The sequence below is a fragment of the Jaculus jaculus genome, chromosome 11 (assembly GCF_020740685.1).
Source record: "Jaculus jaculus isolate mJacJac1 chromosome 11, mJacJac1.mat.Y.cur, whole genome shotgun sequence".
NCBI lineage: Eukaryota > Metazoa > Chordata > Mammalia > Rodentia > Dipodidae > Jaculus > Jaculus jaculus.
The window spans coordinates 56,081,756-56,153,098 of NC_059112.1; the positions used below are offsets into that span (position 1 = coordinate 56,081,756).

The following is a 71,343-nucleotide window of genomic DNA, read 5'->3' on the forward strand; positions in this document are numbered from 1 at the left end:
GGTATGATAATCTCCCTTTCTTTCTGTGTGTGTTTCTGTCTCTTTCTCTCTCAAATAAATAAACTATTTTTTAAAAGATGTGTGAACTTGGGCTGGGGAGATGACTTACTGGTTAACTGCTTGCCTGTGAAGCCTAAGGACCCTGGTTCAAGGCTCAATTCCCTAGGACTCACATAAGCACAAGGGGGAGCACATGTCTGGAATTCATTTGCAGTTGCTGGAGGCCCTGGCACACCCATTGCCCATGGCCCAGTGATTAAGGTGGTTGCCTATAAAGCCAAAGGACCCAGGTTCAATTCCCAGGAACCATGTAAGTCAGATGCAAAAGGTAGCATATGTGTTTGAAATTTGTTTGCAGAGGATAAAAGCCCTGGTGTGCCCATTCTCTCCCTCTCCTTCTGTCTTTTCCTCTTTCTTTCAAATAAATAAATACATAAAAAATAAATAATAAAAAATGGGGCTAAAGGTATGGTGCAGTGATTTAAGGTGCCTGGTTGCTCAGTTTCAATTCCTTAGTACCCACATAAATCCAAACACACAAAGTGGTGCAAGCATGTGGAGACTGTCTGCAGCAACAGGTCTTCACTCTCCCAAACTATCCCTCTCCCTCTCTTATAAGTATAAAGATTTAAAAAAAAATTTAAATGCATCAACTTTGTTTCTTCAAAGAATGGAGTTATATGGCCACAGAACCACAGGCCCCACAGAGCTCAGGAATGACCACTCTTCAAGGCCCACCAGCTATAGCCATCATGTTCTAAGCCACAGATGCCCATCAAAAATCCAGAATGACATTCCTCTGTGCAAACTTCAATGAGTACCCAGGGCTGGGACTCAATCTTTGAGTAAGAACACAAAGCAAACAACTTCTTTGTGCTGTGAAAGGTCATTCTGGAAAGGACCCCTTATGATTGGGATATGTGGCTATTGTATGAAATCACATCTCCCTGCTATGACATTTTGCCTCATCACAAAGGGGCCTAGAAACAATGGACCATAGAAACTAGACTAAAGCCTCTGAAACAGTGAGCCAAAACAAATCCAAGCCACATACACAAAAACACTTTTTTCCCTTTAAGTATTTTCCTCGGTGTTTTTTTTTGAAAAACTTTATTTTTATTTATTCATGAGAGAGCAAGAGAGAGAGGAGAATGGGCGTGCCAGGGCCTCAGGCACTGCAAATGAACTCCAGATGCTTGTGCCACCTTATGTGTCTGGTTTACATTGGAACCTGGAGAATCAAACTTGAATCCTTAGGATTCCCAGGCAAGTGCGTTAATCACTAAGTCATCTCTCCAGACCTTCCTCAGTGTTTTGTCACAGCAATGAAAATGAAGATGAGGGGCTGGAGAGATGGCTTAGTGGTTAAGGTGCTTGCCTGCATAGCCTAAGGACCCATGTTCAACTCCCCAGATATCACATAAACCATACACACAAGGTGATGCATTCACAAGGTCATACGTACGCAGAAGGTAGTGCATGTGTCTGGAGTTTGATTATAGTAGCTGGAGGCCCTGGAACACCAATTCTCTCCCTCCCTCTCTCTCTCTCTTGCTCTCACACTCACTATCTCTCATATATAAAAGAAGCCATGGGTCTGGAGAGGTGGCTTAGTGGTTAAGGTGCTAGCCTGCAAAGCCTAAGGACCCAGGTTTGATTCCCTAGGACCCACATAAGCCAATTGCACAAGGTAGTGCAAGCTTCTGGAGTTCACTTGCAACGGCTGAAGGCCCTTACATGCCCATTCTCTTTCTCTATCTACCTCTTTCTCTGTGTGTGTCTCTCTCCCTCTTTGCCTCTTTCTCTCTCAAATATAAATAAAAATTAATATTTTTTAAGTTCATGGGCTGGAGAGATGGCTTAGTGGCTAAGACGATTGCCTATGAAGCCTAAGGACCCATTTTCAATTCCCCAGATCCCACATAAGCAAGATGCACAATGTGATGCATGTGCATGGTCACATGTGTGCACAAGGTGGCACATGCATCTGGAATTCGATTACAGTGGTCTGAGGCCCTAGCATGCCAATTCTTTCTCTCTCTTTCTCACTCTCTCTCTCTCAAAAAAGGCCAGTATGTTGGGCTTGCCTCAAAAAAAACAAGATGAAAAATGGGTACAAAGAAATGGGGTCATTGATTCTTTTATTTTTTTATTATCTATTTTTTGGTGGGGGTTAGTTTTTTGAAGTAGGGTCCCACTCTAGCCCAGGCTGACCTGGTAGTTTCATAGTACCCTGGAACTCAGTGTGATCCTCCTACTTCTGCCTCCCAAGTACTGGGATTAAAGGCATGTGCCACCACACCAGGCAGGTCATTGCTTCTTAATGGGTGATTCTGGTGAGTTGAGATCAGAATATAGATAAGGATATAAAGAAGCTAGGTGTGGTAGTGCATGCCTGTAATCCCAGCACTTGGGTGGCAGAGGTAGGAGGAAACCTGTGAGTTCGAGGCCAGCCTGGGACTACAGAGTGAGTTCCAGGTCAGCCTGGAATAGAGTAAGACCCTACCTCAAGAGGCAGTAGGAAGAATGTAGACAGTGAAAACTGTCTACTGAGGTTTCAGAAGAGAGAAAGGAAATATACTGGGAATTGGACTAGAGATCAACTAGAAGCAAACTACTTGTCTGTTTTTTGTCCACACCCCCTGGGTTTATATAAATATGGCTTTAGTCAAAGATGGCAAATAAATTAATATGATAGAAAATTTCAAGGCAAACCAGCATTCAGCCTGTGGTTTGGTGATGGCTGGCTGCTTTTAGCCAGATTTATAGTGAGAATTGAGAACAAAAAGCAGAGAAGGATTTAAAAACCATGCCGTTTGTACAGAGAATAAACAAATTCATGGACACCAAACAGTACACTATTGAATGATGAATGGGTCATTGAAGAAACCATAAAGGAAATCAATAAATTCATAGAATCAAATGATGTTGTGAATACAACAAACCAAAACCTTTAGGACACAATGAAAGCAGCCCAAAGAGGGAAATTTATAGCTCTAAGACCCTATATTAAGAAATTAGGGGCTGGAGAGATGGCTTAGCGGTTAAGCACTTGCCTGTGAAGCCTAAGGACCCCAGTTCGAGGCTCGGTTCCCCAGGTCCCATGTTAGCCAGATGCAGAAGGGGGCGCACGTGTCTGGAGTTCGTTTGCAGTGGCTGGAAGCCCTGGCGCGCCCATTCTCTCCCTCTCCCTCTATCTGTCTTTCTCTCTGTGTCTGTCACTCTCAAATAAATAAATAAAAAATGAACAAAAAAATATTTAAAAAAAAAGAAATTAGAGAGTTCACAAGTAAACAATTTAATGCTTCACCTCAAGCCTTGGCAAAAGAACAAGGCAAACCAAAAATCAAAACCAAAAACACACAGGTCATTCACCATGGGCAAGGTTTACAATACAGACTGATATGTACCTCCCATGAATGTCAGAAAATAAAAATACTGGTTGGGTGTGATGGTGTATGCCGTTAATCCCAAAACTTGGGAGGGAAAGGTAGGAGTCACCATGAGTTAGAGACCACCCTGAGACTACATAGTGAATTCCAGGTTAGCCTGAGTTACAGCAAAACCCTATCTTGACAAACCAAATAAATAAATAACAAAATACTGAATCAAGCATGAAGTAAATATATTCAGAATTGTTGAAAGGGATAAGACCATCATATACCATATAAATTGACATTAAGGACTTCTGGGTAAAATGAAGGCATAGGAGCCACTTCAAACCAGCCTAGCGAAGGATTTAAGCAAAGCCATAGCAAAATACACTCATCTGAAAAGTGAAGGTATACAGGTTTTTATTTGTCATAGTGGAGAAGTAGGAGACCAAGATCAACCAGAAAGGAGGAAAACAGCCAGAACCACACTGAGGCCTTTGCGGCCCCAATTCTGCAACATCTGTGCACCTTCCCTGCACCGAGCTGCAAGAGCAGAGACCAAACAAGGGGATTTTCCCAGCCTCATCAACTTCCTTGCAAATCAAGAAACCTGAAGGAGCCGGGCGTGGTGGCGCATGCCTTTAATCCCAGCCCTCGGGAGGCAGAGGTAGGAGGATTGCTGTGAGTTCGAGGCCACCCTGAGACTCCATAGTGAATTCCAGGTCAGCCTGGGCTAGAGTGAGACCCTACCTCGAAAAAACAAAAAATAAAAATAAATAAATAAATAAATAAAAATAAAAAGAAACCTGAAGGAAAGCCAGCAGAGATCAACTAAGGAGCTGCTGAAAGGGTTACAGGTGGGACAAGGTGAGCAGTTCCAGTACAACTCCAGGCTTTCTACACTCTCCAGTCCCCCAACCAACAGAACCGGGACCCTCTGGAGGATGCATTCAGCCCAGGGCATCCAGCACAGCTTATCAGAACACCAGCTCCACAATACAACAGGAGGGATTGAAGAGGGCACTCAGCATTGGTGAGATTAGAAGCCACCCCAAAAGGTAACCTGGTGGAATGACAAAAAAGCAGGTACAAGGGCTGGAGAGATGGCTTAGCGGTTAAGCGCTTGCCTGTGAAGCCTAAGGACCCTGGTTCGAGGCTCGGTTCCCCAGGTCCCACGTTAGCCAGATGCACAAGGGGGCGCATGCGTCTGGAGTTCGTTTGCAGAGGCTGGAAGCCCTGGCGCGCCCATTCTCTCTCTCTCCCTCTATCTGTCTTTCTCTCTGTCTGTCACTCTCAAATAAATAAATAAATAAATAATGAACAAAAAATATTAAAAAAAAAAAAAAAAAAGCAGGTACAAGCTTGGTGTGGTGGCACACATCTTTAATCCCAGCAACTGGAAGGCAGAGGTAGGAGGATCGCCAAGAGTGCAAGGTGACCCTGAGACTACATATTGAATTCCAGGTCATCTTGAGCTAGAGTGAGAACCTACCTTGAAAACCAAAAATAATAACAATAATAATAATAATTAAATAAAATAAATCAGGTACCTAGACCTGCACTGGAAGTGCTAATCTATCTTTCCTTGTCAGGGTAGGTTATGGGTTATATAGTCTTGATTGGCTTTACGATTCTCAATTAAGCAGTATTTGGGGATTGACTATTGTTGCCTTTGATGCTTTCAGATTTACAGGCTCTTTGTCTTTTGCTTCTGTTGTTATTGTGGACAGGATCTGATTCAGATCTAGAACCCAATTCAGAAGAGAAATCTCAACCTCCCAGCTGAGAGGATTAAGGATGTAGAGCAACAAACACCCTTAGGAATTGTGGCTTTATAAAGTTATCTGTTTGTTTCACTCCCCGTACTTGCATACACTTCTGCTGGTTTTTATTGAATGTGCACATTGCTAAATTTGCCAGTAAATTGCTCCACCCATCCCACTAGAATACTTGAATAGTAGGCAAACTCAACACCTAGGATTACTTCTGCGATTGGATTGGAGTACAAGAGCTACACTTGGCATCTTAAACTCCAACTCTGAAGGTACATAATAAAAGGACTGCAGATTATTAGAAAACCCAAGCATTAAATCATCTTAAGATGCAAAAATTGCAGCATTATAATACAAGAAATACAAAGAGTCAAGACAATACACACCCACCAAAAATTATAAATCCATCAGAAATGTCCCCCAATGAGACTGTTTTAGATGAAGTTCCTGACAAAGATTTCAAAAAAGTGATTTTATCTATATTCAAAGAAATCAACAGAATCAAAGAAAACAAACTCCTGAAGGAATTCTGAGAAAACACAGGAAACCAGCTTAAGGAAGTCATTATAAGACATGAGTAAGGAAATAGAAATACTGAAGAAAAATCAGGCAGAAATTCTAGCTCTGAAAAACACAGTCAGCCAAATAAAAAACTCTGTGGAAAGTCTCACCAGTAGAATAGATGAAGCAGAGAACAGAATGTCTAAATTAGAAGACCAGGTGGCAGATCTAATACAGTCCAACAAAGAGAAAGACAAGATAATGGGAAGGTATGAATGGAAATGTCACGATATCTGGGGCACTATGAAAAGATCAAACATAAGAATTCAGGGTATAGGAGAAGGACAAGAATTTCAATCCAGAGGTTTAGTAAGTATTTCAACAAAATCATAGAAGAAAAATTTTCCCAAATTGGGAAAGAAATGCCAATGCAGAGTTGAGAAGAGGAAAAAATGGGGGAGGGGAGGGAAATATCATAGTTAACTGTCTGTAAGTATAGAAGGTGTCAATAAAATAAGTTAAATTAGGGCTGGAGAGATGGCTTAGTGGTTAAGCGCTTGCCTGTGAAGCCTAAGGACCCGGGTTCGAGGCTCGGTTCCCCAGGTCCCACATTAGCCAGATGCACAAGGGGGCGCATGCGTCTGGAGTTCGTTTGCAGTGGCTGGAAGCCCTGGCGCGCCCATTCTCTCTCTCCCCCTCCATCTGTCTTTCTCTCTCTGTCTGTTGCTCTCAAATAAATAAATAAATAAAAATGAACAAAAAGTTAAATTAGAGCTGAGGAGATGGCTTAGTGGTTAGGTGCTTTCCTGTGAAGCCAGAGGAGCCCAGTTCGAGGCTCGATTCCCCAGGACCCACATTAGCCAGATGCACAAGGGGGCACACACGTCTGGAGTTTGTCTGCAGTGGCTGGAGGCCCTGGCGCACACATTTTCTTTCTACCTACCTCTTTCTTTCTCTGTATGTTGCTCTCAAATAAATAAAAATAAACAAAAATATTTTAAAAAGTTAAATTAAGCCGGGCATGGCAGCACACACCTTTAATCCTAGCACTAGGGAAGCAGTGGTAGGAGGATCACCGTAAGTTTGAGGCCACCCTGAGATGACATAGTGAATTCCAGGTCAGCCTGAGCTAGAGTGAGACCCTACCTCGAAAAAAAAAAAAAAAAAAAAAAGAAAGAAAAGAAAAGAAAGAAAAAAGTTAAAATTAAAATATTAAAATTAAATTAAAATCTAAAAAGTTAAATTTAAAAATTCCATGCAGTTTGGGCAGAAAAAGAGATTATTTAAAGTCGAGATGAAGGAAAGTATGGTTGTTGAGATTAGTCCCATTACAAAAGTATAAAATAAAATGGTATATTTTTTTTTTTTAAAAGCCTTAATAGATGAGTTTACAAGTCATAGGGATACAAAAGCAAGAGCCAATTGGCCCCCTGCCACAACAGCTATTTCCTACCTATCTAGATTCCTTTATTTTAGCTTACAGAATCACAGTAGTTATGTGACTGAAAGTATGCATGGCTTATTTCCAGCATCTACAAAAATCAAACAAGGTATGGATCATGTTCTCAGAATACAAAAATGAAACTAAGTAAAAAAAACAAAGAAGCAAAAAATAAAATTCAGGGTAGGGAGTAGATTAGAACTCTGGGAGTCAGGCATGGTGGCACATACTTTATTGCCAGCATTCTGGAGGCTGAGGTAGAATTTCTCTGAGTTTGAGGACAGCCTGTGATTAATTACAGGACAGCCTAGGCTAGAGAGCAAGACCCTATCTCAAAAAAAAAAAAAAAAAAAAAAAAAAGAAAGAAAGAAAGAAAGAAAGAAAAAGGAAAAAAGAAAAGAAAACTCTGGAGACTGTACCTTCCTGAGTATACAGCTAATGGAGAAAGGAGAAGGAACTTGCTCTTAGGGATATACAAATAAATGTTTCATGGTCAGTGTGTTTGCCCTTTTGTTTTGGGTGGGGGATAAACCTTGCAAGATCAAAAATAAACTGCCTTGGGCTGGAGAGATGGCTTAGCGGTTAAGCGCTTGCCTGTGAAGCCTAAGGACCCCAGTTCGAGGCTCGGCTCCCCAGGTCCCACGTTAGCCAGATGTACAAGGGGGCGCACGTGTCTGCAGTTCGTTTGCAGAGGCTGGAAGCCCTGGCGCGCCCATTCTCTCTCTCTCCCTCTACCTGTCTTTCTCTCTGTGTCTGTCGCTCTCAAATAAATAAATTTAAAAAAATAATAAACTGCCTTACTTTTTTTGTTGTTTTGTTTTTTGAGATGGGTTCTTGCTCTAGCCCAGGCTGACCTGGAAGTCATTATGTGGTCTCAGGGTGGCCTTGAATTCATGACGATCCTCCTACCTCTGGCTCCTGAGTGCTGGGATTAAAGGTGTGTGTCACCACACCCAGTTAAACTGCCTTACTTTTGCTGCTCAGACTCTTTATTAAAAGATGGAGGTAACTGGCATGGTGGAACACGCTTTTAATTCCAGCACTTGGGAAGCCAAAGTAGGAGGATTGCTGTGAGTTTGAGGTCACCCTAAGACTACATAGTGAATTCCAAGTCAGCTTGGGCTACAGTGAGACCCTCGAAAAACAAAAACAAAAAAAATTAAATTGAAAAAAGGCCAGGCATGGTGGTGCATGCCTTTAATGCCAGCATTTGAGAGGTAGAGGTAGGAGGATCACCATGTGTTCAAGGCCATCCTGAGACTACATAGTGAATTCCAGGTCAGCCTGAGCTAGTGTGAGACCCTATCTCAAAACAAACAAACAAATAGAATCTGAAGGTGGCTAACTAAGAAAAATGAGTGTATGTGTTGATTCTAGTATCAAAAGTAAAAATATAGGTGCTTAGGGCCTGAAGAGATGGCTTAGCACTTAAAGTGCTTCCCTGTAAAACCTAACAACCCAGGTTTGATTCCCTAATCTCCATGTAAAGCCAGATGCACAGATTGGCACATGTATCTAGAGTTCAGTTGTAGTGGCTAGCAGCCCTGTCACACCCATTCCTTCGCTCTTTCTCTCTCTCTCCCTCTCTGCTTACAAATAAATAAATAAATAAAGTATTAAAAAGTTTTAGGGCTGGAGAGATGGCTTAGCGGTTAAGGTGCATGCAAAGCCTAAGTACCCATGTTCAACTTCCCAGATCACATGTAATTCAGATGCAAAAGGTTACATGTGCACAAGGTAGTGCATGCATCTGGAGTTTGGTTGCAGTAGCTGGAGGCCCTGGTCTTTCCCTCACCCTTGTTCTCTCTATCATAAAAAACAAACAACAACAACAAAAAACTACAAAAAAAATGAAAAAAGAATCAAGAGGCCTGGAGAAATGGCTCAGAGGTTAAGGCACATGCCTGCAAAGCCTAATGACCCAGGTTTGATTCTATAGTACCCACATAGAGCCAGATGCACAAAGTGGCACATGCATCTGGAGTTTGTTTGCAGTGGCTAAAGGCTCTGGTATGCTCATCCTCCTCTCTCTCTCTCTCTCTCTCTTGTTGCTTGCAAATAAATAAATTTAAAAGAAAACAAAAAAGAAATGACTCAAGAAATCTTAAACCAAATTTTTTTATTTCAAATTTTTATTAACAACTTCCATGATTATAAAAAATATCCCATGGTAATACCTTAACCCTATCCCCACTTTCCCCTTTGAAGCTCCATTCTCCATCATATTCTCTCTCCATCTCAATCAGTCTCTCTTTTAATTTTGGTGTCATGATCTTTTCCTCCTCTTATGATGGTCTTCATAGGTAGTGTCAGGCACTGTGAGGTCATGGATATCCAGGCCATTTTGTGTCTGGGGGGAGCATGTTGTAAGGAGTCCTACCCTTCCTTTGGCTCTTACATTCTTTCCACCACCTCTTCTGCATTAGACCCTGAGCCTTGGAAGGTGTGATAGAGATGTTACAGTACTGAGCACTCTAGTCACTTCTTTCCAGCACCATGATGCCTTCTGAGTCATCTCAAGGTCACTGCTATCTGAAAAGAGAAGATTCTCTACCAAAAATGAGAGTAGCATTAATATAAGGGTATGAACATTAAGAGAAGTGCTTACTGGGCAGTTTGATAAGCATAGTATACACATTTAGCCAGACAGCAGCAGACATTATACCCCTAGGGCTCATGACTACCCCTGTTTTAAGTTTTCAATATCAGGGATGTATTCCCTCCCATGGAGCAGGCCTCCAGTCCAATTAGAGGGCAGTTGGACAAGAAGGGCAGGGCATGGTGGCACACACCTTTAATCCCAGCACTCGGGAGGCAAAGGTAGGAGAACTGCAGGGAGTTCAAGGCCACCCTGGGAATACAGAGTGAATTCCAGGTCAGTCTGGGCTAGAGTGATACCCTACCTTGAAAAACCAAAACCAAAACAAACAAACAACAACAACAACAAAAAAAAAAAAACCAAGAAGGGGCCAGAGGGATGGCTTAGCTGTTAAAGAGCTTGCCTGCAAAGCCAAAAGACCCAGGTTCAATTCCCTAGTGCCCACATAAGCCAGATGCACAAGGTGGTACATGCATCTGGAGTTCATCTGCAGTGGCTGCAGGTCCTGTTGCTCCCATTCTCTCTCTCTCCTGAATAAATAAATAAATAATTTATTTTTTAAAAGAACAAGAAATTAAATTAGAAAAATAAGGATAATAAAAGAGGAGTTGTTTTTTTTTTTTTTTGGTTTTTCAAGGTAGGGCCTCACTCTAGTTCAGGCTGACCTGGAATTCACTATATAGTCTCAGGGTAGCCTTGAACTCACTGTGATCCTTGTCTCCCAAGTGCTGAGATTAAAGGTGTGCACTACCACGTCCAGCTAAAGAGGACAATTTTTGGGAATCATCCATCTTCAAAAAAAAAAAAAAAAAAAAAAAACCTTGATAAACTTGAGTTTACAAGCCAGAGGGATACAAATGTGCAAGAGATACTAGGCTCCCTGCCACAGCACTGGATGCCTACTTTATCTAGAATCCTTTATTTTTAGCTTAGACTAGAGAGATACTCACAGGTAGTTATATGATTAAGTACACACATGATTTACTTCAAGTTCTACAAAAGCCAAACCACAAGATATAGGTAGCAATTCTTTCTTTTTTAAAAAATTTTGTTTATTTTTATTTATTTATTTGAGAGTGACAGATAGAGACTGAAAGAGGCAGAGAGGCGGGGGGGGGGGGCATGTCAGGGCCTCCAGCCACTGCAAACGAATTCCAGATGCATGTGCCATCTTGTGCATCTGGCTTATGTGAGTCCTGGGGAATAGAGCCTCAAACTGGTGTCTTTAGGCTTCACAGGCAAGCACTAAACTGCTAAGTCATATCTCCAGCCCACAGGTAGCATTTCTTGGTCTCAGAACACAACACTGGAACTAAGTAAAACTAAATAAAGAAGCAAAAAATTCAGGGTAGGGAGTACATTAGAAAACTAGAGAGATTGTACCCTTCTGAGTACCCCAGCCAATGGAGAAAGGTGCTTAGAGATATGAAAATAACTGTTTCATGCTCAAACAATGCATCTGCCCTTTAGTTTTGGATTAGTTCCCAATGTTGGACCAGAATTGTACTGGGACCAACTGAGGTGATGTGAAAATGGAGGCAGAAAAACTGGCCTCAACAGCAATAGGTTGTTCTTTATTCAGAGTATACAACAAGAAGGACAACAGTTCCCCTGGGGATAAAAACTGCTGTGCCCAGGTGTAGCAGAGCTAGGGATTTTAAAGAGCCAAGGAAAAAAGCAAGCAGGAATGAGGAATGGGGGAGATAAAATGGGAACAAGGCCAGGTTTTTGCTGACTTGTTTTTTTTTTTTTTTTTTTGTGAACAGGCCTGATATGGCTCTGAGATCAAGTCTATCTAATTTTATAACATAGGTCTGTTTTTATAGTCTTGGGACAGTAATTTCTGTTTGGCAGATGTTCTTATCAAACCACAGCTTAGGGAGGTATTTTTTTAAAGAAGACTGGGGGGGGTGGTTAGTTGGGGAGTATTGGTATGCTAGGGCTTCAGCCACTGTAATTAAACTCCAGATACATGGGCCACCTTGTGCACATGTGTGACCTTGTATATCTGGCTTACGTGGGACCTGGAGAGTTGCACATGGGTTCTTAGGCTTTATAGGCAAGCACCTTAACTGCCAAGCCATCTGTCCAACCTTAGGGATGTACTTAAAATCCAAAAGAATTTTCTGTTTCTGGGTCTCCACCAAGGTCAGTTTGCCCTAGTAACTTATTAACCCTTTACCCAACCATGTAAGATAGAAAATGGACTGCATCACTTTTGCTACTCAGAGACTCTCAGTATCTTAAGAGATGTTTTCCTCACATAAAGAAGCCAAGTAATATGCAATGGACCAATAGGAAAGATGATCTTCTTAGAAAGGCTTAAGACAGGCTTAAGGTTATAAAGAATAAAAAATTGGGGCTGGAGGAATAGCTTAGTGGTTAAGGCATTTGCCTGCAAAGCCAAAGGACCAGGTTCAATTCCCCAGGACCCACGTTAGTCATATGCACAAGGGGGCACACACATCTGGAGTTCATCTGCACTGGCTGAAGACCCTGGCACTCTCATTCTCTCTCTCCCCCTCTTTCTCTGTCAAATAGATAAAAACAAAGAATAAACTCTTTTGGCCCTGCTTTAACAGACAGAACCACTCAGGGAGACATTTTTCCACATGTAGCCATCCAGGCACTCAGAGTCTACCATTGCTATGGCCCAAATGGGCTTGTCTATTGCGCAAGCTGGTAGCAGACCTTGAGGTATTCACATAGTGCTAGTTTTGTAGGCATATGGAATGTAAAAATGGTGGGGTCAAAGAGGCTTTCACCTAGACTTCAAAGGAAAGTCTGAGAGGCCATGCAGTGTGTGGCAGAGTTGGAGTCTCTGCAGTCACTCCTTCATAGGGGGTTGTGTGCAGCTGTGAGGGTGAAGCCTAAGCTGTAATGGAGCTACCAGTTTTGAAACCATGGAGCCATGATATCCACCTCTAATGGGGCAATGGCTCATTAAATACTATGATGGTGAACATGACTATGAACCCAGAAGAGAATCAGACAGGATGGTGACAGAGAGAAGAGTGTGTGATCCTGCCTCTAAAAGCCTAATTATGGACTGAATGGCTGGAAACTTCTGCAACTCAGGGTCATGAACAGGTTGTCCATAAATTCCTACTCCATGGGGAAACTTGGGGGGACTATCTACCTGTGTTTATAAAGAGAGTAAAAGACCCTGAGCAGCGTTTACAGTGGTTTACAATTTTGCAAGGCTATTGCCTATGGAGTGCAGAGAAAAACAATTTTTTAAAAAAATTTTTTATTTATTTATTTGAGAGCGACAGACACAGAGAGAAAGACAGATAGAGGGAGAGAGAGAGAATGGGCGCCCCAGGGCTTCCAGCCTCTGCAAACGAACTCCAGACGTGTGCGCCCCCTTGTGCATCTGGCTAACGTGGGACCTGGGGAACTGAGCCTCGAACCGGGGTCCTTAGGCTTCACAGGCAAGCACTTAACCGCTAAGCCATCTCTCCAGCCCTTGTTTTGTTTTTTTGAGGTAGGATCTTGTCAAGCTCAGGCTGACCTGAAAATCACTATGCAGTCACAGGGTGGCCTCGAACTCATGGCAATCCTCCTACCTCTGCCTCCTGAGTGCTGGGATTAAAGGTGTGCACCACCACGCCTGGCTCAGAGAAAAAATTTAATAACCTGAGGTAAGTACCCTTGCCCCTTTCTTCAGTGGCTGAGTATTCACAGAACTTCAATATTTTCTGGATATTATGTCTGTATTTCCTTTTTTTTGGTTTTTCAAGATAGGGTCTCATTCTAAACTGGAGTTCACTTTGTAGTCTCAGGGTGGCCTCGAACTCACTCTGCTTCCTAAATGCTGGGATTAAAGGCGTGTGCCACCACACCCAGCTATGTATTTCTTTTTTTTTTTTTTTTTTGGTTTTTCAAGGTAGGGTCTCACTCTGGTTCAGGCTGACCTGGAATTAACTCTGTCATCTCAGGGTGGCCTTGAACTCATGGCGATCCTCCTACCTTGCGGGGCTCCTTCCCGCACAGGTAGTGCCGAGGGAAGGACGAGGCCTGCTGGTTCCTCCCTAGGGGTTGAGGGGATGATGAGCGTCGGACGACTCAGAAACCTCTCCTGGCCACCGGAGAAAAACCACACTGAGTCGGGAGTCTTTGCAATGCAGGAACAACTCGCTTTATTACTCTGAGCAGTTGCTTATATCATGTTGGGGACGAAGGAGGGGATTTTAGGGTGGGAGAAGAGGTAAGGGCCAATAGTAAACTTTAACTATTGAAATGGTAATTACAATTACCACGCAGAAGTGGCAGACCAGAAGCCATTAGGCGTCCTGCTGAGTCATAGCTGGTCAGAGACAGGTCGCCAAACTTTAGCTAGGCTCAGGAAGTTCCACTAGGCCTCACGCCTAGGCCTTTCAGGGCCCAACATTACCTCTGCCTCCCGAGTGCTGGGATTAAAGGTGTGCGCCACCACGCCCAGCTTGTATTTCTTTAACAAAAAAAAAACACGACTTTTTCAGGCATTTATCCATTCTTCAAAGACACATGAGCTTAGAATGTAATGGTGGGGGAGGATTCATCATGATCATCTTACCTCAGCCTCTCCAGTACTGGGATTAAAGGCATGTGCCCACCATGCCCAGCTTTCATTTTTATTATTTATTTATTTATTTGCAAGGAGAGTGAGCAAGCACCAGGGTCTCTAACCAGTGCAAACAAACTCCAGATGCATACACCAACTTGTGTAGCTGGCTTTACATGGGTGTTAGGCAATCAAACCTAGGCTGTTAGCCTTTGCAGGCAAGTGCCTTACCTGCCAAGCCATCTCTCCAGCCCCCTACTTCAAAAAATTTTTTAAAAATATTTTATTTATTTGCAAGAAGAGAGATAGGAGACAGAGAGAATGGTTGCTCCAGGGCCTCTAGCTACTACAAACAGATTCCAGATACATGTGCCACCTTGTGCATCTGGCTCTATGTGGGTACTGGGGAATTGAAATTGGGTCGCTAGGCTCTACAGGCAAGTGCCTTAACCAGTGACCTATCTCTCCACTCCCCTATTTTTATTTTTAAAGGGGGTAGAAGAGAGATTTTTTAAAAAAATATGTTTTATTTTTATTTACTTATTTGAGAGATAAAGAATGCATATGCCAGGGCCTCCAGCCACTGCAAACAAATTTCAGATGCATGTGCCACCTTGTGGAGATTCCATGGGTCCTGAGGAACTGAACCTGGGTCCTTTGGCTTTGCAGGCAAGTGCCTTAACCACTAAGCCATCTCTCCAGCCCAAAAGATTTTTTTTTTTTAAATTTCTTTGTGTGTGTGTGGATGCAGCAGGACTTCTTGCTTGCACTGAGGAAAAAAAAAAAAAAAACCTTCAGAATATGCATCACTTTTTGTGTCTGGCTTTACTCTGGTACTGGGAAATACAACCCAGGCTAGCGGGCTTTGAAAGCAAGGACATTTAACCACTGACTAATCTTCCTAACTCAAGACTGGTTAAATTTGAAAGGATGAGCAAGCATGTAAAATGGTCCTCATTAAGCAAGATTGGTGGGGATGGCGAGATGGCTCAGCAGTTACGGCATTTGCCTGCAAAGCCTAAAGACCTGGGTTTGATTCTCTAGTACTTACTGTAAAGCCAGATGCACAAAGTGGCACATGCATCTGGTGTTCCATTCTCTTTCTTTTCTCTCTCCTACTTATAAATAAGTAAACAAAAATGTTTAAAACAGCCGGGCGTGGTGGCACATGCCATTAATCCCAGCACGTGGGAGGCAGTTAGGAGGATAGCCATGTGTTCGAGGCCACCCTGAGACTACATAGTGAATTCCAGGTCAACCTGGGCTACAGCGAGACCCTACCTCAGAAACAAACAAAATATTTAAAGAAAGAAAGACTCGAGTTTTATAGCCAATCCTACTCTTTGGAGTCCAAACAGGCTAGGTTTAGTTACCAGTCTCTACTATACCAGCTAGATAATGGTGAAAGGCAGAGAAATATGGCCACAATGCCTAAGTACAGAAGGGGTTCATCTCAAATTCCACCTTCTGGCCACCTACACAAACTCTAGGTTCCAGCAGGAAGAACTGGGGTACACAAGAGGCAAACACACCTAAGCCATCTTGGTCATGGTTTTTATTTAAGTGATCATTATCTCAATACCAGTTCTACAAGGTGGATCAAAGAAGTCCTTTGATTTGCCTTCTCCAGGGTACAGCCTCACCGTCACAGATCGTTGCTTTCATTAGGGGGTGGGGGTCTGTTGCTTAGGCTCAGCTCCTCGTTACAAAGATGTTTATTGTTCTTTGAATCGAACTTGACAGTGTAAGACAACAACTGGTCATCTTCAAGTGCCTTTTGGGCCCTTATGTGAGGCTTAGCAACAGCAGGTTCTAAGTGCCTAGCACAGTATTGCTGGAGGCAGGCCCAATAGCTCACAGGACCGCTCCTACACATTCTTTTCTCTTCCAATGGGAAGCCCACGTCAGGGCCCCACCAGCAATTAAGTCTGTGAAAAGTGGGCCCAATAAAGGTAGCCAACACGCTGGGGAGGCTAGAAGCCTTACCCAAAATGGTGACCTCGGACATGTAGGCTCATCAACAGAGGTTACGGCAGGGCCTGTGGCAGCTTATGGGACAGTGCCGGGCCCCCAGCCAGGCCCGCAAAGGCCCGCCCGCACGTCTTCACTGCCTGCATGCCCGCCTCTGCGGTCGGGGTCCTGCGGATAATTCAAGAGGAAGCCGCTCCCTAGAGTTGTAGCCGATTGGCTAAACCTGATGAAAAACAGCGGTGATTGGTCCGCGACTTCTTCCGCTGCCGGGCGTCTGGGTGACTTGGTTGGTCCAGGTACACTACCCCGTTACGCTCTCTCGCGTCTCTACGTCACTACCCGGCGTGCTCTGCGTCAGCCTCCCCCGCTTGGCCGGCCCAAGATGGCGGTGCAGGAGTCGGCGGCCCAGCTGTCCATGACCCTGAAGGTGCAGGAGTACCCGACCCTCAAGGTGTGCGCTGTGGCACGGCCCGGGGTGCTGCCGCGTCTTTCGAGGAGCCATTCGAGGACTCCGGGGGCAGTTCCGTGGCGGCGGGGGCCGGGGGCGGCCGGGGCGGCGGCTGGGGGCGGGGTCGGCTGTGTGGCCGGGTACGCGGCTCTCCGGATTGCTGGCGGGGCGGCGGCTGGGCCTTGGCATGTTGTGGCTGTGAGGGTCTCCCGGCCTGGTGGGGGCCGGACGGCGGGGTCTAAGGGCCTTCGGGGTCTGCGCGGCCGTGCTGTGCCCCCGCCCAGCGCTCGGAGCCCCGCGGCGGCCGACTGTCTAAGCCCTGGCTGGGGTCTCGGGTGAACTGGGGTCTGGCCTCGCGGGCGTGGGTCGCGGCGGCGTCGGGAATCCTCCCGGAAGCTCGACCTGGGGCGTGGCAGGCTTGCCTCCAGGCGCTAATTAGGGGCCAGTGCGGCGACCCGGTGGCATCCTGCCTTTCCGGACGACTCCAGAATTCTGGTGCTGCTCCGGTCCTTGGCTCCTGGGGTGTGACCTTGAGTGGTAGCTGCCAGTGCATTGCGTCGGGACGAATATGTACGACTGGCAGAAGGCCTGTAAGTGGCTCTTAACTTTTGGGAGGTTTGATGTTACCTGATGTACTGCAGTGGATCAGATCCTCCTTAGGAGAGTCGCTGAGCCTTGGCATTCTGCATTCCTTGCCTGAGGACCGAGCAGGTTGTACATCTTGGTGGTGACAAGAGTCTATGGAGTGTGTCTGGATGATGGCAGTGTCCCTACCCCGTACTTTGGGAGCCCTAGGGGGAGGAGGTACCTAATTCTGACAGTATTTCCTTGCCAGGTGTATGCCCTTGGGAACACCTGTGTCCTTTAGGGTGAACTGAGTGATCATACATACTGCTCAGGGCTGTGTTGGCTTTCAGTTACTGTCAGCCTTTGCTGACTTCTGACTGCCCTGGTGTAGCAGGCCTTCACAGGAAAGCGGAAGGAGGAGGCCTTGTCCTCCTAAGTAGTAGGTGAGCTGCCCTATTTAATGGCTGTTTTGTATCCTGTGCCTTCCCCTGACCAAGGAAGTGAACATTGCTGGCTCACCAAATCACTTTGACAGACCTTCAAAATGTACGGTTTGCGGGGATGGGAGGTGAGGTACTGGGACCAATCTGATAACTTGCGCATGCTAGGCAAGTGCTCTTCCACTGACCTACACACCCAGGCTTTGGTTTTTGGAGACAGATCTCACTGTGTAGCTCATACTGTTCCTGTATTCATGGTTCTCCTGCCACTACCTCTTTGGTGCTGGGATTATAGCCATGCACCACCATGCCTGCCTTGTGCTTGGTTTTGATATTGTTTCACAACATTGTCTAATTTTTGTTGGTTGGAAGATGAAGACCATGCAACTGAGGGTGGTCTGAACCTTGGGACTGTGCTGTCATGTGGGGGGGGGGGAACCTTTGATCACCGACCTTTAGTCCCAGTTAGGACCTCCAGACCTGTTGCAAGGACGTTACTGTGGCAGAACATGGTTTGTGGTGTGGCTGGTGCATGTGGGACCCACCAGGCAGGAGAGGTTTCCAGAACTTCTTCCATTGCTTATTGAATGTACTAGGATATGAAATGGACAGTTTGGAAAGGTTTTCTTGGGGCTCCTGGTGACCAGAAATGCAAGTGCATTCCAAAGCTATTGCACAGCCTCTGATTAAAATGATTATGCAGATAGGCTGGTGTCATTTCAAAAAGCTTCTGTGTTAAAAAAGATGATTTTGGGGCTGGAGAGATGGCTTAGCGGTTAAGCGCTTGCTTGCAAAACCAAAGGACCCGGGTTCGATTTCCCAGGACCCATGTAAGCCAGATGCACAAGGGGGCACACATATCTGGAGTCCATTTGCAGTGTCTGGAAGCCCTGGCATACCCATATTCATCCTCTCTCCCTCCCTCCCTCCCTTCTCTGCCTATTTCTCTCTATATCTGTCTCAAATAAAGAAAAATAAAATATTTTTTAAAATGATTTTAAGCAGACTTTTTGCAAGTAAAGATGATACTTCCTTCAGAAAGATGAGGCACTTCCCTTTAGGGCCTATAAAGCCAGCCATATAAACGTTTCTTCTGCTCTATTGATAGAATGCCATTGCTGAGTTAATCTTTTTTTTTTTTTCCAATACATTTTCAGGAGTTAATTCCTGGTGGATTATGGGAAGATTTTGTGGGAAATTGAGGATCATTGATTCAGAAGTGTTTGTTGACTTAGAATCAAGTGGAACACCAGGAGAGCTGATGGCCCCAGAGTTGATTTGTGGACAGTTGAGGAAGGTCACAGGTAGGGTGCTCAATGTAGATAGATGTTGAGAGACAGTAAGAACTTAGAGCTGGATGGATGGGATTGTGCTGCAGGGGACTGACATTTTATTGGACCATTCACCTAATTTCAAAAAATGACTTTCCTGTTGAATATGTCCTCAGGCATTCAGGGTTGTGAGCTCCTGAGTGGGCTTAAGAAGACCACGCAAAAAAAAAAAAAAGTGGACTCAAGATGTCTACTCTTCAGTCTTAGGGTCAGTGATGGGCTCCTGGACCCTGCTAGGTAACTTCTCTTTCTCTCCATTTTCCTGTAAGTTGCTATTACCAGCATGCTTTGGTCCTGGGCATGGCTCTTCCTGGAGTTTGCATTCTAATGCAGTGGTGGGCCAGCATGAACTTCTTTATAGCCTAGGAGCCTTTGGGGTGTGGGATTCCATGTGGGGATGGGACTCAACTCTTCCGAGCATCCCTAGCCTCTGCCCTGACTACAGGAGTATCCCCTAGAATGCCTCCAGACATTGCCATGTGTTCCCTGGTTACAAAGTCACTGGTATGAGGACTTCTGCCTGGACTGGACATTGGTTTAGGGGACCTGTTTCTGTCACCCTTGTATGCTACCACCCCAATCAAATTCACTTTGCACGGAACAGTGAAATGGTGGCTGAACACTCCTGGGACTCCTACTGAGTCTCATGTGGGTCTGCCTGGATCCTTTCTGGACCCCAGTCGCGTTTCCGACTGAACCTTGTTCTCTCCTCACACACCAGATGCTGGTGGGGTTCTTACTATACAGATGTGACAGGGAGTGTTTTTCCTAAATAGATTTGTGTATGTCTTTTGAATTCTTTACAGGAATTCTTATATTCTTATATTTGTTGCCTTCTGTTTTATACCAGACTGGTTTACCAAGTTGGAAATTTCACAGTCAGGGTTTATACTTGACACAAAGTGTGAGTGCCAAGTATGTGCTTCAGGCTAGGACTTTTAGAGCAGTTTTCCAAAGTTGATCTGCCTGGGTTGGGGAATATCATTTGTCCTCTAGTGTGAGGTGTGCTGATAACCCTCAAGGTTTGACCTGAGACAGACACTGGGCTGGGACACAGCAGTGTTGTGCTGTGGAATCTATTTTGATATGCAAGGTTGAGTCTGCTACTCCCTCCTAGGGCTGTGTGACCTGGTCCTCTTCTTGGGCATTTAGCAGATTGTAATCTCTTTCCTCCCCTGGGCTCCAAACTCTGCAGACATTCAGAGCACTATCTGCTCTTGTTTGAAGCAGCTTCATTGCCATTCTTTCTTCCAGAACCTGCCATCCCTGGCACAGCTGAATTCCTTTCCTGAAGAGCTGTGTCCTACTGTCTGTGTCCTCCCTCCACCTTTCATTGCTTTGTTTTTCACACCATTTGCAGTTTGTGGTCGCATGTTCTGTTGGTATGCCTTTGTTCTCTGGGCTGGCACACATCTTGCCTCTTTGTGTCTAGGTTGTTTTTTTTTGATAGGACAGGTGCCTACAGAGATTAGGGTGCAGACTTAATTCCCTGCTAGCTACTGGGTTCTGTTTTTCACCTATTATTATTTTAATCCCATTTTGAGTTAGGAAAAGAAAGGACCTTTTTTTTAAAAAAAAAATTTATTTATTTATTTGAGAGCGACAGACACAGAGAGAAAGACAGATAGAGGGAGAGAGAGAGAGAATGGGTGCGCCAGGGCTTCAAGCCTCTGCAAACGAACTCCAGACGCGTGTGCCCCCTTGTGCATCTGGCTAACATGACCTGGGGGACCGAGCCTCAAACTGGGGTCCTTCGGCTTCACAGGCAAGCGCTTAACCGCTAAGCCATCTCTCCAGCCCAAGAAAGGACCTTTTTGAAATACCTTGTTCTTTATGGAGAATGTGCCACACTAGAGGCAGTACTAAATTGAGGCACAGAGTGGCAAGGAACTTAAGCATATACAGTCTGTAGTGCCTGGGTATAGCCGGGGTTGTCTGGGGCGAATGCCCTCAGCCTTTCTTGTGGTTCCTGAAGCAGGTTTTTGGAAACTTAACTTCTCTTTTTGGGCACCCTAAGGACCCTGGGGATGTCATGCTAAGAAAGCACAGGGTTTCTACCCTTGCAGCTCACCCCAGTGGGTTGACAGTATCCACCTAGTCCAGGATGTTTATGTTTAGATCTGTCAGGGACACCAGGGAAGCCAAAGTGAAGTTGATCAGTGGAAGGTGGCTGGGCTCCTCAGTCTCATCCTGGGATCACACAGGCCTACAGGATATAATACAGCTGGAAATGCTGTGGCCAGCAGTATGGAGGCCCACAGAGGAAAGGCAGGCTTGGGAGAAAGGAGGGCTGTCAACATATGTAGTGAGTGAATTTGTTCACCTTTTAAAAGTCCCACAGCTTCCACCATTCTCTTTGAGCTTCAGGTGGATTGGGAATCTAGGTGCTGGCCTCAGCCTCACAAAGCTCACACTATGCGAGCAAGTCTGGTTAACATTGTGTTATTGCACACTTTTAGACCTAGGGACCATTTGTTTGAGAACCTGAAAAGAATTTACTCACTATTTATTTATTTTGGTTTTTTCCAGGTAGGAAAAATGCCAGGCTGACCTGGAATTTGCTGTGTAATCTCAGGGTGGTCTCAAACTCAGGGCAATCCCCCCAAGTGCTGGGATTAAAGGTGTGCACCACCATGCCTGGATTTCACTTTTAATAATAGTAATTATTTGGTTTAATGTGGCTGAATGGGAAAGAAACGTCCAGCAATGCTGAGGGCCTATTTTACATTCCCACTCATGAACCTCTGGTGCCACCCAGCACCTTGCCTATATCTCTGGTCAGCATTCCTCTTGTCCTCTTAGATGACTGCTACCCATCTCTCTTTACAGACATCCTTTCCCATGCCCCAACAGCAGCTGCAGGCCCACTTGCCCTGCTGAGCATCTTTCCTATGTGCCTGTCACTCCTGTCAGACCTTTTTTGCTCTCTCCAGCTCCCCCCTTTTTGGGTTTTCTAAAAATACATTTTATTTATTTATTTATTTGAGAGAGAGGGAGAGAATGGGTGTGCCAGGGCCTCCAGCCACTGCAAACGAACTCCATATGCATGTGCCTCCCTATGCATCTGGCTTATATGGATCCTGGAGAGTCGAACCAGGATCCTTTGACTTCACAGGCAAAGGCCTCAACCGCTAAGCCATCTCTCCAGCCCCTCCAGCTCCCCTCTTGCAGGGTCAGTCTGTCAGTGTGCAAGTGGCTGCGTTGCTTCTGTCTGTCCTCTTCATCTTGCACACACCTCTGCTGTATCTCCAGGTTGATTTCGCTGCCCACTCAGCAGATCATGTACCTTTGCCACTTTTCCCAGTGGCAACCTTGGAATGTTTTCGCTCTTTGGTATTACTAGCTAACCCCAAGAAGTATCAGTCATTGGGCTTTGACAGTGGCCTTGATGCTTGTGTGTTGAGCTTCTGTCATTGGCCCTGCTTTTTCATGAGCTCTAATGCCTACCTACCCAGTGGATGTTGCTCTTTGGAAGTCTTTCCAGAGTGTCATATACAAAAATGACAGAGTGTGGTATGTAGGCTCAGATACGCTCTTGCAGATCCTGGTTGAAGATTGTCCGCCTGCTTCTTTTTCCATAGTAGGCCACAACTTCTGTCCCCGCCCTCTTTCCCACACCCCACACCTAAGGCCCCTCTCCTCTTCAAGTTCCTTAGTTGACAGTGGCTCCTCAGGACAGCCTTCACATCCAGCTTGCAAGGATGAGGAGAAAACTGATGTCCCTTGTTGACCAGTTTCCTGCATGGGGCCTTTTCAGAACCTAGAAAAATATACTTAGCCCCTGAGTAGACTCCTTCCTGTCCTAAATAAAATTGGGAATTTTTAGTTCCTTCTGATCTCTTTGTCTTACCCTGTTTGAGTTTCTTTATTAAGCACAATCTGCAGAATTGGCTTCACCTGTACCTTTTTTTTTTCTTTCTTGTCAGACTTCTCTTTTAGCATATATCCTGCAAGGGTACAGGCTTTGTTTAGGTCAGTGTTGCATTCTGAGCATGTCCAAGAGGGCTTGGCATAGAGTCACAACATAAACAGTTATTGGCCAAATGAATTTCTCCATTATCTGGAAAATTCCTTAAAACTTTAGAGTCTCACTTCTGCTAACTTGTTGCATTCCAGTGTGCTTTTCCTAGGGAGACACACCCTTCCATACCACTTTTCCATTCCTCCCCTAGTCTATGTACCCTTAAGCAGCTTCAGGGGTTGGAGAGATGGCTCAGTGGGTAAAGGCACTCACTTGCTTGTAAGGCCTGGAGAATCGAGCCCAGACCATACATCTGGAGTTTGTTTGCAGTGGCAAGAGGCCCTGGCATTCTCATTCTCTCCCTTCCCCTCCCTCTCTCAAATAAATATTAAAGAAGCAACAGCAACAGCAGCTTCAGGGACTGGTGAGCTGGCTCAGTGGGTAAAGCGCTTGCCATACAAGCATGATCCCAGAACCTACATAAAACCTGACATGGTAGTACATGTCTGTAATCCCAGCTCTTCTAGTGAAATGGGAGGTGGACACAGAAGAATACCCAGAAGCTCACAGGTCACTCAGCCTGGCGCATACAGTGGGCAACAAAAGACCTCCATACATATGCTGTGGCACGTGCATACCTGCACTCACATGAATACATACACACATACAGAGATGAAAAACCCCTTGCCCATTTCTATCCAGTGTTCTTACTGACAAATTCCAGCCTGCACGGCCTAAAGGCTGCCTCCCACTACTGTGGGCTCTTACTGCTCACTGGACGGTCCCTTTCACCTTAAATCTGCCTCACACCCACATGCCTTGCTCACAACTTGGTTTCCATCTGCTACCTGACCATCTGTGCTCAATGTCATGCTTTGGTGACTGGGGTTAACTCATTTGTACCCTGCATATGGCCAGCCTCTGTGCTGATGTCCACCCACCCCTCACAATTCTGAGATGCACACATAATGGCTGTCTTCTAGTTACTTAGTTGGCTTTTGCCCCCTTTGCCTTTGGACACCAGTGACCCCATAGCACTGCTCAGACCCTTGATAGTATCATAGTGCTCATCTGGACTTCTGAAAGCCACTGACCCGTCCCTCTCCTTGGAGACTTTCCTGTTTGGCTCCCGGGGTGCCTACTTGCCTGATTCCCAGACTCACAGCCTCTTATTCTCCCTTGCTGCACAACCCTAGCACAGTCCTGGAGCAGCATCCAAGCTCTGGCCTTGAATGTTGCTGTCCTGGTGTTCTCATGGGTCTTGTGGACTTGAAGGACCCTCTGTTTACACTGCTGATCCCCCTAGCCCTAGAGACTTGCCCCAGGAGTCTGGAAGGCATGCCTATTTGGAGTTCTGTAAACATAGTTTAAGCTGAGTTTAAAAGAAAAAATTGAGTCAAAGTCTTGCCATGTAACCCAGGCTGGCCTTGAACTCTCAATCCTCTTTCCCCAGTCACCACCTGAGTGCAGGGATCACAGGTGGGCTGTCATTGAGGCTCAAATTTCATCCTCACCTTCCTTCCATAGTAAAAGGCAGCCCATTGGGCTAGAAACTTGTTGGAGGCTTTAAATTGTTCTCACAGCTCACCTTACCTCACCTCAGCACATCTTCCTCACTTGTGAACACTTGGAGGGATCCTGTAGCCTCCTGCCCTTGTCTCCTGCTGCTAATCTGGCTGCGTGCAGCTTCATCTCTGGTAGGTTGATGGCCTCCTAGCTGGTCCCCTGCTCCATCCCTGTCTACCACATCCTTTCCTAGCCAGTGACCAGATCATAGTTATGTGGTTCTGTCTGGTGCCTTCTATTTTGTCTGGGGTAAAGGTCAAGTATACTAGATTGGCTGTCCCTGTCCTTTCTGACTCCCCTCCTCCACTATCATGACAGCTTCTCTTCCTGCAGATTTTTCAGGCTTTTTCCCTAGGGTCCTCACACTCTTGCTTTGGGAACTTCCTGTCACGTACTGAAGCAGGCAGCCTACTTCCCTTCTGTTTTGTTCCTCCACAGCCAGCTCTGTATGGGCCACAGAATGCCTTGTTGTTTTTGTTTTTTTGAGGCAGAGCCTCACTCTAGTTCAGGCTGACCTGGAATTCACTATGTAGTCTCAGGGTGGCCTCAAACTCACGGCGATCCTCCTACCTCTGCCTTCCGAGTGCTGGGATTAAAGGTGTGCGCCACCATGCCCAGCTCAGAATGCCTTTCTTTTTGTTTCTTACATAGTTCTGCAACAGGACAGATAATTCTTCAGTCAACAAATGTATTATATTTTGGCAGCTCTGTCAGAGCAGTAAGAATTGAAGTAAAAGTCAAGTATAGCTGTTAAGACAGGTTAGCATAGTGACTGTGATAGACACTTGGCTCAACAGCTGCCCTGTGTACTACCAGTGGTCAGATGGGGAGATGTTTGTCTACAGCAAGATGCCAATAGGAATAAGTGGCCAGGGTGAACCTTGGCTGGCAGTGATGGCACTGATGTAGCCTTGGGAAAGGTCCATTTGTGGGAGACAGGCATTAGCAAGTGTTAGTCTTCTGTGCTAAGATGGTGATGGTGTCTGGTACTTTTTAAAATACGTGAAGACAGTGTTTATTACTAATACTTAGTGGGGTACCCAGAAGAGTGGGGCCCTGTTGACCTCAGACCCCAAGGCCTGCCCAAGGTGACAACGAGTAGCAGAGCTACTGGTGACATTATGTCATCTACGGAGTGTGGGAATAAGCCTCACTCAGGTGAGGTATGTGTGCTATTGCTGGTGAGCTCAAGGCTTGTGTTGAGTCACTGAATTGTCCCAAGGATGAAGGCACTCAACTGCTGTGTGGCCGGCCATGACACCTCTTGAGTCATAGTGGCTTTAGCAGCTGTTGTCAACCCATGTGCTCTCCTCTGGCTCAGGATCTGCAGTGCATGTTTCTTGCTTTGTCTGCCCTTTCTCACAGAACTGGTGGCATTACTACATGTGACTGGCAGGTTGAAAATAGGTGTGATGATATGGTTCCAGGAGAAGAGAGCGGTGGTGCCAACAACTCTTCTCCCATCTTGGACTTCATCAACATCATTGTAGCTCTTTAGAAGTTGACCAGAAATGTCATTTTTCAAGAAGCTTATTTAAAGTAGAGAATCTGGGGCTGCAGGGATGGCTTAGCAGTTAAGGTGTTTGCCTGAAATGCCAAAGGACTGAGGTTCAATTCCCCAGGACCCACGTTAGCCAGATGCACAAGGGGCGCACGTGTCTGGAGTTTGTTTGCAGTGTCTGGAGGCCCTGCCGCATCCGTTCTCGTCCCCTCCCTCTCTCCCTCCTCTTTCTTTCTCTGTCAAATACATAAATAAAAATAAAATATTTCAAAGTAGGGAATCTGGACTGTGTTCGTCCTTTGTACTTTAAGGTGCATGCTGTATCTGGGGGCATCAGCTCAGGGTAACAAAACCACTGTGACTTGCAAGACTTTCTGTTCCTCTCTCTATAGAAGGTGTAATTAGCATCATAACAACATTTAGAAACTTCCTCTGGGGCTTCTTAATTGAGAAAGCTAGATGCCTCATGCCACTGGGGAAATCCTTCCTGTACTGGTGAAAAGCTTAAAAACATGATGACAAACTGTCAGCAAATACTATCAGAAAACCCATAGCAAGTGGGAGAAGGTGTGAGGAAACAGGTCTAGATGCAGATGACACTGTGTGGGAGGGTATAGAGGGGAGTTACAGATGTTTCCTTAGGTCTCAGTGCAGCTGTTTGCCAAATTTGGGTTCAGTGATGAAATCAAGTAGGATTGCTTTTGTGGGTCACTGATGGGGAAAGGTGCACTGAAGAAAACATTTAACAGCTACAGAGATCCAGTGACCCTAAGAACTGTCACACCACAGATTGATTACCAAATAGATCTGGTAAGGAAAAATTTAAATACTTAGCATAACCAGATAAAGTAGGGCCAGAATTTAAAAGCAAATACAGACTTCTAAAAAGCCACCAAAAAAGAACTAGGGAGAGAGTCAAACAAAACTTGACCTCCCTATAGAATGGTAGATACAGACACAAAGAGAAGATATGTGGACAGGAAAAAACAAACAAACATTAAATTAACCTTTATAAAGTTAATTTTTATAATTTAAATGATTGAGTAGTCCTGTAGCATGTAGAAAAGATACCTTTAAAACTCACAAAGAGGGGCTGCAGAGATGGCTTAGTGGTTAAGGCACTTGCTTGCAAAGCCAAAGGACCTCGATTCAATTCCCCAGGACCCACTTAAGCCAGATGTGCAAGGTGGCATATGCATCTGGAGGTTGTTTGCATTGGCTGGAGGCCCTGGCATGCCCATTCTCTCTCTCTCAAATAAATAAATGAAAATTAAACACTTCCACAAAGAAAAACCCTTTAACAAGACCATTTCTTACCTCATTTAGTGAGGCCATTATTAACCCTGATAGAATAACCAAATACACAAGAAAACTATAAGTCATATTCTTTAATATTTTTATTTTTTTAATGTGGGGGAGAGAGAGAAAGAGTTGATGCACCAGGTCCTATAGCCACTGTTATCGAACATGTGTGCCACCTTTTGTCAAATCTGGGTCCTTAGGTTTCACAGGCAAGTGCCTTTAACCACTAAGCCATTTCTCCAGCCTATTCATATTCTTTATAAATGAATGCATGCTAAAGCCTTCAGCAAGATCTGAATTTGTTACGATAGAAGTTACGATAGAAGGAGGAAGATTATATGTTCATAGCCAGCCCTGGGGTGAGACCCTGTCTCCAGTGACCAAACAAAACAAAGCAAGTATCTGAATCTGGCAACATACAGAAAGACTCTCTTATCATGCATGAATAGGGATTCACTTCAGATATGCAAAGTTGGTTCAACATGTGGAAAGCAGTGTAATGAGCCATATTTTTCTTTATTTAAAAAATATATTTGCAGGCTGGAGAGATGGCTTGCTGGTTAAGCACTTGCCTGTGAAGCCTAAGGACCCAGGTTCGAGGTTCGATTCCCCAGGACCCACGTTAGCCAGATGCACAAGGGGGCGCATGCGCCTGGAGTTCATTTGCAGTGGCTGGAAGCCCTGGTGTGCCCATTCTCTCTCTCTGTCACTCTCAGATAAATAAAAATAAACAAAAAAATTTTAAGGGCTGGAGAGATGGCTTATCGGTTAAGCGCTTGCCTGTGAAGCCTAAGGACCCTGGTTTGAGGCTCGGTTCCCCAGGTCCCACGTTAGCCAGATGCACAAGGGGGCACACACGTCTGGAGTTCGTTAGCAGAGGCTGGAAGCCCTGGTGTGCCCATTCTCTCTCCCTCTATCTGTCTTTCTCTCTGCGTCTGTCACTCTCAAATAAATAAATAAATAAAATTAAAAAAAAATTTTAAATGACAGCTTCCATAATTATAGACAATGAACCATGATATAACTCTCCCCTCATTTTCCACTTTGTAACTCCACTTTCCATTGTATCCCCTCCCCCTCTCAATTATTCTCTTATGTTTTGATGTCATCATTTTTTCCTCCTATTACTAGGGTCATGTGTAGGTACTTCAGATCAGCAAAGTGAGACCCTGCTTCCAAAAAGAAAAGAGGGTGGGGGGGATAGTGAAAGGGAAAGAAAAGAAATCAAGGTCTGTACCTCTTTTCCTAAGACTTTTGTTGGCTAGAGAGATGGCTTAGTAGGCACTGGGAGGTCATGGGTACCCAGGCCATTTTGTGTCTGGAAGAGTGGGTTGTAAGGAGTCCTATACTTCCTTTGGCTCTTCCACAGTGGACCCTGAGCCTTGGAAAGTATGATAGAGAACAAACCATGTTATTACACTAAAGGACAGAAATGGTATGCTCATCTAAAAAGATGAAGAAAAAGTGCTTGATAAAGGTCAACCAAGCTAGGAACTTTCGAGCTGATAAAGGGCTTCAAACAAATAAACAAAAAGAAAAAAACAGCCAGCTGGGTGTGGTGTGGTGGCACATGCCTCTAATCCCAGCCCTTGGGAGGCAGAGGTAGGAGGATTGCTGTGAGTTCAAGGCCACCCTGAGACTCCAGGTCAGCCTGAGCTAGAGTGAGACCCTACCTTGAAAACAAACAAACAAAAAAGCAAAAAAAAAAAAAAAAAACCACTCATCATAATTCCTAGTCCAGAAGTTTTCCTTTAGATCAGCAACATGATAGGGTGTTAGCCACTCTTCACCACATACTTTTAACACTGGCCTGGAACTTTTTTTCTTTACATTTTAAAAAATTTATTTATTAGAGACATACACATGAGAGAATGGATGCACCAGGGCCTCTAGCCAATGCAAATGAACTCCAGATGCATGCACCAACTTGTGTATCTGCCTTATGTGGGACTTGGAGAGTTGAACCTGGGTCCTTAGGTTTCTCAGGCAAGCACCTTAACCACTAAGCTATCTCTTCAGCTCTGGCCTGGGACTTCTTGCTGCCCTGGAAGGTAGGCAAGAAGGAATTAGAGTAATTCAGATAAGGAAGGAAGAAAGGAGTGTTTGCAGATGATGCAGATGACATGATCTTGTATATGGAATCCTAAGGAATGCATGCAAATTATTAAACTTAATAAAATAGTTCACATTACATTATATGCCTGTACCCTAGAAATGAACAACTTAAATGGAAATTAAGGGACTAGAGAGATGGTTAAAAGCTTGTCAGTCCATGTTCGATTCCCCAGTACCCGTGTTGTAAAGCTGACAAAGTGATACATGCATGGCACATGTAGACGCCCCTCTAAACACACAAACAATAAATGAGAAAGAAGGAAATTAAGAAAATCTGATATACGGTAGTACCAAAAGTAATAAAATGTGTAGAAATAAGTCAGTCATAGACCTTGATTTTTTTTTTTTTTTGAGGCAGGGTCTCACTCTGCTGACCTAAGAGTAGCCAAAAGTCTTACTTCTTTCAAAGCTTTTTAAAAATTTATTTTATTTTATTAGAAAGAGGCAGTTAGAATGGGTGCATCAGGACCTTCAGCCACTGCAAACAAACTCCAGATGTATGTACTACCTTAAAATTGGCTTATGTGGACCTGGGGAATTGAACCTGAGTTCTTGGCTTCACAGGCAAGTGCCTTAACCACTAAGCCATCTCTCCAGCCCATCAAAAGTCTTAGGAAAAGAGGTATAGACCTTGATTTCATTTCTTTCCCTTTCCCTTTCACTATCCCCCCCACCACCACCCTCTTTCTTTCTTTTTGGAGGCAGGGTCTCACTCTGCTGATCTGAACTCACTGTGTACTGACAGGTTGGCCTTGAACTTAAGACGCTTCTCCTACCTCAGCTTCCCAAGTGCTGGGACTAATGATTTACGCCACTACACCTGATGAACTTGGGTTCTTTCTTTTTTCTTTCTCTCTCTTTCCTCCTTCCTTCCTTCCTTCCTTTCTTTTTGTTTGTATTTTGAGGTAGGGTGGCACTGTAACCCAGGATGACCTGGAATTCACTCTGTAGTCTTACGGTGGCCTTGAACTCATGGCAGTCCTCCTACCTCTCTGCCTCCCAAGTGCTGGGCTTAAAGGCGTGCACAGCCATGCCTGGTGGAATTCTTTTCTTTAAAAAAAAATATTTTGAGGCAGGAAGTAGAAAGGGAGAGTATGGGCATGCTCGAGCCTCCTGACACTGCAAATGAACTGTAGATGCATACTGGGGACTTGAACCCAAGCCAGCAGGCATTGCAAGCAAGCACCTTTCACTACTGAGCCATCTCCTCAGCCCAGTTTTGTTAATTTGACAATTCCTCACAGAGGTGTAAGACCATGGAGCATTGGCAGGATAGATGGACAGATCATTGGAGTAGAATTGAAAGTCCAGACAAACCCAGACATTGATACAAGTATTCTTTATCTTTCTTTTTTGTTGTACTAGGGTTGAACCCAGAACCTCACACATACTGGGTAAACACTTCACTGCTGTATTACACACACAGATTTAAACCCGTATGTTTATAGTAATTGGTTTTTAGCAAGCATTCCAAGATCATAATCAAAATGTTGTGCTTTCAACAAACGCTGAGACAGCTGGGTTTCCCCATGGAAGATAATGAAGTTGAATCCCTAACCCACACCATATACAAAAACTAAAAATGAGAAAGGGGCTGGAGAGATGGCTCAATGATTAAAGGCACTTAGCTTGCAAAACCTAATGACCTGGGTTTGATTTCCCCAGTACCCAAGTAAAGCCAGTTGTATGCACAAAGTGGAGCATGCTCTGGGATTGGTTTGCAGTGGCTAGAGGCCCTAGTGTACCCATTCATACTTATATATTACCCCCTCCCCCGTGTGTGTGTGTGTGTGTGTCTACTTGCAAATAAATAATTAAAACCAACAAAAAAATGAAAATGAGTCAGTGAAGTAAATGAAAGGGTTAACATTCTAAAGCTAAAACAAAATAAATGATACTTCTGTGACCTTAGATAAACTTGTGATCTCTCAGCATCTGAGGGTGAGAACCCAAAAATGAAACAAGTAAATTGGGCTTTGTTGAAAATAAGGACTTGCGTTATAGGATGCTATGAAAATGAAAAGTCCACTGCTGCTGGATAAGTGTGCCTCCAAAATTACATATTGAAGCCCTAAACATGAATGTGGTAGCATTTGGAGTGGGAACTCTGGTGATACTTGGGTTTGGAGCAGAGCCCTCATAGGATTAGCACTTTTGGGTGTGTGTTTTAAAGATAGGGTCTCCTGTAGCCCAGGCTAGCCTCAAACTCTGTAACCAAGGATGACCTTGATCTTCTAATCCTGCTGCCTCTACTTCCCAAGTGCTGGGATTACAATTGTTCACTACCACACCTGGTTTTACATAGTGCTGCGGATTGAACCCAAAACTTCATGCATGTTAAGCAAACAGTCAACTAGCTGAGCACTGCGTACACACCAAGAGGCCACAGTGTGACAGGTCCTTGTCAGAACCCAACCATTCTGGCACCCTGTTCCAAGATTGTAGCTTTCAGAGATGTGTGAAGATTTTTTGTGTAAGCTGTCTGTACTGTGTGTTTGTTACAGTAGCCTAAGCTGATTGACAGCTACTCATAACACAGGACGAAGAATTTGTAAATCATCTATCTGGTAAGGGTGAGTATTCAGAATCTATGAAGAACTCTTTTATGTTTGGGTCCTAAAATTCAAATAATGCATTTTAAAATATATGTATTTATTTATTTGAGAGAGGGTCAGAGAGCAAGAGAGCGAGAGAGAGACAGAGAATGGACGTGTCAGGGTCTCCATCCACTGCAAAGGAACTTCAGGTACATGGGCCTCCTTGTGCATCTGGCTTACGGCATCCTGGGGAATTGAACCTGGGTCCTTTGACTTTGCAGGCAAGCGCCTTAATAGCTAAGCCATCCCTCCAGCCCTCAAACACCTACTTTAAAAATTAAATAGTTTGAGCTGGGCGGTGGTGCATGCCTTTAATCCCATCACTTGGGAGGTGGAGGTAGGAGGATCACCATGAGTTCCAGGTCACCCTGAAACTACATAGTGAATTCCAGGTCAGCCTGGGCTAGAGTGAGACCTTACCTTGGAAAATCCAAAATTAAATAAATAAATATAAAAATATAAACAGTTTGAAGACTTTATCCAGGGAGGATACACAGATGGTCATTAACCATACAAGATCTTGGCATCATTAGTCATTAGGGAAATGCAAACCAAAGCTACAGTTAGTATTACTTCATCCCTGCCTGAATGGCTTTAGGGGAGACATGGATAGTGGCTGCCCAGTGGAAACTGGCATTCATCTGGTGAATTTCTTGACTAGCAAAAGTAGCAATACATGAGCAAAGGACAAACAGCTCATAAGTGACAGACAAGGAACTTTGTCCCCAACAAAATTCCTTAAATACTTCCTCAAAGGAAGGGACTTAAGGGCAGGGCTGATGAATTCTGTTGACCAGAAAACATGCATGCCCACACCATTTACCATTCACTGATGTTACCACTCTAAGCCCATCCGTAGCTTTTTTTTTTTTTAAATATTTATTTGAGAGAAAGAAAGAGGGGGAGAGAGAGAGAGAGAGAATGGGCACACCAGGGCCTTCAGCCACTGCAAACAAATTCCAGATGCATGCACTCTCTTGTGCATCTGGCTTACGAGGGTCCTGGAGAATCAAACCAGGATCATTTGGCTTTTCAGGCAAATGCCTTAACCACTAAGCCATCTCTCCACCTCTGCTTTCGACGTTTTTGTGGGCAATTCCTTGTCCTGTTTTCAACAGGGAAGTCAACGTATCACGCGCACACACATTGTTCTGAGCCAGGAGTACAACCAGGTTGTTGGGAAAGTAGAGCAAGGAGTATGGTTTAAGATCCCGTCAACATGTCTACAACATTTTTTGTCACTATTGATCATCTGTGCTGTTCAGAGAGTAGGCAAGGCATAGACAGTCTTAAGGCCTGGGAAACTCTTACAATGTTGTAAAGTAACTTTGAGAACCTAAGTTCCCATACTTCAGTCCCACAAGTGGTCAGTGGGCGTGGATGGGAAGTGTAGAGTGGTGCTACCACCTTGGGAAGTACCCTGGCATTTATCAAGAAGCGAAAAGTAGAGGTGCCAGGCACCCCAAGAGAGAGGAAATTGTCCATACATCGTCTTGTGTGAGAACAATTACAGCTTCATTATTCATAATGCCCCTGTGGTGGTTTGAATGAAATGTTCCCCATAGGCTCATATGTTTTAAGTACTCAGCTGGCGGCAATTTGGGAAAGTTGTGGGGCCCTTGGGAGGTAAGCCTTGCTGGAGTAGTGTGCTTCCTGCAGGTGAGCCTTGATGTTTAGTCCAGCCTCCTTTGCCAGCTAGCTAGTTCATTCTTACTGCTTCTTCCCAGCTGATGTGATGCTCTGCTATCAATTCTTGTCATGCTTTCCCTGCCATGATGAAATTCCTATTCCAAACTGTAAGCTGAAATAAACCCTTTCCTTCCATAAGCAGATTCTGATTGGGTGTTTATTAACTGCAACAGCCCCGAAGTACAAGGGCCTCAACTTTATGCAAGCATCAACAGAGATGCTGACACAGAAATGCTCAGCAGCCAGAAAGAGAACACTGGTACTGCTGCATCCTGAATCAACCATGGACATGATGTTTTAAAAGCCAGACACAAAAGTCCCTGTAATGCGTGGTTCCATTTGTTTGAAATGTTCAGAACAGGCAGAGACAGTAAGTTTGGCTGGGTGTCTGGGTCTGGAGGGATGGTCACAGCAAAGAAATGAGAACACTCTTGAGGAAGATAGTGGTAATGGATGTAGAACCTCTGAAATAACTAAAAATTGATGGTATATTGCAAATTTTTATTTTTTTGAGGTAGGGTCTCTTTCTAGCTCAAGCTGACCTGGAATTCACTGTGTAGTCTCAGGGTGGCCTTGAACTCATGGCCATCCTCTTATCTCTGTCTCCGGAGTGCTGGGATTAAAGGCGTGCACCACCACGCCCTGCTCATATTGCAATTTCTTGTAAGGCTTGGCTCAACTGATAACACATATGGCCAAGTCTGGTAACAAAGCGTGAGCAGGTCAAGAAATCAAGCATTCTTTGGCTCTTGTCTGCCTACAGCTCTTGCCCACTCATAGTATTGAAGCCCAGGCTTTGCAGAGTTACCTGTCATGTCTCTTGGCTGTACTCACCGTTGAGGTAGCTGAGGACCTGTGTGGCAGAGGAACCTTGGAAACGTTGAGTACTTAAGAGTTTTTTTTGGGGGGGAGGGGGTGGTACTCCTAAGGTATTTGTTGTTGAGATAGCATCTTCTATATAGTCTAGGCTGGCCTAGAAGTTTTATTAGCCAAACAATCCTGCTTTGGCCTCATAAATACTAGGATTATAGGTTTGTACCACCATACTCAATGGCACCTGTTTTCTTAGGGAAGAATTAGGGGAAAATAAGGCAAAACATTAATAATACACTCTTATTTTTTGAGAGGGAGAAGTTGCCTTTCTATTATTCTAGACTATGCTAGCCTTGAACTCATAGGGATGCTGTCAATGTGGGATTGTAGGCATGAGCTGCTATGTCTGATTTAACAGGACATTCTTAAATAATAATAATAGACAAATGAGACATCAGGGATGTTTCCAGCCCAGAAAGAAACAACCAGTAGTGTACCATGTGTTGTATTTATCAAAGTCAGTAGGAATTTTAGTATTGTGATATTGATACAGTGTGGGATTTGCCATTTTTGTCTTTTGAAGCTTTCTGTACATGGTGTTTTTTAACTGCACCTCTCTGTGTGTCAGGTCTCCAGGACATTTTGTCTTACAGAACTGAAATGCTGAAATCAGAGGTGACACCCTTTTTAAGGATATGCTAGGATTTCTCTTCTAAGGTTGACTTCTATGTGTATGCCACATTTTCTTCCTTCCTTTCTTTCTTTTTGTTTTTTTTTTGAGGTAGGGTCTCACTGTACCTCAGGTTGACCTGGAATTCACTGTGTAGTCTCAGGGTGGCCTCAAACTCATGGCAGTACTCCTACCTCTGCCTCCCGAGTGCTGGGATTAAAGGCGTGCGCCACCACGCCCGTCTCTTTGCCCATATTTTTAAGCAGAAAGTTATCAGGTTATTTTTATTATTTATTTATTTGTTTTGGTTTTTCAAAGTAGGGTTTCACACTAGCTCAGGCTGACCCAGCTAGGTTTATTTATTTATTTAGAAATATTTATTTGTAAGAAGAGAAGGGGGGGGGGAGAATGGGCCCGCCAGGGCCTCCTACCCCTGCAAACAAACTAGATGCATGGCCATTTTGTGCATCTGGCATTACTTGAGTACTAGGGATTTGAACCCATGCCACTAGGCTATGCCAGCAAGTACCTTTATCCTCTGAACCATCTCTCCAGTCCTTGTTTTATTTTTGAAGATAATGGTCTTGCTATGTATCCCAGGCTGTCCTGGAACTTGTTGTGTAGATCAGGTTGGCCTTGAATTCTTGATGCTAACTATCTCTCCAGTGCTGAGAGTACAGGCATGTACCACCAGTCTCAGCTAGGAGTAGTTGTGTTTTCTGGATCTTGGCTCCATGTTGGTCACATAGGTTGCTTTTTAACTGCTGGCTATTTCCTGCTATGCTGGAAAAATCCTTGATGTTGCCTCATTTGTTGGTTTTGTCCTTAAGAGTGTATTGTTAGTATTTTGCCTCACCCAATTTCTTTCCCAAGTTCTGTTAAAGTAGGTATGTTACTATTTAGGCACACTGCATCATTTCTCTGTTTCCTCAGTGCTGTGGCTTGTATTTCTGTTGTCCTCCTTTGTAGACTTATTTGATGCTGTCCTTGAGCACTATTTCTGAACATCTTTTTCCTCCCAGAAAGGGCTTGTGTTTGCTGAACTTTCTATCCTTGAGTATATGAAGTATCCATATCCTGCCTTCATTTGTGAGTGGTGATTTGGCTTGAGTTAGCATCTTCAGTGTTTTAAAATTCTGCTGTCCATTGCTCTTTGGGAAGGAGCTGTTGGCACATTCAGCTCCAGATTGCTTGGCACAGCCCAGTGGTAGAGCATCTGAGCTGGCCCCTGGGGGCCCTATGAACAGGCATAGAGCTGCTGTACCCAGGCACCTGGCCAGAGACATGGGAGGAGCAGGCCAGTTGGTCATGGGATTTGTAGGACAGGCTGTAGGAGGGAGCAGAGATGGGGGCCTGATAAGCATATGGCTGAGCCTGGCTCTGTAAACAACAGATAGAGAGGTCAGGCCCTTCCCCAGGAAGCACTAGCTCAAAGAAGTTGACACTAGAGCTTTTCTGAAGTTGAGATCAGAGCTGCAAAGAGAGGATATTAAGTTCATGACCCTAGGAAAACAGTGGAGAGTGAGTAGGGCCTCACAAGGACAATCAGTGCACAATAAGCAGGGCTCCAGGATAACACTCAGAGTGGACCATGAGTAGAACTGCTAACTGTGTTTAGGAGCTGTCACATCAACTTCCAAGACTGCCATTAAATATGCTAGCCCAGTGACAGCTGTGTCATGTGTGCAGTGCAGGCCATGTGCTGTATGGCTCTACCATAGATACGCCACACTTACAGTCTCTGGTGGTTTTGTTTATGCTTTTTATGTTTTTTTATGTTTTTTTTCTTTTAAATCAAGATGTTAAATGGAACTCTGAGCATACAGTGTAAGTTGCTGAAACTGGATTCTGATGACAATCATAGGATTATCTGCCTCCTTTCTGGATAGAAAGATAAAGATGGCATCCCTGCCCAGTGCCCACACCTTTAATCCCAGCACTAGGGAGGCAGAGGTAGGAGGATTACTGTAAATTTGAGGCCAATTTGAGACTGTATAGTGAATTCCAGGTCAGCTAGGGTAGAGTGAGACCTTCCCTCAAAAAACCAAAAAATGGAGCCGGGCGTGGTGGCGCACGCCTTTAATCCCAGCACTTGGGAGGCAGAGGTAGGAGGATTGTGCAGAGTTTGAGGCCACCCTGAGCCTACATAGTGAATTCCAGGTCAGCCTGAGCCAGAGTGAGACCCTACCTCAGGGGAAAAAAAAGATCTGGAGAGATGGCTTAGCAGCACTTACGATGTTGACTTAGTGCTGGGAGTAACATAGCTGAGCACCCCAACACTTAGAACAAGCTCCATTAGTTTGGGATGCCTCTTTAAAAAAAACAAACAAACAAACTTTATTTATTTGAGAGAGAGAGAATGGGCCATAAGGCCCATAGCCCTGCACATGAACTCCAGACACATGTGCCATCTTGTACATCTGACTTACATAGGTCCTAGGGAATTGAATCTGGGTCCTTTGGTTTTATAGGCAAGTGCCTTAACCACTAAGCCATCTCTCTAGCCCTAAAAATATTTTTAAAAATATTATTAGAGACAGAGAGGCAGGGAGAGGATGAGCACGCCAGCGCCTGTAGCCACTGCAAACCAACTCCCAATGCATGCGCCACCTTGTGCATCTGGCTTTACATGGGTACTGGGGAATTGAACGTGGGTCCTTTGGCTTTACAGGCAAGTGCCTTAACCTCTAATCCATCTCTCTAGCCCCTCAAAAAATATTTTCAAACTGGGTGTGGTAGCACATGCCTTTAATCCTAGCACTCAGGAGGCAGAAGTAGGAGTATCACCATGAGTTCAAGGCCACCCTGAAACTCCATAGTGAATTCCAGGTCAGCCTGAGTTAGAGTGAGACCCTGCCTCAAAAAAAAACCCAAAATAAATAAATTAAAATATTTATTTTCAAACAAAGAAATAGAAGACAGACAGAATGGGCATGTCAGGGCCTCCAGCCACTGTGAACAGACTCCAGATGATGCATGCCTCACCTTGTGCATCTGGCTTTACATTGTACTGGGGAATTGAACTCAGGTCCTTAGGCTTTGCAAGCAAGCACCCTAACCACTGAGCAGTCTTTTCAACCTCTCCAGTTACGTTTTTTTTAGTAATTTAGTGTTACTGTGTTGAAGGAAAGTGGGTCCAGGTTAGATGGTCTGCAACGGGGAGAGAAGGTAGGATGTCGTTACATTTTGTAAGCTGAGATGGTATGTTTGCAGGGGCACCTGGTAGTTTGTTGGATATTGCCTGTGAGGATCCCATTAGTACTGTAACTCTCTCCTCCTTGTAAGTATAGGATTTGTTCCTGCACTAGGACTAAGTGCCAGAGACTGGCAACCCACCCAGGTGTGAATCACTGTTGCACCTTCCCTGGCTACAGCTTATTCCTCTGATAATATTGCCTCTACCTATAAGCTTTGCAAATGCCAAGTGCAAATGTCAGCCTGTGTGCCCCTGTTACTTGGTTTTACTTTTTTAAGTAAAAATTTATTTACTTATTTGCAAGTAGAGAGAAAGAGGGAGAGAAAATTAGGCACACCATGGCCTCTTGCCACTGCAAACGAACTCCAGAAGCATGCTCTACTTTGTGTACCTGGCTTTACATAGGTATTAGGAATTGAACCTGGGTGGTCAGACTTTTCAAACAAGTGCCTTAAACAGCTGAACAATCTCTATCCCTTGATCTTGTTTTTAAACTTTGAATTTTGAGGTTAATGTTAGGCAAAATGGAATATTTCCTCCATGGACAGGGAGGACAGGAGTCTATATCTATAGCCCACTGCTGGCTAGGCACTTTATCTGTGCAGCACAAAGGCTTGACAAGGAAAAAGCCCCTAGAGAGAACCTTCTGACCACAGGCTAGACTGTATTGCACCATAGATGCTATGTACATGAGGTGTGTTCAGCATAAGTGTGCCTCTGTCTAACTACAGAGACTTGGCCGTCTTGTGCTTGATTGCATTGAGGTTGAAGTGAAGGTGTTTGTTCTGCCTGTCAGCATTCTGTCTTCCTGCAGGACTTTCCTCCCCCCTCCCCCATTGGATATCTTATGGGAGAGTTGAACCTGGGAAAAGTGCCAGGAGCTATGGTGTCTCAGATCTGGAGGTTAGAGACTTGTGGACGCTTCCAGAACCTCGCCCTGAATCTTGGTTTACTCCTTAATGGATACTTCCTAAGAGCCTACTTTGGGACAGCTCAGGGCTTAAGTGCTGTTTCAGGGACTTTGTCATCCATTGGTTAGACAGGAAAGAAGGAATCTGTTACATAAGAAATGCTGAATTCTTCAGAGCATACATCCATGAAGACTGTGGAGACAAGAGTACTGCATACCACCTTGGCCATCCACACTGCTCTGAGTAGGCTGGCCGCTCTGAGTTGGCTGGCCACATAGGAAGCACGTTGCACTGGCTATACTGGTCCCCTGTTTCTTACTGCCCTATTAAGGTATTTAACATGTTGTTATTTGACAATCTTTCCCATCCTTCTTTTCATCATTGCAAGACTTGTTTGGTCGCCCAAGCAAAAGAGTCAGCTGCTATTTTTGCTGTGTCCTCTGTATATGGCAGACATGGCTTATCTAGTGGCATTCTGCTTCTTATGCTAGAGAGGACAGGAATGGATGAACACTGCATGCTGCTGCTCACAGTGGGTCCCTGTGGACCTCAGCACATGTCTACTCTGGGAGGCTGGCTGAGGAGTGGCAGCCAGGGCACCAACAATGCTGGAGAAAAGTAGATTAGGGCAAGAGTCTGAGGGCAGTCTTTTCCCATGACTGCCATCATTCCCGCTGTCCTTGATCTCAGGAAGCCCAGGCTCCAATGTGAGACAGGTCAAGGTCTCCCTATTTGCACTACTGCCTTCATCACACCCTCACTCAGTGGTTGGCTTGTGCACAGTCTGTACCAACTGGTATTGGGAAGTGGCAGAGCCCTCAGGAGTCTTTTTTTGTTGCCGATGGGCTTTAGAGGACAGGCGAGCTTGTTGTGACAGCAAAGTTGGAACTGATAGTGCTCAGTCGTAGAGCTGTGACTTTGGCAGCAGTGTGACCTGCCTTGTAGTGTTTCCCCCGATCTCATGGAGAGCAGAGGCAGATACATTGCCCAGGCATGGCCTGCTTGTTGTGCTGTCCGTCATAGAGGCAGGAAATAGGGCCATCATAGTTAGTGACTTTGGAGTTATTTATATTATCTCTACTTTCCAAATTTTCTATGGGAAATAGAGATTTTTACAATTGGAATCAAAATTCTTCCATTGAGGAGATTTTCTAAATGTGTATATTTACAGTTACACGTGAATGTTGGCTTTGCATTAACCCTGATCCATGTGAAGTGTTCTGGATCTTTGCCTGTTGCCCTGCCTCGCATTGTCCTCACAAAGTAGCTCTTTGTTGGCTCAGTAGAAGGTCCTTCTAACTATTCTTTTTGCTCACTTCCTTAACTGTTTTTTTTTCTAGCAAACCTAGCATCATTTTGTCCATTTGCATGGTTTTTCTTACTAAAGAAGTTGTGGTTGAGCATCATCAACAGATACAGGCAGCATGTGTCTTTGCATCAGTCTCTCCTCCAGGTTACTGTGAGATGCCTTGTGAAAGCTGAGTTTCTGATGCTGCCTGTACAGATGCTGTGAGGGAGGCCCATGTGCTGCACCTGAACTGGGGTGCCCACATCATTGAAAGTCAGGGCCAGGGTTCTCACCTTCTTTTCTCATCTAGGTGCCTTATGAGACACTGAATAAACGCTTCCGAGCTGCCCAGAAAAACATTGATCGGGAGACCAGCCACGTCACGATGGTGGTAGCTGAACTTGAGAAGACCTTGAGTAACTGCCCAGCTGTGGACTCTGTAGTCAGCCTCTTGGATGGTGTGGTGGAGAAGCTGAGTGTCCTTAAGAGAAAGGTTTGTCCTTTGTGGGGCTGGGCCCTGGTGGGGAGATTGGGACAGAAAGGCAAGCTTCAGGCAGGACACGGCCCTTGTGCTACCAGAGGACTGGGAGTGTCCTTATCCTTGCCTTGGGTGAGTGAATGGCATGGAGAGTAATCTAATTTCTAGCCACTGAAAACAACCTTTTAAAAAAGACTTGGGTAGTTTTTGGAACATCTTCCCAAAGTGGTCAGAGAGCTGGTGGTAGAAGGGAATCACTAGGTCCTATCACAGGCAGAGGTTAGAGTAGAAAAGGCCAGGGACTATGGTTGTCCTGGAATGTTGCGTGGGCATGAGAGATGGTGGACTGGTGCCTTTAGGCTAAGGAAAGTGTGGGTCTGGTGGAGAAGCACTGGGACCACAGTGGTACATCTCTAGGATTGGCACCCCAGGGATACACTCACTCTAGCAAGTCATTGTATCTGGGATTGGAGCCCTTGGGGCATGCAGTACTCAAAATCTCCACTTTCATGCTTCAGGCTGAGTGGGTGTGTACTCTGTTGTGAAGAAAGCGCATCTGCAAGAAGCTGCAGCCCAGCAGCCAACCTGCAGGGAGCAGCAGAAAGCCATAGAAAACTATGCCAGCAGGCTCACACCTGCCTCTCTGCTGTCCAGCTGCAGGCTGCTAGCTACGTGGCTGTCAGAAGTTTACACTTGATGACATTGAGATGCCAATTCCTTCATGGCACTCGCCTTTCAGGGACTTGATGTCACATTAAAGTGGTGGCATTTTCTTTTCTTTTTTTGTCCATGTATACATTTTGGGGGGCAGTGCAGGTGGAAAACAGTTCTAAGTATTTAATTTTGCAAGCAAATGCCTTTTATCACTGAGTCATCTCCCTAGCTCTAGTATTAAATTTTGAATAAAACTGTCTTCAAGGAAATACAAAGATTTAAAAATCACTTTATAATGATAATTCATTTAACCAGGAAAGTACAATAGATTTCAAATTTTAAGCATCTGGCAGCATAGCTGTATAATATATAGAGCAAAGGGGGGAAAAAAGATAATGACTGAAAGAAGGTATACATGCAAAGTGCTAGGCATTGTGGGTGGTTTGGGATTAAACCCAGGGCACCTGAGGTGGTAGACTTAACTTGCCTATTAGTAATTACTGTCTCACAAACCCCAGCTGTTTCTTCCATATAGCCACTGTTGACCCCAGCTTTGTACCTTTTTTACTTGGTTTTCATGAGCATTCAGGGGCTAGGCCACTGATTTCTCAAGGTGAGCTCACCCTGAGCATGTCTTTGCTGTGGCTCAGGCAGTGGAGTCCATCCAGGCTGAGGATGAGAGTGCAAAGCTTTGCAAACGCAGGATCGAGCACCTCAAGGAGCATAGCAGTGACCAGCCAGCAGCGGCCAGCATGTGGAAGCGGAAGCGCATGGATCGCATGATGGTGGAGCACCTCCTGCGTTGTGGCTACTACAACACAGCCGTGAAGCTGGCTCGCCAGAGTGGCATTGAGGTGGGTGCTGTGGCACTCAGTGATCCTCTGCTTGGTTAGCATCAAGAAAGACCCCTGCAGCTGTTTGTGTTCTCAGCTGCATGTCTGTGCAGGGACAGCAACCTCAAATGCATTTCCCTGGGGGAAGAGGGCCGTGTCCATGTTCTGCCTGGCATTTCCTTGCAAGCATTTCAGGTTCTAAGAACAGCAGCTCCATGAGCCAGGCTTTATTGGCACCAACGTTCTAGGTATAAGGCTGTGTTGTACCCTGTTTGCAGGATGTTTTTTAGCTGAGGACTTCTAAAAAATGAGTGTTTGGTTGCCTTAGAGACATCCCTGGCACAAGACCTTACTGTTGGTCAGCAGGGCCCATTGCAGTCAGTTTCCCAGTCCACAGTGTGTTTGGTGCACAGCCTCACCTGCCCTGGTTTTTAAGGTGCTGTCAGAGTGCCTTCCTCATTGAAACATCAGCATCCAAGAAGCAGGACTCTGCAGAGGGAGAGAACCCTCACAGTCCTATGTCCTGAACCCAGTCTTCTCAGCCACTCCTGGCCCCTTGCACCCAACCACGCTTCATTCAGTTAGTCCTCTTGACTTCCCATTCTGCCTAACCTAGCAGTCCTGTCCTCACTGCTTTACCCTACCCAGATGTATGTGACAACTCCAGATCTCCTGCTCTTAGAGACTACTACTTCTCAGACCTGGGAAGTGGCCAGGATCACACCCCTGCAAGTGTCTCAGGCCTTGCCATCTGGCTTTGTCAATTTCACAGAACAATTTAGCCCCAAGCCTTGCAGAACACTTCACCATTCTCTTTATTCCCCATCAGAATAATCTTTGAGCAAAGCGAACCCTGCTTCTCAGTCCCTGCTCACTCTTTGTAGCCCAGACCTTGCTTCTGCTCCCTTCAGCCTCTTGTCTCCAGTTCATCAGCATAACCTTATCACCTGAGGAGGAACAACATCTGTGCCCTCTTCCAGCTCGCTTTGTTGAGCTTGTTCATATATATATATATATATTTTTTAATTTTTATTAGCATTTTCCATGATTATAAAAAAATATCCCATGGTAATTCCCTCCCCCCCACACACTTTCCCCTTTGCAATTCCATTCTCCATTATCATATATTTTTTTTGAGAGAGAAAGAAAGATAGCTGTAGATAGAGAGAATGAGCGCTACAGGGCTTTCAGCTGCTGTAAATGAACTCCTCACGCATGCGCCACCTTGTGCATCTGGCTTACATGGGTCCTAGAGAATCAAGCCTGGGTCCTTCAACTTTGCAGGCAAATGCCTAACTGCTAAGCCATCTCTCCAGCCCTGTTGTCTGTTATGCCTACCAGGAGGCAGTGTGCTTAGGTGACACCAAGTACATGGGCATCTAGTGGTGAGGTGCCTGCAGTCCCACCTCCTGGTTCAACTTCTGGTGGGCTCTGGGACCTTGTGCAGATTCCTGAGGCCCCTGCTTCCTAAGGCTGTGCTGCCATCCATACCTGACAGTGGTCACCTGGTCTGATCCTCTGGCCTCTGTTCCTTTCCTTCAATCAGGATGTTTCCAAAGTCATAGAAGGATGAACATTCTTTTTCCCACCTTTAGACAGTGGGTCGCTCTGTCTCAGCTCCAGTGGTCAATAGTCCCTCTTATTCTTCCCTGCTTGGCTGTTGGGTTTTGCTCTCTGTCTTTGTTTTGTGCATCCTGTTGGTGTGGGGCAGCTACTTGCATGATCATAGTAGTTCCTTTTCTGAGGACCAAGCCATGGTGGCCATGCTTACTTAGAGCCACAGGAAGTAACCAACCAAGCCTACCTGGAGATAGCTAGTGTGCTCTGTGTGGGGAGAAGCATGAAGTGAAAGAAGGTTTATATGACAGACACAAGGAAGGATGTACAGAAGAGCAAGTAGGATGAAAAGGCTGAGGCATAAAGCTTTACTTCAAGATAGGGGGTGGCAGAGGGGGGGGGACTGGAGAGGTGGCTTAATGGTTAAAGCACTTGCTTGCAAAGCCAAAGGACCCTGGTTCATTTTCCTAGGACCCACATAAGCCAGATAGACAGGTGGTGCATACATCTGCCTCTTCCTCTCTTTCTCTCTTCAAATACATTTTTTTAAATGCTAAAAGAAAAGAAAAGAGGGGACCAGAACCATGTGTGCTAGGAGCAGAGCATGTAAGGCGGATCCTTCCACTGTGATGGCCCAGGAGTTACTAAGGAGGTGCTGTTGCTACCCAGTCCTGGCATTGCATCAAAGGGCACTGTGGAATGCCTACTTGGGACATCATAACAAATGGGGGGGGGGTGGCTATCCTTTGGCTCTGGGTTGTGGAAGAATCTAGCCCTACAGTAGTTGTTTCTTGGCAAGAAAAGGCAGTATGGAGAGTATCCACCACCAGTAGAACCAGTGTGGAGGAGGAGGAAGAGAAGGAGGAGAACATCTGCGGTGTGGCCAATGCTCTGTACCTGGCTGTGCTACCTTAGAAGTGTATAAGCATTTCATGTCAGTGAAGCTTGGCTCCTATCTCGCTGGTGGAGGGGCAGCAAGTCAGAGACCAGCTTTTTGCTGCTTTTGCAGTTGTGGAAGTCATCTGCTAAGCTGTTGCTGCAGCTCTGCTGCTGCTCCTCTCTTTGTTACTAGCTTAGCTCTCTCTACAAGACCACTCACAGAAGTCTTTAAAAGATAAGGTTTCACTGTAGCCCAGGCTGACCTGGAATTCACTATGTAGTCTTAGGGTGGTCTTGAACTCATGGCAATCCTCCTACCTCTGCCTCTTGAGTGCTGGGATTAAAAAGACATGTACCACCATGCCCTGCCTTATTACTATTTTTTGAAGTAGGGTCTCACTCTAGCTCACACTGATCTGGAACTCACTTTATAGCCCAGGTTGGCCTTGAACACATGGTAGTCCAACTGCCTGAGCTTCATGAGTGCTGGGAGTAAAGGTGTGTACTACCATGCCTGGCAGATTTTAGTTTTGTTTTTGAAATACTGCAGGTAGACCTGAGTGCCTTGTGCATGTGAGCTGAGCCATGCTTCCAGCCCAGAAATCTTTTTTTAAAATATTTTATTATTTATTTATTTATTTAGAAAGAGAGAGAGAGAGCACGCACGCGTGCACCTGGCCCTCCAGCCACTGCAAATGAGCTCTAGATGCGTGTGCCCCCTTGTGCATATATGGCTCACGTGGGTCCTGGGGAATCAAACCTGGGTCCTTTGGCTTTGCAGGCAAATGCCTTAACTGCTAATCCATCCTTCTGGCCCCCAGAAATTTATTAGGCCTAGGCTTAATACTGAACCCTAAGGGCAGCAGCACAGGAGTGTCTCTTCAGTTGATTTACCAAGTGAACCAAACAGCCTAGACAGAGAAAGGTATTTATACCAATCATAACAAATCTCACATGCATTCACCAATTGTCCCTTTGAAAGCAGTCCTTCATCTAGACCATCATTAACAGCACGCTATCTACTATGTTTGTTTGCGTATTAGAGGAGAGAATGGCCATGTCAGGGCCTCTAGCTACTGCAAATGAGTTCCAGACACATGTGCCATCTTGTGCATCTGGCCTTATGTGGGTACTGGGGAATCAAATCCGGGTACTTAGGCTTTGCAAACAAGCACGTTAATCATCTACCCATCTCTCCAGTCACTCCCCCTTAACTAACAATGTTCTTTTAACAGTGATTAAGCCTTACAGTGATTTGGAAAAGCTTAATACCTGCCCAGCACCTCAGGGAGAGGTGGGTTCCCCCTCTCGGTCTCAGTCTTAAATCTGTGCTCCTAAGGAAGGTCTGCCTACATATGCTCCTGCCCCTCTGCCTGAGATGGTGCCCCAACCAGTCATTGAGGGCCACAGGATAGAATTGTCTAGCTCGGGGGTACCTGAACTTGAGCCCCTTGAAGTCAGTAGTACACCCACTTAACCAGAGAGAGTCAGCTACTTTCCTTTGCTGACAGGTAACGATATGGGTGCTGTAGCTGGACACTGAGTATCCAGCCTGTGCTTGGCCACTTGCAGAGTTGTGGTGCTGACCCTGTGTGTTCATTTTTTCTTGTTCATTTTCTTGTAAGTCACTGGTTTTAACTGCTATAGTGTCACCCCAAGTGTGCTTTTTTAGTTTGTTACTTATTGTTTATCTTGAAACAGGAAAAATAGGAGTCTTTATTGGTACTTACTTAAAAGTTTTTTCTTACTGTGTTCACCAGTCAGCTCCACATTCTCTGCCCATCCACTACTCTGGGAGGAGTGGGTTGCCTACAGCTTCACTCCTTCCTCCTCTCTCCCTGCATGTGCAGTGCCCAGTGTTTGAGATGTGATACTGACTAGGATACTAGCTACAGGACCTGGCATGAAGTGCATTAGGTGCCCTACGGGTCCTCACCAGATGTACTCTGCATAGTTCTAACAGGAACTTCAGGGTACTTGCTAGTTAAGAGACTTTTTAAAAATTAGTTAATTAATTAATTAGAGAGAGAAAGAGAATGGGTATGCCAGGGCCTTGAGCCACTGCAAACAAATTCCAGATGCATGCACCATCTTGTGCATCTGGCTTACATGGGTCCTTTGGCTTTGCAGGCAAGTGTCTACCACTAAGCCATCTCTCCAGTCCCTGGTTTTTATTAATATGTTTTTGCTAGAGTTTGTTCCAGATGGGAGAGAAATTTTCATCTCTTAGATGGATTCTCTGTCTCATGAGACATGTGCATGTCACTTGGTCTTACTGGACCCTTTGTTGTCAGGAGCCCTGGTTCTATTATTATCTTTTTTATTTTTTTATTTATTTGAAAGAGGCAGAGAGAGAATGGGTGTGCCAGAGCCTCTAGCCAGGACAAATGAACTCCAGACATGTGTCACCTTGTGCATCTGGCTTATGTGGGTACTGGGGAATTGAACCTAGGTCCTTAAGCTTCACAGGCAAGCACCTTAACTGCTAAGCCATTTCTCCAGCTCCCTGTATTATTATCTTTTATTAGCGCTCAGTAGATATTTATATTTTTCCCCCCCCCAAGACCACAGACATTGGGGGAAGAGATGAGCAAGTATCTGGTATTTACCTCAAACATATCTTCAGGGGAAGCAAAGCAGAGCCTGAGAGTAGAGGCTATGGGAGCAATATACCAAGTGGTGGTGAGCTGCTAGGGGAGCCTGTCCATGTGTGACCACAACAACACTTGTGTAGCCTTCTGACAAAATGGGTCTGGCACCACTAATCAGCATCTGCCATGTGCAAGCTTCCCAGTCTTCTTGGGCCATTTCTGTGCCCTGGGTTTTGAGAGAGTAGCCCTGGAAAGGTGTAAACTATGACTGGGTTTTGGGGCCAGGCCTGTGCCCTGGATGGGAACCTGGGCCTTAGGTTAGGATGTTAGGGACCAGAGGCATATTGTGACCTGAGCTGTTTCTTCCCTAAGGACCTGGTGAATATCGAGATGTTCTTGACAGCCAAAGAAGTAGAGGAGTCTTTGGAGAGGCGCGAGACAGCTACCTGCCTTGCCTGGTGTCATGACAACAAGTCCCGGCTCCGGAAGATGAAGGTGCATGGGCTCCCTGGGCGAGTGTCTTAGTGTGGGCGGGACCAAGGTGAGGCAGGTGCTGTGTCATCCTCCAAAACCAATGTACCCTTAACTGCTTGCAGGCCTTTGGTTTGGGTTTGTGAGATCGAGTTGATGGGTTTGGGGTGGGGCTTGAAGTGTTTGAATAGTGGTGTTTCGTTTCCAGGTAACAACCCTGAGATGGTGCTTGTGTTGGGGTTTGGACCACTGTCTTGAGTACAAGGTTCAGGAGTGGGGTCTGGAGCCCCACTGAGCATTGGTTCAGTGTGTCCACACTTGCTGCACTTGGATTTGGGGCGGGCTGTAGAGTTCTGGGCTGTGATGGTCTACACACTTTGTACTTTTAAAGTATGCTTTAGAAATGCTCTAAGGCACAAACCACAGAATTAAACCTGCTCCCTAAAAGCCAGTGTCATTCTAGGGTTTACAGAAACACATTGGCTTTTATTAACCATCCCTGCATCCATGAGAGGAACTGTATTTTCTATTTTCTAAACTGAGTGCTGCTTTGTAACCCTTCTGGTTGAGCTTGTTGAGGTGCACATAGTCACCTGCCAAGAGTGACGCTCTCTGCCACTCAGGGCCGCCAAAACGAGCACGAGGCGAAGACGGGACGAAAGAGTAGAGCCGCCACTGGCTCCCTTAAAGAGAGTGAGGATCTTGGTATGGAACCCCTAAAAGGAAAGCCAGAATTGGTATGTAACACTTCACCCTGCACAGCTCCACTCCCACTCCCTCTCAGAGAAGGAATACAGGGCATTTTTATGTGAATTGGTGGTGATCTCTTTAGTGATCTCCACAGGCCCTGACCCAGCCAGACAGTGCATCTATGAGCTTGCCATGGGTGCACCATGTGGGCTGGAGGTGGAAGCTCCCAGGTAGGCAGCACCTGCAGGTGCTGAATGCTTGCTGGGCAGGTGAACATTGCCTCAGTGTCTGAGAAGTCCGATGGAAGCGGGAAAGGGAGGGAAAGGGAACTTCAGCAGCTATACAGAAGCAAGCACATTGTGAAGATGCCTGATGACTAGCTGGCCCACCACAAGTTAGCTCAGCTGGCAGGATATGCAGCTGTCTGTGAAGTCCACTTATGTGTGTGTGTGTTTGCATGCTCACATACCAGGGAGGGAACAATGGGGGAGGATCCTCACTGTGTGCACCACCAATGATAGACACAAGGACCTGATGGGAAGAGAAACTTTTCAGGCCCAGTTTTGCTGAATTGGAAAATAACAGTAGTAGGGTGCAAGTTAAGGTTTCTAGACTGCACAGGACGCGGAAACAGAATCTAGATGCCTGTGTCTCGAAATCACATGGAGTGGTGAACATAAAGGCTCCTGCTGTTATAGAGTACACAGTGACCAGTATTTTCATTGACATGACCGTGTGGACTTGAGTTTATAGTTTCAAGTCTGAAGACCTGATTTGAACTTCATGAAGACACCTACCTGCATATTGGTGGATCATTTGAAAATTAACTGTTAGAGCAAAGATTGGATCTGAATAATAAAGACAGGTGTAAGACTATATGTTATAAAGAAAAAACAAGAACACTGTTTCCCATGTGTCTACACAATGACTTTCCTGCTTTCAGATAGCCCACTTGGTACCTTCCATCTATAGAAGGAACAGTCACTATGGAGCTCCAGTATGTGGATTCTCCCTCAGCTTATGCTGGCTTTGAGGGTTAGCAGAGTAACTTGCACATGCCCACTAATTCCAAGGAATCCTGAGATACTCTCTTCTCTTCCCTGAATGTACCAAGCCTGTCATCCAGCACTGAGTCAGGATGGTTCATACTCTGGCTTGATTCTGCAGGTTCTTCTTCTACTCAGCTTGATCCCCAGCCTGGATGCAGAGGGGACAAAAGGCATAGAGTGGGAGGTGAGGAGGAGTCTCCTCCCCCCAGACAAAGCTGTAAAAGTATGATCACACTGTTGGATAAGGGTTGTGGCACCATGCAGGTATGGCTGGGTGGAGTGTGCTCTGCTTGGGTCAGGTAGTGACTGACCCTGGGAATTGAGTACAGAGAGAAGGGCAGATACAATATGGAGCAGAATTGGGAAGCTTTTACATGTCTAATGTTGGTTTGCTTAATGTGTGATGGGTATGGTGTGAAATCAGTGTTGTGTGGTAAAAGCCTTAGATCAGTTCCTCATGTCCTTTTTCCTGTTTCTGGCAGGAAGTGCCATGTGTGTGCTAAATCACTGTTCCTCACTCCCCTGGCTTTTTTGAGATCCATATGGTAGCCCAGGCAGGCCTCAAATTTGCAGCAGTCCTCTTGCCTCAACCTCCCAAATACTAGAATTAGAGATGGCTTTGTGTACCCTGGGCAAGTGCTCTACCCCTGAGCTATACCCAGCCCCTTCAGATCTAGATTAATACCTATAGAGAAGAAACAGCTTTCCTTCTGAGATTGCAGCAGTTAATTTTACCTCCTGACTTCACCCCACCTACAAGGGTTTTGGCTTGCATTGGATTGATAATGAATGGCTGGTTTCAAAGTTGGCTCTAGACTTCCATGCAGACTGTACTATGGGGTGTTAGGGACCATACTGTCCCTATAAGTCACTGCCATGCTGACCTTAGACTTCCCTCACAACCTTGCAATTCCTGGGGCTTCAGCCATTTATAAAAACCACCCTTTCTTTTATCTCCTGATCCTCACCAGTCTGGACCTTAAGGTCTTGACAAGAATGTTAGCTTCCTGCCTGGTGTGGTAGCACACGCCTTTAATGCCAGCGTTGAGAAGACAGAGGTAGAAGGATTGCTGTGGGTTTGAGGCCAGCCTAAGACTTCATAGCGAATTCCAGGTCAACCTGAGCTACAGCAAGATCCTACCTTAAGCGGGGGGAGGGAGAATGTTAGCTTTCTTGGGGTTGGTACTGCTGCTTAGATGCCATGCATCTCCACTCCAAAACCTTGATATTGGCTCCTGCATCTGCCTGGAACTCTCCGTGTCATCTTTCCAGCCTTTCATATGTATGTCTTTGCCTGAATATTCCTTGTCAGCCCCCATAAGGTACCACTTTCTAGCCTTCTCTATACCTACTTGTTGGGTACCTGACTGCTTTCTCCAGGCATCATTGTGTGAGGTCAGCAGCTTGTCTGAATTTTCTCAGAATGGCCCTGGCACGGGCAGTGCCCATCTGGCTCTTAGGAGACTAGAAGTGCATTGAGTCTGAAGCCCAAAGGGGTGATAGGTGAGAAACACATTTACGGAAGATGCTTTAGGGCACTCTCTGTGAGATCTTGATTGATAATTGGAGGACCTGGAAAGCCCTCTGACGTGTAGGGAGTTGGCAGGGCTTCTTAATACATTCACCCTGTGTGCCATGTGTGCTGATAATAGCTTCTGGCTGCTACCCTCCTTGGTGATGTATTATCATGTCTGTTAAGTCACCCAGATGCCACCTGGTTGCCTTTGGGGGCTGGGCTCACCAGCTAAATAGCTTATTAGTCCTACTGTACAGTGACTGGCCAGGTCAGAAGAGCGTTTCAGGTCACAGCACAGCCTCCCAGCACCCACAGAAGGGCCCTGACCTTTAGTGGCAGAGCTTGTGGGTGACCTATGGCTCCCAGTGTCCAGGTAGCTGGGCCATAGCACTGCTGACAGGTAACACCCTCTAAATTCTTGTCTTTGCCCTCAGAGCTGCCTGGAGTTCAGCCTCAGGATTCAGGAGTTCATTGAGCTCGTGCGGCAAAACAAGCGCCTGGATGCTGTGAGGTAGGATGTCAAGCCATATACAAGATTTTGTATGGGATGGCAGGACATTCAGCTATACTCCTTGTAGTCTGGAGAGGGAAACATGGGTATTTGAGGGACTTCCAGGCGTATGGTCCCAGCTCTGCATGCCAGCTGCATCTTATTGCATGAACCAGGGATTGAGGTTGTCATAGTCGTTCCACGTGGCTGGACGAACATCAAAACCAGACAATTATGGGAGGAATTCCAAACTTACATATCAGAGAAAGTTCCATCAGTGGTAGAAGAAGCTGCTTACTTCCATAGATCTCAGCAGAGAGAAAGACTGCAGCAAACAAAGCACCAGCACACAAACCCTCCAGGGCACAGACTGCTCTCTTACACCTTTTGGCTGGAATCAGATCTGCCCCCAGTGACACACCTACTCCAGCAAGCTGATGGAGACATAAGTAAGAAGTTTAACCTTAATTTAAAAAAATACCTGAGGCTATGAGGGACATGCATTCAAACAACCACAGAGATCTTCCTGTTCCACTGGCAGCTGTAAGTGGGAGTCCAGACTCTTAGGGTCATTGGGTGGTCCAGCTTGGCTTTACAACATCCATGTAAACCTGTGCTCTAGGTTGTGGGTGGTATCTTTCTGTTTTGAAGGTACTATCAGCTTCATGTAGCAGGTATACCCTGGTGAAATTGGTCCTTGGTCAGTTCAAAGGTTCTTGATCTACTTTGGAGTTTCCTTTGTGGCCATCCAGGAGAATGCTTGCACCAGAAAGAGTGCATGTGGGCTTTCTTCACGCACATCTGAGCTTTTGAGGTCTGTCTCTGAGCCCTAAGAGGAGCCCATATGGCCTCTACCTGGCAGGTATCTAGCAGTGGGATCTAAGGTTGGGGAGATTAGGCTTGCTCAGCCTTATTTGGATGCAGTGTCCAGAGAAAGAGGCCAAGTACTGATTCCCACTTCTTCCAAATCAGTTGCCTTCAGTCAGCCTCATGAAACTCCCCTTGTCCCTGCCCTGGTGCTGGCAGTGCTGGCATTGCATGCCATGACTGATGACAGTGGCTTCTATAGCCAGGCTTCTCTCCAACTTTGCCAAGACCCCTGTCCAGTTAGTCCTGGAGCTGTGAGCATGAAGGAGCATTATGAGCAGAGTCATGCACTGGGTCAGGGACAGGATGAGCTGGTGACACCTCCCAGTGTAGACACATAAAAAATGTGTCTTCAAGGAGTGACCCTGGTGCCCATCTGCGATGCTTAAGCCCCAGCAGTGATGTCTTCCTCCCCCCGCCCCCGCCCCACCAAGAAGCCTGGATGGGGCGCAGGGAGTCCTCCCTCCAGAGCCAAGGACAGGAATAGGAAGCCAGTATAGTGCTGGGCCCTGGGAGTTGCAGATGTTTTGCCAGGCTCTACTGTGGTTCCCAGGACCTACCTGTGCCAGGTATACCATCACTAAAAGGGTAGATCCTGGTCTGTCTTCCCTTGTTGCCCAAGTGCCAGTACCACTTGGGAAGCCAAGTGCTATGCTACAGGCTGCTGGGCCTGAGGGTGGTATTGCATCCTCCCCCCCACCCCACAATAGCCATGCTGACTGGTACAGATGAGACAGGCACTACATGTTCCTAGTTGCTGCTCTAAGGTGCATGTGTGTTCTGGGGGGCAGCACATGGAGTGCTGTCCTGCATGTTCAGTCTGGGGTTAGCTTTTCACTGCTGTCCCCTGGAGCCAAGGGAAGGTGGGGGAAAGATACTTTATAAGCTGTGAGCCTCACTGGCTTCTAAGGCTGCAGCTCTACCTTGCCTCATGCATTTGTGAGTGAGAACATGAGTCACTTACACATGTGTTCCCTACCCCCTCTCCTTTCTGGGCCTCAGGCACACTAGACAAGTGCTCTACTAATGAACTAGACCCCCAGGCTCTTTGTTTCTTTTTAAGAGACGGTATCTTGCTGGGCACAGTGGCCCATGCCTTTAATCCCAGCACTCGGGAGGCAGAGGTAGGAGAATCACAGAGGCCAGCCTGAGACTACAGAGTAAGTTCCAGATCAGCCTGGGCTAGAGTGAAACCCTGCCTCAAAACAAAGGAGAGAGAGAGAGATGTGGGATCTTATTTTGCTTTCTAGGCCACCCTCAAAACTCTTATGCTCCAGCAGCCCTCCTGCCTCAGTCTCCTGAATAGATGGGAGTGTGGACTAGGTCATTGTGCCTGGTACCTGGACTTGGCCTGTGTCTGCCCAGTGTTACGGGTGGAGAATCACTCTGCACAGAGCTGTGGTCAAGTTATTGCTTTCTATGGCAGTCATCTGACACACTCAGGTATTCTGTCTCAAAGTGTCTCATGTTTTTGCTCTGAAAAGAAAATGATGTCACTGTATGTTTATCTTCACTGTGACAAATGCCTAGGTGACATACCTGAGGCAGACACTTCAGAGTTGAAGAGATTCCTTTTGGCTTATGTTTTTCCATCTGTGGTCGCTTGGCCTCTTTGCTTTGGACCTGTGATGAGGCAGAACTTGATAGCAGAAGCATGTGCTGTCAAATAAATCTGCTTTTACCCAGTAGTGGCCAGAAAGCAGAGAGAGAGAAGAGCTACTGTTTCACCACCATTGCTTTGAAAGCAACTCCAGTGACCTCTGTAGGCACCACCTGTTAAAAGTTTACCATCTCCAAATAGGCTGGGGACAGAGCCTTTAGTCTGTGGCCTTTGGGCACATTGAAGGTCTAAACTATCACACGGGTTTTTCTTGTAATGTTTGTGAGCTTCATTAAGGCAAGGTCAGATACTCAAGGATGCCAATCCTAATGGTTCTAAGCCTGTTGCTGGTGTCTGACTGCTGCTGTTTACAGCCATGCAGACTGCTGAGTGTGCCATAAGCCTAGGCACACCTCTTACTGTCCTTTGGGGACTACTTGGTTACTTCCATGCCAACTTCATTCTCCATCCAGACACCATGTTTCCCCTAAGACACCTCAAGTTCCCAGGATCTTCTTTCTAATGAAAAACTCCATTTCTGTGTTGTTTCTGATGCAGCATGGAGCTTGGGACTTGGGACCATAGGTTCTGCCATGTCACTGACCCCTAGATAGAAGGGCCAGATTTACAGGAGGGAGCTCAAGGTGCAGAGGATGTGGTAGGTCCTATGGGACCTCTTGGGAAGATATGTGGGCCTGAGGCCCTTGAGGTCAGTCACAGGAGAGGCCGTATCCCTCTACCATGTGGCTGCATATCCTTCAGGCTCTGGTCAGGAGCCACCTGTGTGTCATACAGAAATGACCACAGAGTGTGCTTGCTTGCTTATGATGGGCCAGTTAGGTAGCCTGCCTTGGTGTTCATTCATAGAGCCAAATTGCTTAGTGTGTGTGTTTGTGGAACAGGAGGAAGGGGCAGTGAGAATGCTAGGGCTACAGATAATGTTACAAGCATTCAGGGCAACTGTGGTCACTTGAGGGCTTGAGTAGCTACTTTTTTAAAAAAATTTTTGTTTATTTTTATTTATTTATTTGAGAGTGACAGAGAGAAGGAGAGAGAGAGAGAGAGAATGAGCACACCAGGGCTTCCAGCCACTGCAAAGGAACTCCAGACGCGTGCGTCCCCTTGTGCATCTGGCTAACATGGGTCCTGGGGAAGTGAGCCTTGAACCGGGGTCCTTAGGCTTCACAGGCAAACACTTAACCGCTAAGCCATCTCTCCGGCCCGAGTGGCTACTCTTGAACTCAGTTCCCATTGTCATGGTCCCCACATACTCCACCCTGCAGAACTTCTGGTGTAGGGCTCCCTTGTGTCAGGCTCTGAAGGAACTTTTAGCACAGATCCTAAAAGTTGGAAATGTAAGCCTAAGTATGCCAAAATGTTGTTTTTTAGACATGCAAGAAAGCACTTCAGTCAGGCTGAAGGGAGCCAGCTGGACGAGGTCCGCCAGGTCATGGGCATGTTGGCCTTCCCGCCAGACACACACATCTCCCCATACAAGGTAACGTCTATGATCCTGTCCTCTAGGTTCCTGCTCTAGGTTACCTGGTCTTTGGGGTAAAGCCCTATGGGCTGGGTTACAGGGTTACAGATCCCGAGGGTCCATCTTTTGTCACTTCCAGCCTGACATGAGAGGATCCATCTTCCACATGGCCCTTTCAACCAGCTGTACCTCTTCTGCTTTATTTCTGTCTGGCTTAGTGAGAGGTTTGGGTCAGAAGACTTCAGCCTGGCAAGCACAATCCCAGCTCTGTCCCCACCCATCCTGTCTTCTCTTCCTACAGTCTGTCTGACATATGTCAGTAGTCTGTCTCTTGCACTGTCATTGCCACCTCCTTGCTTTCCTTATAAGACCAAAGTTCTGGATCTTGAAGGTGTTGGCAGGTCTTAGTGGTGGACTTCCTATCTTTGACTGTACCTGATTTCTTTCCTCAGTGCTGGTCTGTTGCCCTTAGCCCCCTTCTTTAGCCTGTGGTATGAGTGGCAAGGGAAGGATGTGATCATATGCCATTTCTCACAAGATCCCAGTGTGCTGACCCCTGCCCCACCCTAGCAAGGGCCAGTGTTCCTAGTCCTGAGTGTGAGGGGACTATGCCTTTCTCCCTTGCTCAACAGAGCCTAGGCACAGAGCTAATGTATCAGTTCCCAGAAAGGTATGAGGTATAGGTCTTGCTCATGAGATTAGAGCCTTGAGGCTTGTCTGTGTTAAAGCTTGGCGTGTCTGCCTTCCAACCCCATCTGTGGTGTCAACATGCCCTGGGTAGACCACACCAGCACCTTCTTGAGGCTGCTAGATGTACTCTGGGCCCTAGTAAACCCACACAGCTTTGAGTTGTGGGGTGTCTTACAGCAAAATGCCATCAGGCCTTCCCTTCCTTGAACTGCAGAAAGTTTTGTTTGGGGCTGAGATGTCTGAGTTAGAATATGAACTCTCTCTCTCTCCTCCCCAGGTGTGGGGGGGCATCATGGTGCAGGAGGAGTAAGGTGTGGCATACTGTCCATTTCTTCAAGCATGGGGAGAAACCCACTTAGGCATTAAGGTTGGCAGGGTGATGGCCCATCATGTGTGTCATTGGTAACAGAAATTGGTGATGTGAAGTAGACAGACCAAGATCACATGGGAAAACCCTTGGATTGGGGACAGACAGGTGATTTAGGGTACAACAAACTAAAAGTGAATTGAGACTCTTATCTGAGATGGTTGCTCATGCCTTTTATCCCCACACTCAGGAGACTGAGGTAAGAGGATCACCTTGAGGTCAAGGCCAGCCTGGGCTACAGAGTGACCCTGCCTCTAAAGAAAGCAAAAAAGCTGGGTAGGCTGGTACAAACCTTTAATCCCAGCACTAAAGAAGCTGAGATAGGACTGTTGTGAATTCAAGGCCAGACTAGACTACAGAGTAAGTTCCAGGTCGGTCTGGGCTATAGTGAGATTGTACTTCATGAAAAACAAAAAAATCTCGGAGAGACACTTTTTTTTTTAAAGCCTCAGCATGCAAATGAACAGGAAATGTTCCAGAAAGTCCAGCTAGTACTGCACTGCAGTCATTTTAAGTCAGGGCCCTGTGGTCAACTGTCTTGGCTGGGCCTCCCAGAACCTACCTGGGGAGGATCCCAGCACCTCCGCCTTGTCTTCCAGGACCTCCTGGATCCGGCAAGGTGGCGGATGCTGATCCAGCAGTTTCGATATGACAACTATCGCCTTCACCAGCTGGGAAACAGCTCAGTGTTCACCCTCACCTTGCAGGCTGGGCTCTCGGCGATAAAGACACCGTATCCTCCATGGCCTACCCTGCTCTCTATCCTGAAGACAGGTGCTATGACCCACTGTGAATATTGCACCATGCCCCTGACCTCTGGGTAGATTGAGAGAGCCTTGGACCCAGTAGCATGGTTTTCACGTTGTCTGTGGGTTCTGCATGACTTTCCCATCAGGAATGTTGCAATGCACCTGGTGTGGCTTCCTAAGAGTACTCTGGATTTGAACCTGAGCTGTCCGGCCAGGGCTCTTTACTTCTCAGATTGACTCATAATGCTTTTGGCCAGGACACAGCCTTCCCTATTAGCACCAAAGATAGGCTGACCCTTCCTTATTTATATTTGGTAAGTTGTCCCTGCACCCCTTGTGTGGGTGGTCCTTTACGTGGCTGAACCTCCCCTACATGTAGCTGGTCCTATTCTGAGTGTGACTGGCCATTCCACAAAGTATCTAGTGATTGTTTTGGGACCACTGTTGATACCTGGTTGTGCTGTGCTGTGACCTGAGGCTTAAGGTTCACTGTTAGGTGAATGCTAGAGAATAAGTATGTGCTTGCTTGTTGTCTGCTGAGGGTCTCATGTTTTTCCCTGCCCTATGTGGGAAGTTGGAGCTAGGAAAGGGAAGAGCAAGTGCACCATGGCTCCACCAGGATGACCCTGGTGTTGACAGCACCACGGCTTCTGATGTCAGACATTGGTGGTTGATTGTTGTTGAGTGCAACATTTTCTTAACATCGAATGTTAGCCATGTTTTGTGTGTGGTGCCTCAGTGGCCATGAGGATACCCTGAGCCCAAACAGTGAGGGCCCACAGTGCACCTGCCTTGCTGCTGATCCACAGGCTACCGCCCTTCCTTAACCTGGTGTACAGACAGTGCTACAAGGAGGATGGCAGTTCGAAGAGTCCCGATTGCCCCGTGTGCAGCCGCTCTCTGAACAAGCTGGCACAGCCCCTGCCCATGGCTCACTGTGCCAACTCGCGCCTGGTCTGCAAGATCTCCGGCGATGTGATGAATGAGAACAACCCACCCATGATGCTGCCCAATGGCTATGTCTATGGCTACAACGTGAGGGGCCCCAGTGGCCAGGGCTGGGCAACTGCATGGGTGGTGAGGGTTTGCTGATGGGGAGTAGGACCACCTTTGAACAGCTTCAGGTTTCTTAGTTGTGCCTTCAGGAGGTGACTTTGAAAGATAAGGTGGCTGATTCCCTGGCCTCTGTATGGATTATTGCACATGGTAGTTTGTGTTGTGTGTTCTCATCTTAATGCATAATCTTTGTCTTGTTTTTCAGTCTCTGCTTTCTATCCGTCAAGATGATAAAGTTGTTTGCCCACGAACCAAAGAAGTCTTCCACTTCTCCCAAGCTGAGAAAGTGTACATCATGTAGGCCCCACGTTGCCAAGTGCATGCCCCAGGCTAGGGGCTGTGGTAGGTGGGGGCCACACCCTGACCTGACCCCAGCCTGCCTCGGCGTTTGTTTCTTGCGACCAAAGATCAGTGAGCAATGACAAATACTCTTAGGAAGAGAGGAAGTGAGATTTACTAAGTCTGTGCTTGAGAACAACATTTGATTGGTAGGGTCTTATAACATACGTCGACTGATGCCTCTGCAAAGTTCTTGCACCTCTCCAAGGAAACTTTGTCTACCGTGGGATTGAACACCAGGGGGACTTCTTAACATCTCAGAAGTAGGAGTCAGTTATTTCCCTATGGTTCTCATTTCCTCTTGCCAGTGATGAAATGGGGATCTTGAGGACAGGCTGGTCCTTCATCAGCTGGTGTTGGCCACAGCCTAGGTGAGGTGCTGGCCTTGCAGTAGCTTATGATGCAGTGCAAGAGGCCTTCCCTGACTTCACTGTACAGCTGCTGCCAAAGCACTGTGTACCAACATGCTGGACTGCTTCTCAAGGAGGCTTTGCCCACAAGGCCGGGTCATCTGTGTCTCACCTTCCAGCGCCGCCTTATCTCCTGCTTTGAGAATGTATTCACGGGAAAGCCACTGGACCAAGTTTCTGCAGAGGCCTTTGCTGCGTGGTTCCGTAGCCCTAGAGTGTAAATGCTTTTCGTTACAGAAACTGATAGTTCAGCTGGAATAAGTATTGACGGGTTTTCAATACAATGAACCGTTGTAGTTCACATAAAACCATATTGTAGAGGTTTGTATGTAGCGCTTATTTTTGCATGTTGATGTTGATTAGCTAATGAACTGTAAATGTAAAGCGTGTTAATAAAATAGCTTTCTATTTCTCATTTCTGTGTGAGTTGTTTCTAACACCTTGGGACTGTTTTGTTTGCCTTGCAAGCCAGTAGACAATGCAGCACTTGTGTAGGGCTTTCTTCTGTTTGTTCTGCTGTTTCTGGTGGAAAAGCAGTTCTGGAAACTGCATGGCACCTGGTGGCACACCCTTATTCCCTGATATCTCATTATGTGGATTTACATGTGGGAGATAACCAGTACTGGCCTAATAAGCAGAACTTGCCCATTGACCTCCAGGGGACCCCTGGGGGTTGAGGGTATCAATATCCTGAGTCCTGGGGCTTACATCTGGCTCCTGCTGGCTTGGCCAGTTTCCTATTGGGGAGGGAAGAGCAGGAGGGGCTTGCAGACTGCCTGGAGGACTTTTCATCTCTGTTTTAGGACCTTTGGAACTGCTGTCTTTTTCAAAAAGATAATATATATTTGAGAGAATGGTTATGACAGGACCCCTAGCCACTGCAAACTAACTCCAGATGCATGTGCCAGCATGTGCATCTGACTTACATGGCTTCACATGCACAAGAGCATCATGAAATTAGGTTTATGCACATTCCTTGAGGAAGGAGGGGAGAGGTTCCTTCCCTTCCCAAGATATGAGTGAATCAGTGTTAAGAGATGCCCACAAGTTGATTGGCAAGCTACTTGAAGGTTTAGCTGCCTTTGAGTCACTTGTGTTATAAATAGCTTCAATAAACTTGGTGCACCAAGCTGGACTTGAACTCTTTTTTTAAGGTCTTTTGGTGCCTTGTCAGGGATGAGTAGATGTTTCTTTATAACTTCCCAGGAAAAGTCACACAACACTTAAAGCCTAAAGAAAAGCCAAAGGGGGGGGGGGGGACTTGTCTGAGGGTGGGGCAATCCAGGGTGGCCATCTTGCCCCATATTGGATCGTGTGGTGTGCCTCCTTGCAGTCATAGTTACTGTCTAGAGGAAAGTTACCCTCATGGGGAGGAATTGCAGTGGGAAAAGGACACTATGTAGGAGACATCTTCCATGTTAGCCTCTGTTTTGGCAGCAAAAGTATAATAAGGTGTATAAGATGGAGGCATAAGGGGAAGTAGATAAAGGGATCTTGCCTTATCACACAAAAGCAAATATGGCAAGCTTTGTGTTGAGCTAGACTTCCTAGGGAAGAAATTGACTTGAATGCTGTGCTTGTGACCTTCTGGAAAGTTTTAAAGACAGCCATATCTGAAGAGATGCAAATGACAAGGAGGTTCAGGTGATTCCCAAAGCTGTGGACTGAGGATCTGACAAGGTGGGAATCTAAGCTGTTTGGCTAAAAGGGTTGTCAAGATTAACTGTAGGTCAAGTTCACACAGGGTAACCAGTGACCCCCTCATTGAATTACAGACTTGTTTGGTCCCCTACTAATTTGCAAAACACCGGGCTTTAGTGAATATTTATGCCAAGTGTCCCTTCCTAGCACTGCCCCTCCCTTGTCAAAGCATCAGGGGCAGTGATAGCAGCAATGAACATGGAGAGAAAGCATGTGAGAAAGCTTGTCCTAGGGTTGAGCAGTTATTCCCCACCCCTCAGTGTATTCCATTGTTTCTCCCCTGTAAAAACACTAGAAGTGGCTTTACAGCACACAATCATTAGGTGTGGGTGTGTAGTATGTATGGTGTGTGCAAATGTGTGTGTTCCGTGTGTGTAGGTCAAAGGAAAACATCAGGTGTTTTTCTGTATTTAAGTGCATGTTTCCTAGAGACAGTCACTGAACTTAGAGCTGATTGACTAGCAAGCTCCAGCCTGTGCTCCCCACAGGAGTCGGCTTACAGGCATGTTATAGCCATGTCCAGCTGTTTATGTAAGCACTGGGGAATTGAGCAGAGTGAATGAGACCCTCCTGCTTGCACAGCAAGTACTTTAACTGCTGACCCATCTTCTCAGCCTCCCCATGGCCTTTTAGGTGTGCCAGTGAAAAGACTGGATGGTTCACAACTGGATTGTGGAGGGATAGATGGGATGGTACCCTCAGTGCATGCTGCTGTGCCCAACATTGCTCTTTTGACACAATAGTTGATGTGTTGGGAATCTTCTCATATTAGACCTTGCTAATTTTTGTTGTTTAGTATCCCCTTAGTTGCTGAGTATGAAGACCATTTCATACTTGGCTTGAACAGAAGGCAATGAATCTTCAGAGATCCTGTCCACCCTTTGTTTAAAGGTTTCATTATGTAGTACCTTTGAGCATCTAACAGATTTAGAAGAATAATAATATTAGTTAAAACATCTGACGTAGGGCCCACCAGGCTAGAGGTATAACTACCACTTAGGACTATGACGAGTTTGAGTGAAGGCATCCTGCATGGGTGGAAAAAAGACAGTCCCAGCCAGGTGTGGTGGCACACACCTTTAATCCCAGCACTCGGGAGGCAGCGGTAGGATCGCCGTGAGTTTGAGGCCACCCTGAGATTATCTAGTGAATTCCAGGTCAGCCTGGGCTAGAGTGAGACTCTACCTCGAAAAACCAAAAAAAAAAAAAAAATAATAATAATAATAAAAGTCCTGGAAGCCATAAGGTTATTGAATAAAAATCCCAGTGCCAGAGTGGGCTCTCTCTGAAAGTTATCCTGGAGGGCTCCCCCCACAACACAGACTGTTGCCATTGTTGGTTTCATACCAGAACCTGGATGACATTGCTGGAAACACCCCATACTCTGGTGTTAGGACAGGGAGAAATCAAGCTGGACTGAGTTATAAGTATCTTCCCTGTAGTAGTGCCAGAAGACATGCAGGGTGTTGAAGGAAAATTACCAACAGTGGCTCTGCTTGGCTGTGGACCCTACATCTTATGCTGTCGGTATGCCAGGCAATATGTGCCCACTTGTGCAATAGTGGTACAACTATGGATGCAAGCAACTACTTACTTTCCAGGTGGATTCAAAGCCCACTCCACAGGAGGGAATTCATATTTGGTACTGTAACCTTGGGGGGCAAGATCTGGCTAGGGAAATTACAGTTACCGGTGGGGAGGCTGCTGCTATTTTGTTATATGAATATATTGTCAAGTTGCTTTTTGAACATTGTGTTTATGTCTGTAGCTTACTGTTGCTATTGGTGACAATGGAATGAAACTTGCTTTTTACAGTTGGCATTTATGGAAAAAACTGGCAAACTGCTGTTGCCAGTATATTGTGGCATAGCTGCACAATGCATTCCCAAATGGCAGAAAATAATCAGACCCCTTCCATAGCTAGGGTCCACCATGGAAGAGGGTGGAAAGAATGTAATCATTTGCCGGGTGCACGACTTTAATCTCAGCACTTGGGAGGCAGAGGTAGGAGGATCGCTGCTGTGAGTTTGAGGCCACCCTGAGACTAAATAGTGAATTCCAGATCAGCCTGAGCTAGCATGAGACCCTACCTCAAAAAAAGAATGTAAGAGTTAGAGGAAGGGGTGAGGTGGAGTGGAGTGGTTTCTTCTGGGATGGGTATTATTATTGATTTTTTTTTTTTAATTTTTATTAACATTTTCCATGATTATAAAATATATCCCATGGTAATTCCCTCCCTCCCCACCCCCACACTTTCCCATTTGAAATTCCATTCTCCATCATATTACCTCCCCATTACAATCATTGTAATTACATATATACAATATTAACCTATTAAGTATCCTCCTCTCTTCCTTTCTCTTCCCTTTATTGTCTCCTTTTTAACTTACTGGCCTCTGCTACCAAGTATTTTCATTCTCACGCAGAAGCCCAATCATCTGTAGCTAGGATCCACATATGAGAGAGAACATGTGGTGCTTGGCTTTCTGGGCCTGGGTTACCTCACTTAGAAAAATTTCATAACTTCATTTTTCTTTACCACTGAGTAGAACTCCATTGTATAAATGTGCCACATCTTCATTATCCATTCATCTGTTGAGGGACATCTAGGCTGGTGCCGTTTCCCAGCTATTATAAATTGAGCAGCAATAAACATGGTTGAGCACGTACTTCTAAGGAAATGAGATGAGTCCTTTGGATATATGCCTAGGAGTGCTATAGCTGGGTCATACGGTAGATCAATCTTTAGCTGTTTTAGGAACCTCCACACTGTTTTCCACAATGGCTGGATCAGATTGCATTCCCACCAGCAGTGTAGAAGGGTTCCTTTTTGTCCACATTCCCGCCAACATTTATGATCATTTGTTTTCATGATGGTGGCCAATCTGACAGGAGAGAGATGGAATCTCAATGTAGTTTTAATCTGCATTTCCCTGATGACTAGTGACATAGAACATTTTTTTAGATGCTTATATGCCATTCATATTTCTTCCTTTGAGGATGCTCTATTTAACTCCATAGCCCATTTTTTGATTGGCTTGTTTGATTCCTTATTATTTAACTTTTTGAGTTCTTTGTATATCCTAGATATTAATCCTCTCTCAGATATATAGCTGGTGAAGATTTTTTCCCATTCTGTAGGTTGCCTCTTTGCTTTTTTCACTGTGTCCTTTACAGTGCAAAATCTTTGTAATTTCATGAGGTCCCAGTGATTAATCTGTGGTTTTATTGCCTGAGCAATTGTGGTTGTATTCAGAAAGTCTTTGCCAAGACCAATATGTTGAAGGGTTTCCCCTACTTTTTCCTCTAGCAGTTTCAGAGTATTATTGATTTCTTGAATTGCAGTAGCTATCATCACCTGAAGAAGACCCTCAAAAAATTTAATCTTGGGCTGGAGAGACATCTTAGCAATTAAGGCACTTGCCTATGAAGCCTAAGGACCCATGTTCAACTCTCCAGATCCCACATAAGCCAGATGCACAAGATGACTCAAGTATACAAGGTCGCACATATGCACAAAATGGTGTACATGTCTGGAGTTCAATTACAGTGGCTGGAGGCCCTGGCCCACCAATTCTTTCTCTCTCTCTCTCTCTCTCTCTCATGCTCTCTCACATAAAAAGATAAAAAGGCCAGTCTATTAGGCTGGCCTCAAAAAAAAAAATTGAATCTTGCCAGGTGCTGGTGGCTGGCGCCTTTAATCCTAGCACTTGGGAGGTAGAGGTAGGAGGATCACTGAGTTTGAGGCCAGCCTGAGACTACATAGTGAATCCAAGTCAGCCTGGGCTAGAGTGAGACCCTACCTTGAAACCCAACCCCAGGAAAATTGAGTCTTGCTTAAAAACGGCTTGTGGAAGGAGGGGAAAGCTTATGAGAGGTCCCCCCCACCAGCCCCACAAGAATATATATGAGGCAAACAGTTAACTCTAGTTGTGCAGCTGCCTTTTAAGTTGCATGGGGGAAACTTCTTGTTGATATGGCTTTGCCTTTGAATCATTCATGTTACTATATGTACCTCCAGTAAACTCACTGGTTTGCCAAGCTGGACTTGGACAAAATTCTTTCTTTGGTCTGCTGGTGCCCTCTCAGATGTTTCTTGATGTTTCCCCAGGAAAAGTCATGTAATACTTCACACTGTATTCAGGACACAATTCAACCAACCCTTGCTTGCTGCACACCCTGCACCTCATACTTCGCAATGATGCTGTCAGCCAGCCCCAGAGCAGCGTGCTGTTAGCTGTTACCACTGGGTCCCCTTGTCTTGTTTCCTACTTCTTAGGGCCTGCTCTTGACTTTCTTCCATGGGCATACAGCACAGTAGCAAGCACACATCTCAAGTGTTCGCATATAAATGCCTTTGTTACATTATGGAACCACCAGACTACTCTGGCCTCCAACAGATGGCCCCAGATCCTTTCTCAGTCAATACTTTGGTGCCCATCATTAATCATGAGAGTAGCTCAACTAGTTCTTGAGACCCATAAAAACAAGAGCATGTAGTATGAACCTCTTAGTTCTGTTTAGTGCTGGGTGGTTAGTGCCATGGTTCAATCTGTCTGTCTATGGCTATGTTAACCCACTTCAGGAGTGAGTGTGGTGATTTCCTTGTACACAGCAATGGGCATCTCGTGAAGTTGTTGAGTATGCTTTTACAATGACCTGCTAAGCACACCGTGAAGCATTGTTGAGCCATATGGCCATACCAGCTTGTATCCATCCATACTGCATAGGGCTGTGCCTGTGACATGTCCTCCCATTCTCATTTGTGTTGCTGTATTATTTCACTGTGGCTTTTAAAAGTGAATTAGGGAGTCTGGAGAGATTTTTTCAGTGGTTAAGGCTTTTGCCTGCAAAGCCTACAGACCCAAGTTTGAATTCCCAGTACCCACATAAAGCCAGATGCACAGAGGTACATGCATCTGGAGTCTGTTTACAGTAGCTGGAGGCCCTACTGTGCCCATTCTTTCTGTCTCTCTCATCTCTGCTTGCAAATAAATAAATTGAATGGGGGGGTGCTGAAGAGATAACTCAGTGGTTAAGGTGATTACCTGCAAAGCCTAATGACCTGGGTTTGATTCCCCAGTACCTACATAAAGCCAGATGTACAAGGTGGTGCATGCATCTGGAATTCGTTTGCAGTGGTTAGAGGCCCTGGTGTGCCCATTCTCATTCTCTCTCTCTCTTGTTTCAGCAAGTACTCTTGTGTTTTGCATGTTGCAACAGGAATAAGGTTGCTGTAAACATTTGTGTACAAGTCTTCTTTCTTTGGACATTATTTTCATTTGGTTTTAAAGTAATTCTTAGGAAGTAGAATTCCTGAGTCATAGTGTTGGCTGTCTGCTTAACTTCACAGTAAGTCTAAAGTGGTGGTATCATTTTTCCTGGCACCAGCAGCACACAAGGATCCCAGTTCGTTGTGTGATATGGTCCTCCAGAACAAGTTTGGCCATCTTTAAGAAGAGCAGCTATGACCACGGGTGAGAAACTGCCAAGATATGACCTGTTAACATTCTCCCATAGGAGAAGGAAGTGAGGTGGGAGAGCACCAGACCCTCATCTTGGAATACTCCCGGTGCCTGCTGTATGCAATGATGAACTAGGTCTCCTGGCCTTGGGGAGATAGGAGTATATAGTGGGTGGAAGACAAGGGATGGGGAGCTCCATTTATGCAGAGAAATGTGGAGATCATGATCCATGCTGGGATGAGACGTGACACTACAGATGATTTGGGGTCTCTGTGCTCCTGTAGTAACCCCTCACCCATGTTCTATAAGTGAGCCCAATAACATGGGAAAATCTGCCTTTTGTTTGTCAGGAAAGCAAGTGCTCTTTGGCTTTCCCCAGAAAAGAGTTCATGTACCACAGTTCCTCCACATCTTGCCAACATGTGATAGCCTCATTCTTTTTTAGGCAAATGTACTCATGCCTCTCTGTGACTTTAATTTGCTTTTCTCTGATGGCAAATGCTGAGTTTGTTCTGATGTACTAATTGGTTATTCACATTTCCGTTCCAGTCTTTTGCTCATTTTTAATTACATTATATTCTTCTTTTTTCTCCGAGGTAGGGTTTCACTCTATGCCAGGCTGACCTGGAATACAATATGTACTCTCACTCTGGCCTTGAACTCACAGTGACCCTCCTATCTTGGTCTCCGGAGTGCTGGGATTAAAGGAAGGTACCAACATGCTTGGCCTTGCTAATGCTTTAAAACCTCTTTGCCTATCCCATGGGCACAGTACTATTCTCCTGTATCTCTAGAAGACTCAGGTTTTTCTGTTTTTTGGGGTTTTTTGTATTTTAAAAAAATTTTCAGTTTTGCTTTTTATGTTTTATCCTTATTATGTATGGTAGGAGGAAGAGGTTGATGATTATTTACCACCTGTCCCTATTTGTTTATTGTCCCAACTTTATTTGTAGAAAGACTTTTATCCCCATTCAATAATGCTAGCTCTGTTGTTCAAATTAAAAACTCTCCTGATGGTGTGGGTTTGAGCTAGTGTGGATGCTGATTAGCTGACCTGTAGCTCTGTCAATAGTAACACATTCTTTTGATTACTGTCTTTTTAAAAGTAAATCTTGAAACCAGGTATTACAAGTCTTCCTGTTTCGTGTACTTGTTCATACTTGTTCTGGCCATTCTGGGTCCTTTGCATGTTCACATAAATTTTAGAATCATTTTTGTGTCTACTGAAAATATTTTAAATAAAAAATATTTATTTGCACTGTGTGCATGCATGCACACATGCTAGGGTCTCTTGTTGCTATAAATGAATACCTGGCAGGCATTACGTGGGTGGCTGGAGAATTGAGCCCCATGAATTTTTTTTTGAGGTAGGGTCTCACTCTAGCCCAGGTTGACCTGAAACTCATTTAGTAGTCTCAGGCTGGCCTTGAACTCATAGTTATCCTCCTACCTCCACCTCCTGAGTGCTGGGATTAAAGGTAGGTTGTGGGGCTGGAGAGAAGGTTTAGTGGTTAAGGTGCTTGCTTACGAAGCCTAAGGACCCAGGTTTGATTCTCCAGGTCCCATGTTAGCCAGATACACATTGTGGTACATGCATCTGGAATTTGTTTGCAGTGGCTAGAGGCTCTGGCACATTCATTCTCTCTCTCTCTCTCCCTCTCCCTTTCCCTCTGTGTCTAAAAAACAAATAAATAAAACAATAAAAAATAAAGGTAGGCTACAATGCCCAGCTCCCATGATTTTTTTGTTTATTTTTATTTATTTATTTGAGAGTGACAGAGAAGGAGGCAGATAGAGAGAGAGAATGGGTGCACCAGGGCAAACGAACTCCAGATGCATGTGCACCCTTGTGCATCCGGTTTATATGAGTCCTGGGGAATTAAGCCTCAAACCAGGATCCTTAGGCTTCATAGGCAAGTGCTTAACCACTAAGTCAAGTGGATTGTGATTTTTTTTTTACATGTCTTTATATTTATTTATTTGAGAGTGACAGAGAAAGAAGCAGAAAGAATGGGTGCACAAGGGCCTTCAGTCACTGCAAACAAACTCCAGATGTGTGCACCCCCTTGTGCATCTGGCTAGCGTGGGTCCTAGGGAATTAAGCCTCGAACCGGGATCCTTAGGCTTCACAGGCAAGTGCTTAACTGCTAAGCCATCTCTCCAGCTCTGGATTGTGATTTTTAATTGCAGTTGTGGAGGCTGGGAAGATGGCTCAGCAGTAAAAGCACTTTTGACTGCAAAAATGTTCTGGTCCAAGTTCAATTCCTAAACCACCCATGTAAACTAGACACAGAAAGTGGAGTGAACATTTGGTGTTTGCAGCAGCAAGAGGTCTTGGCACATTTGCGTACACACACACACACACACACACACACACACACGCTCACATATAAATAAATAAGAATTTATGGGCTGGAGAGATGGCTTAGCGGTTACACACTTGCCTGTGAAGCCTAAGGACCCTGGTTCAAGGCTCGATTCCCCAGGACCCACGTTAGCCAGATGCACAAGGGGCACACATGTCTGGAGTTCATTTGCAGTGTCTGGAGGTCCTGGAGCACCCATTCTCTCTCCCTCTCTCTACCTGCCTCTTTCTCTGTCTGTCACTCTCAAATAAATAAAAATGAACAAAAAAATTAAAAAAAAAATAATTTAGAGCCGGGCATGGTGGCACACACCTTTAATTCCAGCACTCGGGAGGCAATTGCTGTGAGTTTGAGGCCACCCTGAGACTATATAGTGAATTCAAGATAAGCCTGAAGAGGACCTCAGTGGAAATAGGGTAAGGGAGAGGGAACATAAGAGTATAATCTGGGGCTGGGAAGATGGCGTAATGGTTAAGGCACCTGCCTGCAAAGCCAAAGGACCCAGGTTCAATTCCCCAGGACCCACATAAGCCAGATGCACCAGGTGGCACATGTGTCTGGGGTTCAATTGCAGCAGCTGGAGGCAATGGCATGCCCATTCTCTCTCTCTCTCTATCTGCCTCTTTCTCTCTCTCAAATAAATGAGAATATTTTTTAAAAAAGAGTATAACCTGATGGGAATATGACCAATTTGCAATATGTTCACTCATTAAAATTATCAATGATGGGCTGGAGAGCTGGCTTAGTGGTTAAGCGCTTGCCTGTGAAGACTAAGGACCCTGGTTCGAGGCTCTATTCCCCAGGACCCATGTTAGCCAAATGCACAAGGAGGCATACACGTTTGAGTTGGCTTTCAGTGGCTAGAGGCCCTCGTGTGCCCTCTCCCTCCCTCCCTCTCTCTCTCTCTCTCTCTCTCTCTCTCTCTCTCTCTCTCTCTCTGCCTCTTTCTCTCTGTTGCTCTCAAATAAATAAATAAAATAAATTTAAAAAATTAAAAAAATTATCAATGACAATTTAAAAAATTTTTTCTTGTTCATTTTATTTATTTATTTGAGAGTGACAGAGAGAGAGAAAGAGAGGCAGATAGAGAGACAGAGAGGGAATGGGTGCGCCAGTGTGTTTCTTTAATGGGCTGGACAAATTGCTTAATGATTAAGGTGCTTACCTGCAAAGCCAAAGGACCCAGGTTCAATTCCCCAAGACCCACATAAGCCAAATGCACAAGGTGGCACATGCAACTGGAGTTTGTTTGCAGTGGCTGGAGGTCCTGGTGCACCCATTCTCTCTTTTTCTCTCTTTGACTCTTTCTCTCTCAAATGAATAAATATTTTTTTTTTAATTTTTAAATGTTTTTATTTGAGTCAAAGAGAAAGAGAATGGGTGGGCTAAGGCCTCCATGCCACTGCAAACTCCAGATGCATCAAACCTGGACTGGCAGGCTATACAAGCAAGTTCTTGTACCTCTGAGCCATCTCCCCAGCCATACTGGGTAATCCCAATATTTGACATCTCTGTTACAGCTATAGAGAACTATATTAAATAAAACTGGGGATAGTGGACACCTTTGACTAGCTCCTGATTTTAGTGAAAGAGCTTCAAGTTTTTCCTCATTCAGTATTATGTTGGCTGTAGGTTTGTCATAAATAGCTTTCTTTTAAAAAAATTTATTTATTTATTTGAGAGCGACAGAGACAGAGAGAAAGACAGATAGAGGGAGAGAGAGAGAGAATGGGCGCGCCAGGGCTTCCAGTCTCTGCAAACGAACTCCAGACGCATGCGCCCCCTTGTGCATCTGGCTAACGTGGGACCTGGGGAACCGAGCCTCGAACTGGGGTCCTTAGGCTTCACAGGTGAGCGCTTAACCGCTAAGCTATCTCTCCAGCCCATAAATAGCTTTTATTATGCTGTGATGTTTCTTGTATTCCCAGTTTCTGTAGGACTTTTACCATAAAGTGATATTGGATTTTGTCAAACATCTTTTCTGCATCTATTGAGATGATCATGTGATTTTTGTCTTTCAGTCCATTTATATATTGTATTACATTTATCAATTTGTGTATGTTGAACCAACCCTCCATCTCTGGGGTAAAGCCTACTTGGTCAGGATGAATGACCTTTTTGATATGTTCTTGTATTCTATTTGCTAATATTTTGTTGAGAATTTTTGCATCTGTGTTCATGAGAGATATTGGTCTGTAATTTTCCTTTTTTATTGTCTTTGTCTGGTTTTGGTATCAGGGTGGTGCTGTCTTTGTAGAAGGAGTTTAGTAGTATTCTTTCTTTTTCTACTTTATGGAAAAGCTTGAGAAACAGTGGAATTAGGTCTTCCATGAAAGTCTGATAAAATTCACCTGTGAATCCATCTGGGCCTGAACTTTTTTTAAATGGGAGATTTTTAAAAATATATTTTGAGCCGGGCGTGGTGGCGCACGCCTTTAATCCCAGC

General features: G+C 45.4%; 1 protein-coding gene across 4 annotated transcripts; it reads left to right on the forward strand.

The window, feature by feature from the left end:
- The first annotated feature begins 16,543 nt into the window (after positions 1 to 16,543).
- Maea (macrophage erythroblast attacher, E3 ubiquitin ligase) lies at positions 16,544 to 59,780 on the forward strand. Of its 4 annotated transcripts, none has more exons than XM_045161729.1 (10): positions 16,544 to 16,655; positions 40,910 to 41,092; positions 42,382 to 42,585; positions 47,964 to 48,086; positions 48,686 to 48,799; positions 51,752 to 51,828; positions 55,664 to 55,772; positions 57,411 to 57,544; positions 58,400 to 58,595; positions 58,822 to 59,780. In XM_045161729.1, the coding sequence occupies exons 1-10, from the start codon at positions 16,587 to 16,589 to the stop codon at positions 58,915 to 58,917; spliced, it is 1,305 nt and encodes a 434-aa protein (XP_045017664.1). In that variant the 5' UTR covers positions 16,544 to 16,586; the 3' UTR covers positions 58,918 to 59,780. The 4 variants fall into 4 exon arrangements, with proteins under 4 accessions (XP_045017664.1, XP_004656099.1, XP_045017666.1 ...); XM_045161730.1 differs by lacking the exon at positions 16,544 to 16,655 and adding an exon at positions 17,219 to 17,242; XM_004656042.2 differs by lacking the exon at positions 48,686 to 48,799.
- The last annotated feature ends 11,563 nt before the right edge of the window (positions 59,781 to 71,343 follow it).

Bases quoted from the DNA above. Each gene is read 5' to 3' on its own strand.
- Maea (XM_045161729.1), top strand. From the start codon at position 16,587: ATGGCGGTGCAGGAGTCGGCGGCCCAGCTGTCCATGACCCTGAAGGTG. The intron at 41,093-42,381 runs GTTTGTCCTTTG...GCTGTGGCTCAG, and splicing joins TGAGTGTCCTTAAGAGAAAG to GCAGTGGAGTCCATCCAGGC. The intron at 42,586-47,963 runs GTGGGTGCTGTG...TTCTTCCCTAAG, and splicing joins CTCGCCAGAGTGGCATTGAG to GACCTGGTGAATATCGAGAT.